The sequence below is a fragment of the Medicago truncatula genome, chromosome 4 (genome assembly GCF_003473485.1).
Source record: "Medicago truncatula cultivar Jemalong A17 chromosome 4, MtrunA17r5.0-ANR, whole genome shotgun sequence".
Lineage (NCBI taxonomy): Eukaryota > Viridiplantae > Streptophyta > Magnoliopsida > Fabales > Fabaceae > Medicago > Medicago truncatula.
In genome coordinates, this window is record NC_053045.1 from 6391111 (window position 1) to 6463199 (window position 72089).

At 32.3% G+C, this 72089-nt stretch overlaps 8 protein-coding genes and 1 non-coding gene across 11 annotated transcripts in view; 4 read left to right on the forward strand and 5 right to left on the reverse strand.

Moving 5' to 3' along the window:
- Positions 1-5100: 5100 nt before the first annotated feature.
- On the reverse strand, positions 5101-5174 carry TRNAI-UAU (transfer RNA isoleucine (anticodon UAU)). Its single transcript has one exon. It is a non-coding gene; the product is annotated as a tRNA-Ile (tRNA).
- Positions 5175-9434: 4260 nt separating this feature from the next.
- On the reverse strand, positions 9435-11923 carry LOC11439086 (tubulin beta-2 chain). The gene is made up of 3 exons (XM_003604770.4): positions 11414-11923; positions 10383-10652; positions 9435-10261 (listed from the first exon to the last, which is right to left on the reverse strand). The coding sequence occupies exons 1-3, from the start codon at positions 11805-11807 to the stop codon at positions 9576-9578; spliced, it is 1350 nt and encodes a 449-aa protein (XP_003604818.1). The 5' UTR covers positions 11808-11923; the 3' UTR covers positions 9435-9575.
- Positions 11924-17145: 5222 nt separating this feature from the next.
- LOC11414285 (heme-binding-like protein At3g10130, chloroplastic) lies at positions 17146-17850 on the forward strand. The gene has a single exon (XM_003604772.4). It carries the CDS (start codon positions 17220-17222, stop codon positions 17823-17825), a length of 606 nt encoding a protein of 201 aa, XP_003604820.1. The 5' UTR covers positions 17146-17219; the 3' UTR covers positions 17826-17850.
- Positions 17851-25662: 7812 nt separating this feature from the next.
- LOC11419252 (heme-binding-like protein At3g10130, chloroplastic) lies at positions 25663-26814 on the forward strand. The gene has a single exon (XM_003604773.4). The coding sequence runs from the start codon at positions 25875-25877 to the stop codon at positions 26619-26621; it is 747 nt and encodes a 248-aa protein (XP_003604821.2). The 5' UTR covers positions 25663-25874; the 3' UTR covers positions 26622-26814.
- Positions 26815-27138: 324 nt separating this feature from the next.
- On the reverse strand, positions 27139-30132 carry LOC11414286 (protein transport protein yos1). 2 transcript variants are annotated; one of them, XM_024780621.2, is made up of 2 exons: positions 30004-30132; positions 27139-27575 (listed from the first exon to the last, which is right to left on the reverse strand). In XM_024780621.2, exon 2 carries the CDS (start codon positions 27570-27572, stop codon positions 27339-27341), a length of 234 nt encoding a protein of 77 aa, XP_024636389.1. In that variant the 5' UTR covers positions 27573-27575; positions 30004-30132; the 3' UTR covers positions 27139-27338. The 2 variants fall into 2 exon arrangements, with proteins under 2 accessions (XP_024636389.1, XP_039689556.1); XM_039833622.1 differs by lacking the exon at positions 30004-30132 and adding an exon at positions 29729-29850.
- A 2170-nt stretch (positions 30133-32302) lies between these two features.
- Positions 32303-35595, forward strand: LOC25491505 (fructokinase-like 1, chloroplastic). The gene is made up of 2 exons (XM_013599448.3): positions 32303-33088; positions 34566-35595. The coding sequence occupies exons 1-2, from the start codon at positions 32393-32395 to the stop codon at positions 35256-35258; spliced, it is 1389 nt and encodes a 462-aa protein (XP_013454902.1). The 5' UTR covers positions 32303-32392; the 3' UTR covers positions 35259-35595.
- Positions 35596-39592: 3997 nt separating this feature from the next.
- Positions 39593-44694, reverse strand: LOC11414583 (O-fucosyltransferase 19). Of its 2 annotated transcripts, none has more exons than XM_003604778.4 (8): positions 43847-44694; positions 42747-42822; positions 42594-42661; positions 41987-42075; positions 41752-41884; positions 41376-41608; positions 40640-41116; positions 39593-40343 (listed from the first exon to the last, which is right to left on the reverse strand). In XM_003604778.4, exons 1-8 carry the CDS (start codon positions 44450-44452, stop codon positions 40094-40096), a joined length of 1932 nt encoding a protein of 643 aa, XP_003604826.2. In that variant the 5' UTR covers positions 44453-44694; the 3' UTR covers positions 39593-40093. The 2 variants fall into 2 exon arrangements, with proteins under 2 accessions (XP_003604826.2, XP_039689636.1); XM_039833702.1 differs by having other exon boundaries at positions 39969-40343; positions 42750-42822.
- Positions 44695-62693: 17999 nt separating this feature from the next.
- LOC11409231 (putative disease resistance protein At3g14460) lies at positions 62694-69164 on the forward strand. The gene is made up of 4 exons (XM_024782301.2): positions 62694-66371; positions 66512-66639; positions 67046-67107; positions 67613-69164. Exon 1 carries the CDS (start codon positions 62732-62734, stop codon positions 66356-66358), a length of 3627 nt encoding a protein of 1208 aa, XP_024638069.1. The 5' UTR covers positions 62694-62731; the 3' UTR covers positions 66359-66371; positions 66512-66639; positions 67046-67107; positions 67613-69164.
- Positions 69165-69956: 792 nt separating this feature from the next.
- LOC11413077 (uncharacterized) overlaps positions 69957-72089 on the reverse strand; it is a 4728-nt gene continuing 2595 nt past the window's right edge. The window contains exons 2-3 of the mRNA XM_024782302.2: positions 71007-71777; positions 69957-70417 (exon numbers count right to left, since the gene is read on the reverse strand). Coding sequence (XP_024638070.2) covers positions 70256-70417; positions 71007-71777 — 933 coding nt within the window. The 3' untranslated portion in view covers positions 69957-70255. The remainder of the gene's footprint in view (positions 70418-71006; positions 71778-72089) is intronic.

The window sequence follows — 72089 nt, forward strand, 5'->3', positions numbered from 1 at the left end:
AGGTGCACACCTGAGTACACACTGGATCCGCCCCTGGTCAATAGGAGGCGTCATAATTCAATTGTGTATTAACAACAATGGTGTTTAACTTAAAGGTGTAGAAGGTGTTAGACATTTTGTTTTCAATCTATTTGATAATCAATTTAAAAGTGTTAGAAGAATCCGATCAGGAGCGAAGAATTTGCATTTCAATTCTCTTGGTGACAACATGTCTTAGATGTTGGTTCTTTCTTTTAGTGAAGAGGAAGATAAACATGTGCTGTGGGAATGTGATACCTGCAAAAGTTCAGGTTCATATGATGTCAATTTCGATTTCTTAACAGAATTTTAAGTTTAAGGGGAATTTTATGAGATTCTTGACCGAAGTCCATGCTAATAGGAGATTGGTGAATGTAGTCAACGACACTTTTATTATTTTTGTTCCAAAAGTTGATAATGCATAACCCTTTTCCGAGTTGTCATATGATTTCACTTGTGGCGTGTGCCTTAGAAACTTTATCATTAGAAAATGTCTTAAGCACGTTTGGAGGAATTGATTTGGGTAAATGCTAGAAAATATTTTAATCTGAAATCTTTGGAATATTTGCAAAGTTAAGATGAATTTCCAAACATTGTCGAACTTCATCTAGGGTGGGTAGAAAATCTTATGAGCCGATGTGTATCTCAGTTATTGTGTATATTAGAATGCTTAGTTCGATGATTTAGAGTGGTTCCTATTGTAAATCTTACATGCTGTAGAGTTTTTCAGGTACAAGGAAAACTGAGTTATTATAAAGGTACTTTCTGTTGGAACATTGATGTGATGTTGGATGAAAAATTGGAAGATTAAATACCAAGTAATTATACTTTGATATAATGTTGTGTGAATTGAAAAAATGGGGGTCCCACATAAAATAGAACACACATTAGTAGTGTTTAAATTATGGTATTTAATTTTAAATACTTGATAATGATAAAAATAATAGTACAGTAGAAACTCTATAAATTAATAATGTCGGGACCGGAGAAATTTATTAATTTAGAGAGTTATTAATTTATCGATAAATTAATAATTATTAATTTAAAGAGTTTTTAAGTAATTATACTGTACATACCAAACAAAAAAGCAAATTAGTCTATGTCTCTTAGAATTACGTTGCACCAAATCTTGAGACTCAATGTAAATTAATAAATATTGTATTCATATCCATTGGAAATATGACTTTTGACTTTTGAAGTGTATAGTAAATGTAAACAAGTGGAATGTTCAATGTATTCTTAAGCAAGTTTGGCATATATAAATTACATGAATGTGTTAAAAGTATTCAAACCATATCTCACTCACGAGATAGCTTCTCATCTAAAAGGTGTTGCAAAATCAACTATGTCAGATCAAATACGTAAGGAGTTGTGCGAGTACAAGAGAGATAATCCTGCAAGCACACAAAAAGACTTGCAGAGATGGCTTGAGGGAAAATTTCAGTTGAAAGTTAGTCAAGGAACAATATCAAACACACTTAAGCGGTCAAATGACTATCTCTCTGCTGAAATAGAAAAGAGAAGAGCGGAGATCAAAAGACACAAACCAGCAAAATATCCTGACATGGAGAAGGTTGTTTATGAGTGGTTTCTACAGCATCAAGAACGTGTGAATATCACAGGAGAATTAATTTTGCAGAAGGCAAGAGATACAATGTCCTTGATGCTATCAATTTGGCAATCCCAGCTTGGACGATAGATGTTCGAAAAGAAACAATAGCGAATTGCTTCCGACACTGTAAAATTCGTTCAGCTAGTGACGTTGTAGGAAATTTGGATGAATCCACTTTTGATGAAGAAACTCAAGACCTCCAGACTATGATCAATCAATGTGGCTATCGTAATAAGATGAATATCGACAATCTAATGAACTACCCAGGTGAAAATGAAGCATGTTCGGAGGTTCAGAGTTTAGAAGATATTGTGCGTACTATCATTGAGAACAATGCAGAGGATGACAACGAAGATGATACGGTGTCTTTGGAGCCTGTTACGCGAAAGGAAGCACTTATGGCGTCGAACACTCTTCACAACTTTATGATACAATACAAAAATACAACACCTCAGCTATTGGATGCAATAAGAAAAGTTAGAGATGAGCTCCAAACAGACTTGAATTTTAAAGGAAAACAAACAACTATTGAATCATATTTCAACAAAGTGTAATATTTTTTTTTCAGTTTCTATGAATTATTAATTTATGATTTTCTTGGGACCGAAAATTATAAAGGGATCTCCCAAAAAATTATTATCTTATTATTTTATCGAATTATTCAATTTTTTACACTGGCCCAAGTCGGGATCGAACAAATTTATTATTTTAGAGAGTTTATTAATTTACCGAGTATTAATTTAAAGAGTTTCTACTGTAATTATTATTTTATTCGAGAATATCACTTTCCATAAATTTAGCTTATGATGATTGTGATAAGAATAATAATTTAATTATTATTATATTTCCTTCATTCAAATCCAATAGTTTGTTTCCTCCACTTTTGTGGATTTGTTTCTTTTGATCCTATCCACAAGTGTTGTTGAACTGATTAATGGATAAACTTCATTTTAATCTTATCCATTAGAGTAACTGTTGTCACAATATTTGCTAAAACAATTACAGAATCTCCATATAAATAGAGGACTCCACTTAGTTCAAAAACACACTGAAATTCACAGTTGATGCTTCCTGTGTTTTTCCTCTCTTCTCCCTCCTTCGACTTGTGTTGACAAGTCCTTCTCCTTTTTCTACTCTTTTCTGTCCATTCGGAATTAAAAGTGTTCTTAAGACCATAGTCCCTTTTCGGTTTAATGTCCCTTCGGAATTAAGAATGGTCTTAAAACATAGTCCCTTCGATAATATATGTCCCTTCAAAATAAAGAGTACTTTTAAGATCATAGTCCCTATTTGGAATAACAATGTCCCGTCGAAATTAAGAATGATCTTAACGGTATATATAAAAAGTATTTCAATATTTTTCTATTTGAGGAGAAATGGTGGTATCACCATATTTGAGTGGTCGTGGTACCATTTTGATAGTTTGAAAAACTTAAAATTAGAACGGTGTTAACACCATATTTGAGTGGTCTCAGCACCATAACAGAGTGGTAACAATACCATATTAAAGTGGTTTAAGTATTAAAGAGTGGTCTTAGTACCATATTTGGAGGTGTAATTCTTGAACGATTTTCTACAGTGCAGTAGTTAATCGAACAGTTGCAGCTGGGCTTGTTTTATCCTGGAGGCGGTGTGGTTGATAGTCTGCCTTGCACAATTTTGAGCAGTGCCACTAAACATCTTAAAGAGAGCGACCTGGTCGTGACTCAACCTGGTAACAACTTCGGTAGATAATAGAATTTGAAACTCCAAATACAACAGTTTGGAAATCTAAAAACAACACTCTCTAACAACATCATACTTACACAAGTGCTATGATTGGTGTATGTGTTTATTTGTGTGCTTTTTGTGAATAAACATGTTATGTCTAATTGCGTGCCCATTTGAGAATGTGTGCTTTCAATTTGATTGTTTATACGTTGAAATGATGTTTTCATGGAACTGTGAATAACCACAATGAAAATCATTTTGTGCACAATTGGGGTTATACATGATCATTGTGATGTTAGTATATTGATTGTTGATTTCATATATTTGAAATAAGAATATGATTGATGAAAATGTTGTGCGTTGATTGTGAAAATGTTACTACATATGATTGATGAATATATACATAAACAAGCATGTTCTTGAGATTCATATGTGTTAGATTGGTATGTAGATTGTTGCGTTAGCATATATGGCAAATCATATGCTCATGCATTCAATATGATCATGAGATATTACACTTTATTGTTAGTTCTTGAGAGACTACACCCTCCGGTTGGTTCGTGAGAGACTACACTTGTGTTGGTTTGTAAAGACTACACATTTTAGTAGATCGGCTTGATAGCCTAAAAGCTAAAAGGTTTTTTTTTTGTATGGTTTGTGACCTTGTCATTTTAACCAGACTTTTAAAAAAGTTTAAGTGTCCTCTATCTAAAAAAAGTTGAACCTAGCCTTAAAGTCTAGTCTGATCTATTCTCACCCTTAGGTACCAATGATAAAAAAAAAAATTGAAATACAATGTAAATAGATCAAAAGGAGGATGTCCTTGCTTGATATGAGAAAAAGTAACTTTATATGCATGCGTATATAATTATAAGGTGCCATTTCACATGGGAAAGGTGAAAACCTTCCCACCATAGGAAAAATGTTTTTAACCATTAGATTAATTGAAGACTACACATTTAGTCATACTCTCTCCACACTATATTATTTTTTTACCACCCTTTCTCTCTCCCCACTCACCCATCATCACCAGCAACATCACAGCCACATCCCTCTTCTCTATCAGCTACCAACACATTTTCTCTCAACAACAGTATGTTCTAACAACACTCCAACTTCACCACTCTTATCAACCATTTCATCCCAAACAGTAAACTCTCATAACACATCTCATTCCAAAATCTTGATTTTGCAGTAAACATCAATAATTGGTTGATTTTAAAGTTGGGCAATTGAAAACTCTATTTTTCATTCATGATTTCATCATAGAAATTCATCAATCTCTTCTTCTCAACAACTTAACCATTAATCTTGAACATAATGTTTTTATATTTAAGTAAGTTAATGTTTTTTTTAATGGAAACAATTTATTTGATTTTTGGTGTTTTGTTGTAAGATTTATAGAGGTTCTTCGTCAAAGTGAAAATTGTTGAATAATAGATTTATGGATGCAATAAAGGGGGTAAGGTTGTGAGGGCGGTGCTATGGTGAATTTGATGTTGCAACCTTGCAGATGATGGTGGGTGAATGGGGACATGGAGGAGAGAGAGAGAGAGAGAGAGAGACAATAGTGGTGGAATAGTGTAAAAAGGATATAATATATTATGGAAAGAGTATGTCTTCATTTCATCTTATGGTTAAAAGCACTTTTTTCATGGTGAGAAGATTTTCACATTTCCCATGTGAAATGCCACCTAATTATAAAACGAGTCTTTAAAATTTGATTCACTAACTTTTTTTGTTACAAATAAATGAAATTATGGTCCCGGCGGGGCTCGAACCCGCGACCTTCGGCTCATAAGACCAACGCTCTAACCAACTGAGCTACAGGACCTTACATTTATTTAACTTTAGTGAAAATTTGAAATGATTGCAACGCTCATGGAAACATTGATCTCTTTTTGTTTTTTTTAATCAATGTATGCATACCAATTTATGAGTGGCAAAATTGGTCAACCCGCTATTTTTTTTCCTGCCATGAACCCATCTAAAATGAAGCAGACTGGGCCAACATATCCAATAATCATTACACAAACAATACAATTCAAAGTATATTGCCATGTAGCAGAAAATATAACTTCACAGAAAAATAATTGTAAATATAGATGTTTTAAATCTATCTAACAAATCAACATTTCCTACCCCATTTTTTAAATGGGTTAAGCAAGGCTAACCAATTTTATTTTTCTTTTCTTATGGCAAATATTATTCTCGACGAGGTATACAAGAAGCACTAGAATTCGCGGAAAAAAGGGGAAAAAATACAATAAAAGCGCCGCATATATACGGGACACCTAAAACAACACACTATAAAAAACCCCAAAAACCGGATTAAGATATAGAGGCCAACATTTACATGCAAAAACCAAATTAAATGATAGGATACAAAATCTCAACTCTTTCCGATGAAAATAATGGTTTACTCATACGACTGAATCTATTTTGCCACCTACATACAAATAAATATGTTTATAACAATATTGTATCGAAAATTTAAGGATTTTTTTTTTTTAGAGAAAAATTTAAGGATCTTAAATATAACAAATTAGAGAAGAATATAAAGCAAACAATTGGGTTAAGGATGGCCACAATTTTTTAAAAAGTATAAACTTACTACATAAATAATTTTTTAAGCAATAATTATTTTTTCAATCTTGTTTTTCGAAATGAGTTATGAAATGATATTTCACTCGTGATCATTGTGGGCAAAATGAGTGCCTACTTTTGATATGGATCCCCCGTGATCTCTAATCTCACACAACTATAAATTGTTAATAGTATCATTGTGAGCATAGCAAAATACGTTACTTGTTTTATGAATTGGATGAATCTGTCTTGTAATAGTGTGCTGCTCATTGAGGGCTTAACTTGGATATGAATGCCCCGTGATCTCTAGTCTCACAAAACCATGAATTGTTGATATAATCATTGTGAGGGTAGCAAAATAAGTTATTTGTTTTTGGATGAGACCATCTCGTAATGATGTGTTTCTCATTGAGTCTCTAATTTGGATATGGATACCTCATGATCTGTAGTTTCACAAAACCATAAGTTGTTGATCATTGAGAGAGAGAGTAGTAAAATAAGTGATTTATTTTATGAATTGGATGACACCATCTCGTAATGGTGTGTTGCTCATTGAGTGCCTAATTTCGATGTGGATGCCTCATGATTTCTAGTCTAACACATCCATAAATTGTTGATAGTATCATTGTGGGAGTAGCAAAATACATCATTTGTTTGGTTTAATAGTGTTTCACATGTCATTTGAGGAAATTTCAGTTTACCCTTGTAATATTTTTTAGATCCCAACTTTGTAATTTTTTTTTAAACCTTTATGACATCAAATTTTAAAATAATAGTATTTTCGTCCCTTAACATTTAAATGAATTTTGATTTACCCCAACCATATATCATCTATTTTGTACAGTCCAATTTCACCAAGGTCTAAAAACAAAGAGTCTTTATGATACACAAGTTTGAAATCTAAAAGTAAATAAATTATTGTAATAAATTGAAATTCGCTCAAATTGGCTGGAAAAAACATTATTCAACACTTATTTATTATTGGCTTAAAGGCATTTGTGACCCCTAACAAAGAAATAACAACTTTACCCCTTAAATTTACAAAATGTTGCAAAGATGTTGAGAAGACACGTGTCCTAAAACAAGGGGCCATAATTATAACTTTTTGTAAAGATAGGGGGCCAAAGGAGCTTATTTCCTTAAGAGGAGTGTTATTTGAACAACCAATTTGGTGACAACTTATTTGACAACCATATTTTACAAAGAAAAAAATGGTATTGGCACGGAAACCATAGCAATAGAAAGATAAAGAAAAAATAATGTGAGTATGAGAGAGAAAGTTGTTGCAAAAGTTGTCACTAAATGGATGTTTAAATATCATTTCTCTTTCCTTAAAGATAGATGGTCAAAAGAACTTATTTCTCTGAAGTTAAAGGTCAAAAGAGCATATTTACCTAAAGATAAATGATAGTTTTTATTTTATTTTATTATGGGACAAAAATCATAATTTTTTAAAAATTAAGAGATAAAAAATACACTTAAACCTTTATTTTATGGATCGGATGAGACCGTCTTGTAACGGTGTGTTGCTCATTGATGACTACGAGTTGAATTATTATTACGTGAGCGTGTTGATTGAGAGTCCACTTATAAATTCTCAAGTTTAGAACACATGAGTGTGTCCACAGATGAGATGTCACTCACGTTATTATGTCATAATTGTTCGCCGCAAGATTAAAAAAATTAGGTAGATCGAATTTAGTGTCAAACTAATATTTTTTTTTAAAGTGAATTGGTATCGAACTTTAAAACGATGATATTTGAACAACCATTTCTTCTAACAATTTTTTGGACAATTAAATTATACAAAGAAATTTAGGTAGTGACACAAAAATCAAAACAATAGATAGAGACACTAAAAGGATAATGTGAGTATGAGAGAGAAAGTTGTCACAAAAGTTGTCAAAAAGTGGTTGTTCAAATATCATTTCTCCAAACTTTATACTCCCTCTGTGTCCTGTATATAAGTCCCCTTTATTTTTTTTCACATTTTTAAGAAAAGTTGTCAGTGTAATTAATGTGTTTGTTTTGTGTGTTAATATTATCAAATTGTCATTTGTTTTTATGTGTATTAAATTTAATTTTTTTAATTTCAAGACAAGTTAGTATTATTAATTATGAGTATGTTTAAGAAAAAAAAAATAATTGCATCTAGTAATTTGAAAAGAAATTTATATTTAGGGACAAAAATAAAGTCAAATGAATGCTTAGATATTGAGACGGAGGAAATATTTATTAAATGTGTGTTTTAATTTGATGCATACTCTTCAACTTGCACATTAAAGATTACTTGTTTTTAATGGATCACACTAAAGATACTTAACTAAAGTGACATGACATTGAACCTATATGATTAACTTGCACACCTTTTTTTTTAGAATGATTAATTTGTAAGCAACATTACAAGTTTCCTTTTTGTTGTTAAACAACACTACGAGTTCAAAACACTATGAATTAACTCCAAAACAGACAGAAAAAAAAACACGTTAATCATATAGTTTTCCATTTTGTTAAAGGTTATGCCAAGTGGACTTTGATTTAGATGGTATACCAGCAGCAGGGTGGTAGATTCCATTCAATCGTATAATTTATTTTAATAATTAAAATATAAATATTATCAATAATGCTGCAAGTACAACCAACAAAGTCCTGGCCCTACGTCAAACCCTACATGTGGTTGGTCACTTGGTCATTGCTTTCATTTTACTCACCACTTGATGCTAACATGTGCAGTGTAACGAACACTCCACTAGTGAGGCTTAAGAACCAGATTTATAATAAAAGAAATAAAGTTTAAGAACCAAACTAACAAAAAAAAAAAAAAAAAGTAACCAACAATATCACCTACTAGAAATGTTTGGGAATCTTGATCGACCATTTTTATGTTCTCCCAAAAACATTTTTTTCATCCACAATGCTCAAACATTTTTATCTTATTCAAGAGATATCAATCTAGTTTCACTGAAGTCAATGTAATGTTGGTATCGGTATATTTTTAATGTTAGAATCTATAAATTGAATCAAACTAAATAAAAAACATCTTGAAGTTGTTATCCAACAAAATGCAATTAAGTTCATGTGATTAATCAAAATTACGGCAGTGGTGTTTCATATTCATAGTCAAATTTGTTATTCCGTAAGGTTCAATGACGAATTTGATCGATTGTTAAAATTGTGTGATTAGTTGTTGAGAGAGTGCCCTAAAAACATTGATTAATAACAAAATTTGACCCTCCAATACCACGGTTTTCCTTCGCTGATTTTAAAAAATAATAATTAAGTTCAATGTGGCTTTTTCAAGGTATATTGAAATGAAAATGTTCCAAGATTCAATTATCTTGTTCTGGGAGTTCAAGTGTAGGAAGAAATATGTATACAAATAACCATCAAGCTTCTTCAAGGTAAACAAACCCAAACATAGATTGCTGCTTATATGTAATAGATAATAGACTGCTGTTTAAACAATAATACTGTAATTCCCTACAAACATCTCACATAGAAACAGAAATAAAATCAGAATCAATTTCAGAACAGCCAGAACATAAGCATCCCCCAACAACAAAGAGATTATGAACCGGCAACAGGAAGTTGCGGCATGCAGTATTACACATATTCCATGTAGGAATCCACTGCAAAAAGATCACAAGCCTCAAGCCTCATCATGTTCCTGCTGATAATCCTCCTCTTCATCTTCATACTCATCCTCCTCTGCAGTAGCATCTTGATACTGTTGATATTCTGACACAAGATCATTCATGTTGCTCTCAGCCTCAGTGAACTCCATCTCATCCATTCCTTCACCTGTGTACCAATGCAAGAAAGCCTTTCTCCTGAACATAGCAGTAAACTGCTCACTCACCCTTCGGAACATTTCTTGAATTGAAGTTGAGTTTCCGATGAATGTAGAAGCCATCTTCAACCCTGTTGGTGGAATATCACAAACAGTTGATTTGACATTGTTTGGAATCCATTCAACGAAGTAGGATGAGTTCTTGTTCTGAACATTGATCATTTGTTCATCAACTTCCTTTGTGCTCATCTTGCCTCTGAAGATGGCTGATGCAGTGAGGTACCGTCCGTGTCTAGGGTCAGCAGCACACATCATGTTCTTGGAATCCCACATTTGCTGTGTGATCTCTGGAACACTCAAAGCCCTGTACTGCTGAGAACCTCTTGAAGTCAAAGGTGCAAACCCTAACATGAAAAAGTGGAGGCGAGGGAATGGAACCAGATTCACTGCAAGCTTCCTAAGATCGGAGTTCAGCTGACCAGGGAACCTCAAACAACATGTGACACCAGACATAGTTGCTGATATCAAATGGTTAAGATCACCAACTGCATCACAAAAAATCAATAAATATCAGAACCCATATTAAACAAACACAACAAAAACTATAACATAAAGATGAAAAAAGTTGTTCAAAAAAAGGATATTAAATTAAATTAAATTGCTTACAGCTTGGGGTTGTGAGCTTGAGGGTACGGAAACAAATATCATACAAGGCTTCATTATCAAGAACCATACATTCATCTGCGTTTTCAACAAGCTGGTGAACAGATAGGGTAGCATTGTAGGGTTCAACCACAGTGTCAGAAACCTTAGGAGAAGGGAAAACAGAGAAAGTAAGCATCATCCTATCTGGGTATTCTTCCCTGATCTTTGAAATCAAAAGGGTACCCATTCCAGACCCAGTTCCTCCACCAAGTGAATGGCATACTTGAAAACCTGCACACACACACCCATTTCATAATCAGCCACAAAACAACAATAATATACCCTTTACATTACATATAAAACAAACATCATCAACCATAAACACCCATTTCATAATCAATCAGCCACAAAACAATGATAGGATATCCTTTACATAAACAACATCACATTAACCCAATTCATAATCAACCACAAAACACAAAAGGCCTAAACCTTAGCTAAATTAAAACGTTACAAAATCACCACAAAACCCATCAAAATTTCAAACTCAAAAGCAAATCCATCAATCAAGTTAACATATCATGAAAACTTACAACATTTATTAGAAAAAACACACGACACTCTAATTCAAAATCACTCACAATATCCAATAAAGATCATATGAAAATTTGACACACGCTTTCACAACCAACAAATAAGCATACAAAAGATACAACCTTCGGCTAAATCACATATCTATTACAAAATCACCCACAAAATTCTCTGTACAATGATATCAAAATAAATTACCCTGCAAGCAAATCACAGTTTCCAGCTTCTTAGCACACAAAATGCTATTAATTTCCAACAAAAACTCATATAAAAAATAGTAAAATTGTAGATCCATATCCATAAATAAAACAAAAAAACCCTAAATGCCAGATCCAGTTAAAAATCATGCAAAAGATACTACATATAGCAAAATTAACACATACCCATAACAAATTAACTCACAAAACCCTAATTTGCAACAAAACCCTAAATTAAAAAAAAAAAAGATAAAAAAATCATACCCTGCAAGCAATCACTGTTTTCAGCTTCTTTCCTAACAACATCAAGAACAGAATCAATAAGCTCAGCGCCTTCAGTGTAATGTCCTTTAGCCCAGTTATTACCAGCACCACTCTGTCCAAAGACAAAGTTATCCGGTCTAAAGATCTGACCGTACGGTCCAGACCGGACACTGTCCATCGTTCCCGGTTCAAGATCCATAAGAACCGCTCTAGGAACGAACCTTCCACCACTTGCTTCATTGTAATACACATTGATCCGTTCCAATTGCAGATCTGAATCACCGACGTAACGACCGGTTGGATCGATTCCATGTTCAGCACAAACCACTTCCCAGAATTTGGCTCCGATTTGGTTTCCACATTGACCACCTTGGATGTGAAGAATTTCCCTCATTTTGATTTTGGGATGAAAATCGAAACCCTAGAAATTGGGAATTTGAAGAGAGAGAAGAGAGAAAAAGAAAGAGAGTTTTTGAAATGAGTTTTTGTTTTGTGGGGTTAGAAAATGAAGGTTAGTTTTTTTATATAGGAAAAAATGTATTGAAATTTGGGTTATTTTTGTTTTTTGTTACAACGGTTAGATTTTGAATGGAACGTTGTGATGTGAAAAGTGAGGTGTAATGAGTTTTTTTAATTTTATTATTTCTTTATTTGGAGATTTTTTTGAAATTTGAAAGTTGATTTGAGAAAACAGCTGGATGCTTTGCTGTTTTTGTGGGGCCTTTTGAGTTTTTATGGGAGTAAAGGACAGACAGAGTGTAGTGATAAGTTTGGCATTTTTGTTGAGATTTCAAAATATTGCTTTTTTTTTTAATAGCAAAAAATGATAAAGTTAAATTAATTTAAGTGGCTTTTTGAAGGGAAAAAAAAAGGAGAAAAAGTTGCAAAGGCTCGTAGAATTGATACTAACATAATTGATTTTGATAGAATTGATTATGACAGCATTGATTTTTAGAGAATTGATTTATATTTGAATACAATAATGCAGAATTGATTAAACAAACTGAATGTTGTTTGAATATTTTTGATCAAAATTGATTTTGAATGTATAATTACTAAAACGGACATAGTTAAATACAAATAAATGGACATAGTTGAATGTATATGTAGAACAATACTAAATTTAGATATATTATTTATTCTAAATTAATTTTCTATATTAATTTAAAAATAATAAATACGATCATTAAACCAATTTTATTTTACTTAATATTTGTTCATATATTTTATATTTTTTGATAAAATATATTAAAGTTAAATAATATAGCGTAAAAGAAAGGTAAAAAAAAAAAAAATACAGCAAATTTGAAAGGAAACACCGTAAAGGAAAATCCAAAACTTGGTAACTCATGATCATAAATATTTTATGGGGGCTAATTTGGTTCGTTAAGTTTTCTGATAAAGGGAAATAAGGGAAAATAATAGGTTGTAATAATCAAAATATAAAATTTATTGGAGAATTGATTCTAGCTAACTCAAAAGCTAGGAATTGTAGCTTCATCCATAATTGCTTTTGGAGATGAGAATTGATTTTGAGAAGCTGAACCAAACATGCTGGAATTGCAAGTTTTCACTTTTGTAGCTACCAGAAGTGCTTTTAAGAGGTGTAGAAGCTGAACCAAACACACTCTTAGTGGTGGAATGAGAAGCTAGGAATTCCAGTTTCGCTTCAAACGTACGTCTATACCTTCTAACTATTAACATCAAACAAAGGTGAAGTTCAATCGTAAGATAGGTATATACTGAACGAGAATTGTTTCATCAAAGAGTCAAACTCAAAGTCATTAGAACGATTTGTGTAACACCCCGTTACCCAAAAGTAATTAAATAATAATTATACATCAGAGTTAAGCACCAAACGGGCATGCTACATCGCAAATTCAAAATTCCTTAAATAGAAAATAAAACTATTTAACTCAACATCGTTCATAACTTCAAAAATAATGCAGCGGAAAGTTTGCATTTAATAAACATCGACAGTTTAAGTCTCCAACAACATTTTGGCATTAAGCCTAATCATCAATAAGTCAACCGACAAGGACCACATCAACAAGTTCCAAAATTTGATACATGGAAAGGAAAAACAGCAGTAATATAAATAATAATTCCCATCCCACGTATCAGAGCCCTAGACACGACATTGAGCCACCACCAACTACTCAGGATCACCTGCAAGTTACCCATAGGAAGGGCAACATTTTCAAGCAGAAGGGGTGAGATTCACAACAATATATATAGATATTAAATTTTCAATTGAATCTAACACCCTAAAACATCAAATACACCATCTTGCAAATATACGTAATTAATTCACAAGAAACAACAACATCATCAGAATTCACTTATCACAATATGTATATAATGTACATATTTACCAACAACATCATCATCAAAGCAACAACTACAATCAACAACTAAGACTCATGCAAATGACATGACAACACTGCTAAGACAACACCTTAGACTTCTCAATAGATGCAAATATGCATGTGGTACCAAACAGGACCGAAGCCCTCACCGCTTTTGAATGGTTAAAGCATTCATCAGGACCGAAGCCCTCACCGCTTTTGAGCAACTAGTACTCCAAGACATGAGTCCTCTCCGCTGTTTTATGCATATGCAATGGACCTACTTGTGTATATCTACATACAACTGACCATGCAATGCAAACTCCATGTGACACCACTTAACAGCATGTATGATTCAATAGTTAGCATACATTTCAGTCATTAACAACAATCAACAACCAATAGAGATTCAACCATCCAGAATTATGCATAATTAAATATAACTATGCTTAAACAACAACACTCAATCACTACCATTCATGCAAGCAAAACAGCACTCAATAATGCACAGCTCGCCTTGCGAGCACATCTGCTCGCTATGGCGAGTTCACAAAAACACTTGCTCGCCATGGCGAGTTCAAGGCGAACTCGAGGCGAGTGAAAATTAGGTGCTCTCGGGAAAAATGAAATTTTCTCACTCAAACCTCAATTCTAAGCTCCCTATTCATCTTTTTAACCTAAAACTTGTTCCAGTCTTCATTAATATCATCTAGGTACCTTAAACCATCCCCAAAACAGCTTATAACAACATTTCAAAAATCAAGTTTTGAACTGGCTTGCTCGCCATGGCGAGTTGGTCTGCTCGCGAGGCGAGCGATGAAGTTGCTCACTCGCCATGGCGAGCATCGCTACTCGCGAGGCGAGCGATGAACTTCTGTACGGGCAGAAAACTGGTTTTCCCCAAAAATCCTATTTTTCTTCCAATCACTCCCCAAATCAGTTTACAGATATAAATTAACTTTCTGTATGCACTTAGAACCTATTTCTAACATCGAATTCACACTCACAACTCCAAAATCAACATTTCATCATAAAACCCCAAAATTCCAATTCTCACTAAAAACTCTGTTAAATTCAAATTCAGAAATTAGTAACTACACTATTGAAGTAAACCTCACCCTTACCTTAATTCAGAATGAGAAATGCACAGCAAAAAGGGTTCCCTTGGTTCTAAGTTGCTCTGCTCTCCTTCTTCTCCCAAAAGTTGGTTTTACGTGAAACTGTTTCTGACATCCATTCTTTTCTTAACTACCCATTAATTGTAACTCCCTTCTATTTTCATTTAACTCCCCATAATTTCCATTAACTTCTATTAACTCCCCAAACACCAAAATACTTATTATTTCATACTTATTCTAATTAGTATTAAATAAATCATATAATAAAACAACACACCACATAAATCACCAAAAATCATATATATAAATATATATAGACTCTACATAAACAAAATAATTAATTATTATAACTAGGGCGTTACAATTTGTCCTTAAATGAGGTTCATTGATCACTTGAGTTTGCTCTATGATTTTTAGAAGTTATGTGAACTTCATTCAAACTAATCTAACAATTAAATACTAATACTAACCATTAAAAAACAATTAATTTAAACTAATAGAGTTTTTCTCGTATGAAATGATTGAAGGGGATTTTCGATTGGCTCAAGGCTTTATATGGTTAAGAAATACGATGAATTTCTTTGTTCATCCCATATTTCATAAAGATCCTTTATTTGTTAACATCTAAAATCCAAACAAACGAAGAGCTTATAAGAAGTGTGGGGTGGAAAAAGAAACAGATAGATTTGCGACCCAATCCATTAGCGACACACTTTCAGTAGTATAGGCAATGGTTGAGCTAGAATAAAAAGTTTAAGAGGGACACCAAAATAAACCATGATATATAAACAAAAAAAATTATGTTGTCATAAGCATAAGTACAAAATGTTTACGTCATCAAGTACAAAGTTGATCTTAAAAAAAATTAAACTACATATCTTAAAAATTGAAAATAATTTTCTACACGTTTCAAATGAACTAATTATAATAGGACAATTTTGTCCATTAACTTTCTCACCTTTTCTTCTATCTCTTCCTTCACCCTTTCTCTCTCACCGGTCACACCCACCCACCACTGTCGCCTCCCATTCTCACCCTTAAATCTCGACATCACCACCATCACCCTCATATTTAACATCACCATCGCCCACCATCCTCCTCCTCACCGTTCTCCTACTACCACCATTACCATTGTCCTCCTCACCACCATCCATCCTCATCAGACACCACCCTCTTCTATAACGAACCCCTCTTCTCCCTTATACCGCCTCATTCCACCAAATCCTCCCAGATAAACACTACATTATCACTAAGATCTGTCCGTCCTCACCACCACCATCACACCACATCACAATTGAGATATGTTTGTGCTCAATATTCCATTCTTCATCACCACCACCACTGCATCATCATTGAGCCCAAATTCATTCTCTCAACATATCTCAATGAACGTGAACGAGAAAGATAGGAGAACTAACCGGTGACTGAATATGATCGACGTATCCGATGCTAACGCCGACACTAACATGACCCTTTTTAATGAGCAATTATATCTGAAGCGTTGATTTAGATCTAACTGTCTATATTAATTCCTCTCACCCTCTCGTTTAAAAAGTCCTCTCATTTAAAATACCATCTCTCTCTCTCTCTATATATATATATATATATATAGAGAGAGAGAGAGAGAGAGAGAGTCTAAGAATAATTACACATAATTCGGCGTTGTCCAATAGATTTTTTTATCTTTCTAAAATTGGTTTTAACTTGAAACTAATTGATTTTTATATGTATTTTCCAATGTTTTCAAGTAGAATTAATCGTCCTTAGCGATTCTAATTTGAAACAAAAATTTACATATTTTTTCCTCAACTTAATTTTTAATCTCAATTTACCATAGAATTCGCCTTTTTATAAATCATACAGCACTCTTAAAGAATAAAAGAATTCGCCTTTTTATAAATCATACAGCACTCTTAAAGAATGAAAAAGGATAAGCTCCACTATTCTCCTTTGAAATAATTTTGAATTACACTCTCCAACCTTTATGTTAAGATTTACACAATATTTTGTACCTTTTAAAATTACACTTTGGACTTTTATGTCATATGAAAATACACTTCAAAAATGCAAACAACAGCAAAGACCCACAACGTTGAATGAATATAGAGAACTTAATAACAACCATTCATTTTTTCATTAATTCCAACCAAAGTCTCAATTTGCTGCACCATCTTTTCAAACAAAAACTTAGATACATTTCAACTCAGAATTATCAACGTTCCAAATAACTCTTCAACCCCTTTGCATGTGACTTTATAAATATACAAAACTTAATGTCATTTCTACAATCCATCGAAATCTCTTAAACCTTCAATTTTTCCAAAAATCTCAACATTTGATATGGGTTTAGTATTTGGAAGATTTAGTGCTGAGACACCAAAATATGAAATACTCAAAACCACACAAAACTATGTAATCCGAAAATATGCACCTTCTCTAGTAGCTGAAATCACCTATGATCCATCAACATTCAAAGGAGACAAAGATGGTGGGTTTAAGGTATTAGTTGATTACATAGGAATTTTTGGTAAACCACAAAACACCAAAACAGAAAAAATCTCAATGACTACTCCAGTTATCACAAAAGAAAACAAAAGTTCATCAGAAAAGATTGCTATGACAGTACCAGTTGTGACAAATGAGAAGAACAAGATGGTGACTATGCAGTTTACTTTGCCTTCTATGTATTTAAAAGTAGAGGAAGTACCTAAGCCTATTGATGAGAGGGTTGTGATAAGAGAAGAAGGTGGGAAGAAATATGGGGTGGTGACTTTTGGAGGAGTGGCAAGTGATGAAGTGGTGAAGGAGAAAGTGGAGAAGTTGAGGTTGTGTTTGGAGAAAGATGGTTTTAAGGTTATTGGAGATTTTTTGTTGGGTAGGTATAATCCACCTGCTATTACAATTCCAATGTTTAGGACTAATGAGGTTCTGATTCCTGTTGAATGAACATGATGATAGTGGATGTTTGTGACTTTGATTTATGTACTTTATGTTTGTTAGGGTCTTTTTCTTTTTCCATGTTCTTGATGTTAAGAACTTGGCATATATTGTGGTGATAAACACATATTTTTTTCAGTCAAAATAAATAAAATATAGACACATATGCGTTTCAGCTACACAATATAGGTGTTGTCTACGGTCTAATAATGTAGACTATTTTTGTAATGGTTATATTTTCAAAGGTTGTTAAATCGAGATTTTATTTTAGGTCGAAAGGGAAGAGCAAAATCAAAAATCGTAAAATCGCAAGTAAAATTGAAGGATTTTACTCAACTACTTTTGTAGAATCGGTTTAAGAAATCGTAAAATCGATGGATTTTACCAAAATAAAAATAATGTTAAATATAATGTTATAAATTTTATAGTCATAAATGACAAAGTTTAAAGTGCACAAAATACTTATATACATAAATGAGTAAAAAAACTGACAAAATTCTTTAAAATCTTCCCCCTTTTTTTTAATAAAATTTGAGATTGGCAGTATAGGATGGAAGTTCATCGGGGTGCCAACCTAATTGAAATGTCGTTGCTTCTCCTTGATGTCTGTCCTCTCTCCTGGGTTACCTAAAAAAAAATTAGCTTAATTTCTTCTTCCAACCAGATTCTACGAGGAGATCACCATGCTTAAAGGATTCAAATTAATTTCACTATAAGTAACGATAACTCGATATAAACATATTGATGTTGACTTGAAATTTAGAGTGTGTTTATTTTAAGGTTTTAAGTTCGATTCTCTTCGATACCAATTTTAGTAATCTAGTTTGGTTTCTTAAAAAATCGATAAATCGATACATCTATCTATTTCAATTCATTTATGTTGTCCTATTTTATCTTCCATGTCTACTGCCATGTGTTATTAGTATGTCAAATAGCACCTCTAGCCTAGGCTTAATGTAACAATAAAAACTGGATTCAATAGTGAAACCAAACCAAATATTATATATATATATATATATATATATATATATATATATATATATATATATATATATATATATCTTTATACTAACAATTTAGAGTTTTTAGAAATAGCCTATTTCAAAATCCTCTCCTCTAAAGATGTCCACATCATCATAATCCTAATTGGCATTTGTTCCAAAAATTTCTTCTAATTTTTAATACAAGCTTAATAATTATAAATAAATATTATTAAAAACCGTTTTTTATTAATCATTAAATGGTACATAAAATACACAGTTGGTTACAATAAAATCATTATTAATATAATAATTGTTTCGATTAAAATTTATATGTTACATTAAAAATTTGTACGTTACAATCAAATGATTATTAATATAATTATTATTCAATTAACATTTATATGGTACATTAAAAATTTGGTAGGTTACAAAATTATAATAATTAACTTGAATAAATTATATTTTGAATTTTGATCCGTTACACTATAACAGTAACCTACTAATTAAAAATTTAATTGTAGTAATTAGTTTTTAAGGTTATATAATTAATTTTTATTCGTTACAAAATTATATTACTTAATATTAATAAGATATTATTGAATTTTAAATGTTATGAAGTTAATTTTTTGTAGGTTAGATGAAATATAATCTAATCATTAATGCACATTTTATAATATTAATTACGTTGATAATATTAATTTTAAAACGGTTAAATTAATAATTAGTAGATATTAACCGTTATGGTACTATTTTTTTTTATATAAATAGTAGCGCTTTTAGGTACGAGTACACAACAATCACAAAATATAGTTCTTCTTTTTTTATTCTATGGTTCTCTGATATCTATATTCTAAGTAATTTCTTTAATTTTTTCTATTGCAAAGAAAAACGTCTACGAAACACGACTTCATCTCTAATGTTTCGCCAAGAAAATAATCGTGGACATTGGTTGTGAGGATTGTTCGTGCTTGGTTTGTTCAAGACTACAAAAATAAAAAAAAACTACCATTTTCTATGGAGTTGGTTCTAATGGATCGAAATTGACTTTTTTCATACCGTTTTTTGTTTTGCTTTGTTTAAAGTATAGTATTTTAATATTTGTTATCTAGGGTGATCGAATATGTGTGTTTATACGAAGAACATTGATCTACAAGTTCAAGGAGCAGCTCCAAGAGGGAATGGCGTTCACGATTTCCTTATTTGATTTTGCTTGCAACAGTGGTTTGTATAGACCATCACACAACGAATACAAACTGAATTTTACAATTAACACAAAAATCAAAATATTTAAATCTTCTTTGGTCCCTACAAACATGTATTCGTTTACACTGCATATGATGTTTTCAATGATTCTTACGACATGAAATGTAATTTGAATCATATTTTTATCATCAAACTAATTTCAAACCCCCATCCCTTTCTAACAACATGAACTAAATTATATATTAATGTAGTTGGTGTCTTGACTGAGGTGGATTTTGTTTTAATGAAGACCTCAAATCAATTATATTAAAAACCCTTCAAGCACAAGATGTACCCAATAAAGGAAAATACAAAGTTCAAGATGCATAGATACAAAAGAACCAAATCATGAGGTAGAATAACCAAGACAAGTAGAAAGATTATTTCACCAACATTTCAACTCAAAATACATACATGATTGCTTAGCATTTTGTATCCAGTAAACAAGAAATATAATTTATCTAACAACACCATAAACTGGTTCTTGTGACAAAAATGTAAGAATTTTTGTCTTTCCAAATAATCCAAATGCAAGTCAGCAAAATCAACTGAAAACTAAAACGAACTTTTTTTGGAACAATTGAGAACCACTGAAATGAAGAGTACCCTCAATAATTAATTGGAAGAACACAATAATTCCAACCACTTTAGAATATTATGTCATATGCTACCAAAGAATTCACACTAAAAATAAAAAAGATAATTTTCCTCTTTTTCACATCTGCCAGAACATAAAAATAAGTCCATATTTTAAATACTCCATCAAACTAAGTTGCCATTTATTAGAATTCAGATATTCAAGAGCCTCCGCGAAAAGAGAGAGGCATTTAGAGGGGCTACTTTGTTCCTAATGAGATTTTTTAGAGCCATAGGTTCATCATGCTCCACTTGCAACTAGATGATATACCCCTTTGTCAGAGTAACTTTCACCATGATCAACTTTAAAGAAACTTATAAAAAAATGCTAGCCTGAAAAATAATGTTGTCCACCAAATAACAACAATATATCCCCTGCACCTCATTCCAAGAAAAATTCTATGACATCGTCTCCACCCCATCCAACCCTAACCTACGTATCTCCTTAAATGGCATAGAGTTATTCTCATATAACTCAAAAGTTCTTCTAAATATATCACACAAAGGACCACTCTACAACCACGAATCATTGCAAAAAAAAAAAAAGGAGTATTTTTTCTCATTACTCTCCACTATCATCAAGTTGTCATCAAACCAATTTCTAATCCCCATCTCCGCCCCTATTTTAACATCATGGAAGTAATTTTACCACACACACTCCTAATTGTCCCCACTCTTCACATGAACTCACCCAACCTATTCTAAGAAGCTAAAACTCTAAAATGCAAACTCATTGATCCATATCAGCCTCCAAAACTATTCATGTAACAAAGATAAGTTAAAATTCTACATTATATGAACCCTCAAGCAACAACTATATCGACCAAGACACACCTTATCTCACTTAAACCAATTGACTTTAATAGCTTCCGCACTCTCTCCACACTAAAAATAATAAGGATTCAATAAAATAATTTTTACTTAAGTAAGCCTTGAAGAATGAAAGAAATTAAACCAATTGTGGTGGATATTGAAAGAGAATACAAAGATACATTAGAAGAATATTGAATTGAATTCGAATGGGTGAAATCGATTTATTTTCATTTTTAATATATAATACATTATGATATTTAATTATTATTTTAATTATTTGTCAAATAATTTTTAAGAGATATCAGTTTGAACGTACTCTTTTTTCTATTTTCTGGTAAATTTAAAAAGGCGAATCTGACAATTTTGTTGCAAAAGTTAAGTTGTTCCTAGGTAAGTATTTATAACTATCAACTTGATTATTTAATACCATTAAAAACTACATATTTATTCATTTAGTTGAACCATTTTATTTGTTTCTTTAGAGATTGGAAAACGATGTTACAAAATTCTTTTCAATCAACTAAGATCAAATTCAACCATTAAATTATGGAGACAAAAAGAACTAAAGAAAATGTATGCTTATTTTGATGAAGGAGATTTTTTTTCCACAATCCTTTTAGTAAATACATTTTCTAATAAATGGTAAAACAATTACCTTTATTTTTAGTTGCCTGATCTATCCCACATTAGCATACCTGAAGAATTTTTTACTCTTACTCTTAGGATCACCATTGGAGTTAAAGAACCTGCATGAAATTGAGTGGGTTGACATAGATCTCCTACCTTTTTCTTCCCCATGTTTGTGGAGGTTTTAGTTTGTGGATTTCGGTTAGGAATATTAAGAAGGAGGAAATGTTTGCTTGGAAAAAAGGGGAAACGATGAATTGGAAATCATAACTACACTAAAATATAACGAAATTAGGTTAGATTGTTTTAATTAGGTTAGGGACTCTCTCCAATCTTAGATATAACAAATAAACAACTACATTTTATTATCTTAAATTAAAAAATATATATAACTTACTTTGACTCTATTTAATGTTATTTCTCCTAATATACATTTTAATTCATGTAAGTTTTATTTTTAATATTTTTTTATTCTCATGAAACAAGTTCCAATAGATGGTACTTTTCATAATTTTATATTTTTTTAGAAACATTCGAGAAAACTAATTGCATATAAGTAAATTTTTGAACTTAGATATTTTTTTTATAATTGAAATCCGAGAGAGTGATTAAATAAAAAAAGTAATAACTTTATTCAAAGTGGTAGGTTTTTTATTATATTTTTATAAGACAAGAGCAAAAAGAATAATCTCAATTAAGTTGGTACCCTACTTTAATCGATCACCAGTTGCTCATATATATTATTAAAAAAAGGAAAAAATTATATAAAATTTGGGAGGACAAAAAATATGATTCAGTCAATCCAAGTGGATCCACCCTAACGAGTAATATATATAAAAAGAAAAGATCAACAAAGTGGATTCAACCCTAATTAATTCTAACAAACGAATACCATTAACGATAGACGTTTGTGATGGCCAATCGGGTCTATAATTTGGCGAATTGATCGATCTTCAACACAAAATTGGATCACGTGCTATCAACTCCCTGCAACAACGACAACAAACATTAACGACTCTTTCAAGTCCACACAGTCTCATGTCAATCAAGGATTAATGGGATACGAAACACATACATATTCTTGAGAGTGGGAAGTAGATTCAACCGCCAACACGGTAATTAACAGATTCACACGCACTAACTGTTTACTGCTATGATCAACATCAAATTAACAGTCATTTATGGCCCAATATAGAACCTCAACCACCTCCAAAGAAAGGGAGGAGATGGCAGATTCGAATGACCCACCATAACCAATCCACACGGCGGCGAAAAATGTCTAAAACGGTGGCAAAATAGAGGATAAAGAACGGACCCTTTCGGGTTTCAACCAAACCAATGCGGGGTTCTGCTATTGAGAAGCCAACACACAAAACTAAACAAGATTGCCGGTGACAACCAACAATTTACGAATACCAACAACTAAGCAACCACCACCCGTAGCAGATGCGGTACTGGTTGAATCGGAAACGAACGACACGAATTGTTGCGGGAACCGGAAAAAGGGTGGTGCGGGGGGACGACGCCACTCATCCCACCATCGTTGAATGTTGGTACATCGTAAGTGATGAAGGTTTCAAAAAAAAGTGGGCGAGGTGGCGGAAGATTTCTAAAGAGAGGGCAGAGCCATAATGGTAGATTATAGCAGGGGTAATCATACCTCTTATTAATTAGATATATTTTTAAGAATATACTAATTATTTATAGTATTTTTATATTTTAAGTATAGTTGTATTTTTTCTCAATATTTTAAGCAGAGTTGGCATGTCCCTGCCAACTCTGTCTCAATTTTAAATATGAAAATAAAGTACTACATAATATCAAAATTCTGAATGAAATCAAACTAAAAAAGTCAAATAATATCTAAAAAAACTTATTTATGTGTAAACCCTGTTAAAAAAAATTTAAATAAAATGTATCCCGTGCTTGGCACGGGACGTTACACTAGTATATATATAATTTAGATTTAAATACTTGAATTGCCATTGTTGTTGCTCATCCATATCTTTTAATCTTTTCAAAACAATTTTTTTCCTATTATTGGTACTCTTAGTCCAAATGGAAGAGGCCAAGATAAACTGATCAAGTTGACACAGCAAATCAGTACAACAATGCATGAAGACCATCACGTTTAACTCTGTCATAAGACCTATGAAGATTGAATACTCCAAAAGGGGAAAAGTATTGGTGTTACTGTTGAAGTATTCATGTCAGATATGGATATACATGTTTCAAAATTATCTCAATTTTTATTTTATCTATTATTTTGGATAAACCTCATATACTTCTCAATACTATCCGATTCCGATATACTTGGATGCCCATGTATCAAGTCAAGTGAAGATGCCAATGTAGAACACTTAATTTTTGTTATAAACTTTTTGTAAATTATGATTAGCTTATTTATATATGAAGAATGTTAAACCGTGTCTCGAGGGCATTGGTTAAGCAATAATGTGATATTGTATGTGTGTTATACTATATATCTGGACTGTCATAGAATATTTCCCCTACCTCAATTAATATTTAAGTGACCCAAATTATGCATTTGCCTATGCTGAAGATAACAGTTAGTGTCTACTTTTGTGAACGCCTCAATCAAGCTATTATCAAATAAGGAGTGAATCACCTGTGTCACTGGTTTAACCTATGAGAAATTGTAATGCTTAGCCAATTTGATCCCTAAAATTGTACTTAGGGACTAACATTATCAGAAGTTCAATTTCAAGAATTGTTTTTAAATTTCATTAGTCTGAAAAACCAAATTGTCTTGGATCTAAAAGTTCATAGACCAAATATTTCAAATAACTGAATCGGTCACATTCTCAAGCTGCTAAAATTCCACTTAAAATGCAATCAAATACTCTTGATTTAACTATGTTTTTTTTTTTAATCCTCTAGTTTCTAGAGAAAAAGAACTTGGTAATCCGAAGTTCTAACATAGGGTATGTATAACTTAGCTAAGAATTGTTTCAATCAGGAATCGAATCTGGTTCTTCTGAACGATTCTTCATTTGATGAATCTCATTAACCACTTGAGTCAAATTGATTGATTAACTTTGTTCATATCTAGATCAAATATGAATTTGGCAAAATTATGACTCCACTCTATAATTTTAACAAAAGGTATAGTTTTGAGATTCAACAAAATTATAACATCACTGTAATTTTGTCAAACTTACTAAAAATTCAAATATGCAATGAATGTTAATTGTGTTATGATTTGGATTGAATTAAAAAATATTCAGAACTATGAATAATTTCTTAAATGCTTATGAAATTATATATGGACATAATAAAAAATATTTTTTTTAGAGAAAACTATAAAGACTTTACTATTTCATTTTTAACCATATCTCAGAAATAATTTTGAACAAAAAAGGAATTTTATGTAAGAAAAAGCAAAAAGAGAAAAGTTCTAATTATAAATGGAGACCACAAACTGCATGGGCAATGTGGCAGAACAACATCCATTCATATTTCAACCAAAATCTCAGAATCTTGAATTGCTAAATGCTAACCCCTTCTCAAAGAAAACTCAGACATATCATAGAGTTCTCAAGATTGTAAACTCTTCCATCACTTGCATGTCCTTATTATATCCTACTCATATTCCCACCATACAAAAAAAACCACACAGTTACACATATTAATTGATCTCGACTATTGATTTAAGATCGGTAAGAATACACGTACCTTCATCAAATCATCTTTAACGTTGATTTGAGATCAAACGGTTAAGATCAGTATATATGTCATGCATTTACCGCGTGGAATCCAAATCTCTTATCCCTTATTATATAAAGGGTTGAAAGCCACATCAACAACTCATAAAAATCTTCTCCTACCAACATCTTTCAACTCTCATTTTACACTTTCACATTCTCGATCCATAATGGGCATGGTATTTGGAAAAATTGGTGTTGAGACACCAAAATATGAAGTGACAAAAACCACACAAGACTATGAAATCAGAATATATGCACCTTCTGTAGCAGCTGAAGTCACATATGATCCATCACAGTTCAAAGGTAACAAAGATGGTGGTTTCATGGTTTTAGCAAACTATATTGGAGCATTAGGGAACCCTCAGAACACAAAACCTGAAAAGATTGCTATGACTGCACCAGTTATCACAAAGGGTTCAGCAGAGAAGATTGCTATGACAGCACCAGTTGTCACTAAGTCTAGTGAAGAAGGTGAGAGGAACAAGATGGTGACTATGCAGTTTATTTTGCCATCTAGTTATGAAAAAGCAGAAGAAGCACCTAAGCCAACTGATGAAAGGGTTGTGATAAGAGAGGAAGGTGAGAGGAAATATGGAGTGGTGAAGTTTAGTGGTGTGGCTAGTGATGAAGTGGTGAAGGAGAAGGTGGAGAAGTTGAGGCTGAGTTTGGAGAGAGATGGTTTTAAGGTTATTGGGGATTTTTTATTGGGTAGGTACAATCCTCCTTGGACACTTCCAATGTTTAGGACTAATGAGGTTATGATCCCTATTGAATGAACATGATCTGTTCATGACATAGATTTCTGTACTTTCTGTTTGTGTTCTGTAATTTCTGTATGTTGTTGATGTTGAGAACTTGGAATATGTACTATGTAGTGACGAAGACTGTTGTTTCATTCAATTTTCAAACAATAAAATGACAAATAAATGTTCACAATAATATAGCAAATGAATGTTCTGCATTTCAGTACTTTCTTTTTGTATCTTGTCATTCTTTCTTTTCTACCTATAAATAAAGTTTACACGAATTGGATCTCGAAAACTCAGAATTCAAGAAAAGTCTAAGGATTCAAAACATGCTTACATATATAACATATTTTCTACCATCAAAATTCCTCGATTCGGCATGCATACACTGCAGAACTCAATTTTCCTGGAATTGAAATTCAGGTACACATATTTTAACTGAAACAAGTGTGCTGTCAATGGTTCATATTTTTAAACCAATGTTCCATAGTAACTCATCTAAAGAATTAAACAAAGTTGCAAGGTAAGCGGTACGCAGACACAAGTGTAGTTGCAGTGCCAAGGTTTTTTATGTCTATGCAATCATATCAGTTGAATTCAAAGGGACGATAATTTCAATACACTGATAAATTTTGATAATTAAACCTCAGTTGAATTTTCACAGGATTGTCAGCTTTAGCCGGTGCATAAAACTTAAAATTTACAACACACAACAGAGGACAGAGATCGAATATAACTCTCTTCAAATTAACCACTAAATAGTTTCACTATGATAATGATAATATTGAAGAGAATAAGGGGAAGTCTCAAGAATTGACAGGCATAAATGAGTCCTATCACTTGTCCTTTAAGAGAATTCCTTCTAGGTCCTGTCATTTCTGCTAGTGTCCATCCTCGTCGAGCAAGGAATCGGTCCTCGTTCAAAATCGCCAATGCATTTGCAAAGAGAAGTAACCCTTCTAGCAAAGTCCAGAATCCCATCTTCTGCAACAAACACAAAGGGTGTGTTGTGGATGTTAGTACTCAAAGCAAAGCTATTATTGTAGATAATTGTATACGAAGAAGGAAAAGACCCATCGGAGTAGAGTTATCTCTCCTATTCTTGTTCATTCAATAAAATTGTTCTTTCTTTTCATTTCATTCTGCCAGTTAAATATGTGTGGAAACACAAACCAGTGTAACACTCAGTGTTGTCAAACACAGACTGCAGAAAGTAGTGGCTAGTTCAAATTTCATAACGCTAAAGTGTTATAGTCGCTAGTTGGCAATGCTTACTACTACGACAGGTATCGCAAATCAGTAGTGGTTTGTTAAATTTCTGTTATGCTATCGGCTATAGCCGCTATCTGATGAATTGACAATCATAAGATTTCTCTGGGTGAAAATAGAAAGAGATGTTGGGAAGATGACCCTTCCCTCGACAACTTTACATGCCCCTCAAACATGACAATAAAATGCATCTCAACTTTTTCTTATCCTCTCAGCTAGATGGGAATGCAAACTCAAACTAGAATAACGTTCTACTTTTTGACACAAAATTAACAACAAAAATTTTAAATATTAGATAAAAACAATGAGATCCATAAATACTCATTCTCAAAACCAACCTTCAAAAAACTATACTAAATTACTTGCTGACTTAAAATCCACAGAGAACTCATAAAAATCTTGAAGGTTGTGCAATATGATACTCGTCTTCACTCAATTATTTCTTAGGTATCACAACTTCACTCAATTATTTCTTAGGTATTCACCATCTGTTTTTTTGGATATCACTCAATTATCACAACTCAAAAACACTCATTCTCTAAGTACCACAACTTCACTACCTCAATTGTTTAGAAACAACACACAACTATGAGATGGCACAGGGCAGTGAAAAACATATAGCAATTGAAACATCTCAGATGTTCAAACATCTCATAAGAACTCAATGTAATTATTTCTAATTTCTAATAAAAAACAATACCCCCTTCAAGTTATTACCTTAAATCGCAAATAGAAAAACCAAATATCATGTGAACATGTCAGTGAAATCAAAAAAATATCATGGACAAATCATGTAAATTATCCCCACAAAATAATCATGTGGAGAACAATATGGACCCCAGACAACAGAGCTCCAAGCTGCCATATAGACAGAAATTTCACTATAATGAACTTAATCTCTTCTACAAAGTTAAAATCACCGTAAAATACATCAAAGTTGGAAAAATAAAGCAAAACGTGATTCTTAGTCAACAATGGTACAACTACAATATCACAAAATCACCAGACAAGTTGCATGACATCACATCTCTGATTTTATACATTTTTAGACCTACATTATATATAAAAAAATAAGGTGTTGTTACTTTTTAGTTCATCTCGTTGCAGAGGAACTAAAGACACCTTGTTTTTATGAAAGCTAGGATAAAATGGATAACAGTTTTGAAAGGAATAAACTTGAAATGTCTGTAGATTTATAGGGACTAAAAAACTTGGATTGACGGTAAGTTTGGCGGAATAATGCTGTACCATCGGTTTTTTTAATGCAAAATCACAGGTATTGTTCTGTCAACGTGAAACATTGGCACCTCAATATACCACCAATAGCACCTCCAAAAGTATTATTCATAATGAAAAAGAAAACAAGGGTGGGGGCATAAACCAAACCCACCAAAACAAGGCTAACAAAAACAAAATTTAGATAAGCCAGATCTAAACCCACTTGGGTTGGCCAGGTTTGATCCCCCCCAGTGCCAATTTCAATGGGTTAGTCCATAAAAAGCTTTGCTCTGACAGCTTTGACTTTAAATAGGCACCCGCACGTGGACGGTGGGATTGGACCCCTCAGTTTACTCAATCATTGGGCCAGATACCAAGTTTTCAAAAATAGACAAGCCGAATCTATCTCTAAAAAGGCTTCTCTAGAGCAATTGGGAAGATCAACTAGGAAGGTTATCCCACCAAACTAAGTCATCTACAAAGAAACCAGCATTGGCAATTCTATTGGTACATACATTCCCTTCCCTAAATGTACCAAATTCGAAATCTGAAGTTTCTAATAATATGGTACCACCGTGATTTTGGCAAAAACTACATTTTAGGACTTAAAAAAAAAAACTATGGTGTCAATGTAATTTCATCAAACTCACCTTCTATTAAACACAGACACTCTTTAGATTAGGGGTACAGATTAAGGAATAAGCATCTTAAACAAATCAATACCCACAAGTTTCTTAACTAAAAACCAGACTAACTAAAAATATATTTTCACCAGTGATCACTAAAAATTCCCATATGATCTGTGATGATAAATGGCAAATTAAATTTCTCCAACAAGTTAATTAATCAAATGAAGAAGACATAATAGATTAAATTAAATTGAATAAATAATGAATATAATAAGAAATTGAGATGAGTTTCTTACCTGTTGGAAAAGAAGGGAAAGGAGCAACCTACGAGGTTTTGAAACTGAAAGTGAAAGTGAAATAAAGAAACCCACTTCTTATAACAAAGAATTTTCCAGAGGAAGATATCTAACGGCTTGAAGCGGTTCTTGCCAACGTGTCTGCGTAAATATACCCGTTGGATCAAAGGTCTACGTGGTAAACCATGAAGTAACCCGTACCCGATCGCTTTTCTTACCTATCCAAAATTCTTAGACTATTACTTTTTCCACCCTATGCATTTCCTCGTGCGCCCTATTTTTCCCCAAAATATCCACAGTCTGGATTATATAATCCGGAATGTTTTGTGGTTTTTGGCACTTCATCATCTTGATGGATGAAGATGTAAAGTTATGAATAGATGGATCCGGATTATACAATCCGAACAATTTAGAGAATTTTCGGATTATAAAATCCGAAAGGTGTAAATCACCCTGTTGAAAGTCAATAAAACGGGGTGGTGAATGATGGTTCCGGATTATATAATCCGGAATTTATAATCCGGAATGCATCGGTTCAAAGGCATAAGCCATTTGTTTTTGCTGAGCCTCTGTAAATCGAAGACATGTTCTAACAGTAAATTGAAGTTATAATCATCAACAAAATATAATTTTGCAAACATAATATTAAACAAACGTAATTAAAAATTATCCAAGATTACATAACATTAAAAATATTCAAATGTTACATCACCAAAAATTATCCAAGATGTTCAAACATTAAAAGTAAATAAAATACAATCAATCCCTAATAACTACACCCCCAGCACCTCTGCCACCACCCCAGCCACCACCTCTGCCACCCTCAGTGGCTCCCCGGTGACGGTAAACTTTTTCATCATGCACCTCTTTCAAAGCATCCTCCAAATGCTGCCATTCCACAGTCCCTTTCGGCACGAGACCACTTCTCATCACATCATAGATGTGGTCTCTGATGCGGCTCATCCTTCCGCTAAGCTGTAGGTACGCAAGGTCTCCATCCTCCTGAGTAGCTTGCGCATCAAGGATCTCACGCTCCGGTGGCCTCGGCACCGGTAGCGGCATATCATGAAGAATCATGCGTGGATGAGAATGTCGATAAAACCATTCGATATATCCATCTTCTGTAAAAATAAAACTGTAAAAATGGGGGGTGAAGTTCCTTTTATACTTCGCAGTTGTCCGGATTTTATATTCCGGAACACGCATTCATGTTCCGGATTTTATAATCCGAAAGGCATTTTCGTAATTTGCATAGGGTGTGCCAGAAGGTCATAGGGTGAGAAAAGTAATTGTCAAATTCTTAACTGCCCTAACACATTGCAGATTTACGGTTTAACTTTTACCCTTCTTTGGGTTGAGTTGATTTAGGTTTATCCCTCCAATGTTGAGTTGCACCTGCTAATCACATGGCGATCCTTACGTGCGGGGTCTTATTCCCTCAAAAGTAATTGAAACATAAACTTAAATTGACATTCCTAAATTTTCAAAATCAATTAAGGCCAATGTTCCTAAAGGTTCTCCCATATATGAATATTAGGTATCTCATAACACATTCTCCCTCTCGGTAGTTCTACAAATGGGCAGCCCTATTAGCGTCTACCTTACCAAGGATCGAGGAGAATGGTTCTACTAGGTTTGGTTCCCTCCCTAGAGTCGCTTGTTTCCTTAATTAATAACTAGTTACATCCTAGCTTCAACAAATTTTACTCGATATTAATAATGTCACCTCTTAAGTACTTACTACTAGGGTCAACTCTCTTTTGGTATCTTTAGCTAGTTACTAACTAATTACTTCTTAGATAGGCAGATATAAATGTAAAGATATATGCATCAATATTAGGCATGAAATTCACATGAAATTCTTATATATAGTGTCAAACACCATATAAAATTCACATACACAAATAAAAGATCTCGAGTTTGAATCTGAATAACCACATACAATGTAAAATGTAACAATCTTAACATTACTATTGAGTTATACATTGTTTAAGCGGAATAGCTCAATAAATAAAAATGTGAATATAATAGAAACCATTGAAAAGAGTGTTAATATTGATGAAAATTGTTCTTCTCCCATCAAGATTTGCTTACTCCCAACTGAACTTCCCAAAATACCATCCACATGACTTAAGTCACTAAGATGTTGAACTCAACGTGACTTAGGCCACATTCACTACATTCGTATATCCCACGCGAGTTAAATCATGTAAGTTATACTTCTTTAACTTTTTTTTTTTTTGTCACCATCCTTCAAACTTGAAAGTAGCAAAAAAAAAAACACCCATTTTATTAGGTGGTTTGGATAACACAGAATTTCAAAACTCATAGCATTTTTTTCTTACACAAAATGAATGATAAACCCTTCCAATAATCCAAACCCATAAAAATGTCCTCCTCAATTCTCCTTCTTCCTCTCTTTCACTCTCCAAAAACAACCTCACTTCAAAAACCCCAAACAACCCTTTCTAAATCAAACACAACAACCTCAAAACGACACATAACAACTCCTAAAGCTTCCACAACAGAAACACAATCCCAAACCTTAAAACGACGCAACAAAAAAAACAACACACCTCAAAACGACACAACACAAGAACAAGAACATGAACAAGAATTTGAAGATTACGACGACGGAATTGATTTCCCATACGATGACCCACCGTTAATATGCTGTTTCGGAGCAGCACAGAGGGAGTTTCTACCTACGGTGCGTGTGCAGGAGTTTCCAATGGACCCAGATATATACACAGAATGGAAGATGTTACAATGGAAGCCGCCGGAGTTTGCGCGAGCACCTGGTGGGCCGCCGTCGAATGTGGCGGTGGCCCATGTCAGGCTTGGCGGACGGGCGGCTTTGTTGGGGAAAGTTGGGGAGGATGAGTTTGGGGAGGAGATTGTTTTGGGGATGAATAAGGAGAAGGTGCAGACTAGAGGGGTGAAGTTTGATTCGGGGTTTCGGACTGGGTGTAGTTATATGAAGGTGAAGTTTGATGATGATGGGAAGATGGGGATGGAGATTGTTAAGGAATGTGCTGAGGATTCTCTTAGGAGTGATGAATTGAATCTTGCTGTTTTGAAAGAGGTTTTGTTTTTTAGCTTTAAATTACTTGCATTGTTAATTGTTACTATTTTTGACACTTATATTTGCTTATTTTTTTACTCAAAAACATAGTTATTAATATTAGGTAAGATGTGATATGAAAATGTGTTTATAAGCGCGAGACATCCCTTGTTCTAGAAGACAGTTTTGTTGGGTTAAGTTAGGTACAACCCAAAATTTAAGATTGTATTAGAGTCTATTCTAGATTCATTGAGGTATCGGCCACTCAGGTCACGCTCCAAATGTGCTATCTTCTTTGTGATGGGGTTTGATAGGAGTTTCACATTAGATGAGATATGGTCTTAAAATGTGTTCGTAAGTGGGAGACATTCCGCACTGTACAAACCGATTTTGTTGGGCTGAGTTGGACTTTATAAATATGAACTCAATATGAATCTCTAGAGTGTATCTGTTTCTGACATGAATTCCATCTTAAATCTCAATTCGTAAGTTAAATCTTGATTCATGATGACGAATCCCGACTCATTCTAATGAGTCATTACTCAAACTTAGTGTGGTAAGCTCTTTTTTTTAGTCATCTTTTTATACTCGGCAACTTTTCTTTTGTCATTTGATTTATGAAATTATTTTGAGGTTTGTATATAATATATCAATTTATAATTTTGCTTTGTCATTTGTTTTTACTTAAAAAATGCCATGTTATATTTTTATTGGTGACGTATGTTATACCACTCATAATGAGATTTAATTCATGATTGAATTGGTCTTTTCATTCGCAATTAGTATCCCAATTTGATAACCATGCTAAAAAAGTATAATCATGCTTTGTTTTCATGTTATTTAGGGAAGGGAACTTTTTCTTTTAGGTTAGGTGGTATAATAACACGGTTAGAAATGGTGAAAGTTTGTTAATGTATGAGGAAGATGGCTGTGCCTTTATTTGGAACAATGTTCATTAAACGTGATATTGTATGAAGTTGATTCTTTTAATATTGAATATGTTACAATGAGTTTGAAGAGAAGTGGCTTATATTTTAACGTTTTTGCACCGAATGTGAAGGCAAGTTTGATATATAGTTTAGTATCATTCTGTCAATCAAATGTCAAAGCTGTTTTTCGTAACTCTTTGTCAAATTGAGGTTCAGAGGCAATTTTGTGTGTAAGGTAAACCAACATTAGTATTCTTACAGTGCGTCTTGACATGAGGCAAAATCATTTTTGATACTTCACATTTTGGAAGGTAGAGCAATTTTTTACAATGTTGAATGAATTTTGTTTGGAAGATAAATTGGAATCACTTATGAAGTGTAAATCACTTATAAGTCACACATGTAGAGTTTGGGAAGCTATAAAATTTTGCTTCTCTTAAATCAATTCTACCCATCCCAAAGTTGATTTTATTGACACTTTTGAAATGGTAATAGGTTGTTAATGTATGAGGAATAATCTTCTGTGAATAAAATTTGTTGTAACTTTTTTCTATGGACTATTTTTGCAGGCTAGGATTTTCCATTTCAATTCAGAAGTTCTAACATCCCTTTCTATGGAATCAACTCTGTTCAAAGCAATTAAGTGGTTTAAGAAGTTCGGTGGCCTTGTCTTTTTTGATATAAACTTGCCATTACCTCTGTGGAGATCACGCGACGAGACTCGAGAAATAATCAAGAAAGCATGGCAAGAAGCAGACATCATTGAAGTTTCAAGAACCGAGCTAGAATTCCTTCTAGACGAAGAACATTATGAGAGGAAGAGAAATTATAAACCACAATACTACGCCGAAGAGTACGAACAAACCAAGAATCATCAAGAGTATTACCATTATACTGCCGAGGATATCTCGCCTTTGTGGCATGATGGTCTTAAGTTCTTGTTTGTGACCGATGGAACAATTAGAATTCACTATTATACCCCTTCCTTTGACGGGGTTGTGGTTGGAACAGAAGACGTGCTCATAACTCCTTATACTTGCGATAGAACTGGCTCGGGTGATGCTATTGTGGCTGCTATTATGAGAAAACTAACCACTTGTCCAGAAATGTTTGAAGACCAAGATGTTTTGGAGAGACAGCTACGTTTTGCTGTTGCAGCCGGAATTATATCGCAATGGACTATCGGTGGAGTTAGAGGTTTTCCTACTGAAAGTGCTGCTCAGAATCTGAAAGAACAAGTTTATGTACCTTCAATGTGGTGATAAAAATTGTTTGTGCAACGAGAATAGAAAATTTAGCAGTGTCATTAAGCATTAGATTGTAGTTAATTGTTTCATTGTTTATTTATGTATCCTTTCTAGGAGTGATAGTTTCATCGCAAATGGGAGCAAGCAGAAGAACACAACCTTATACAGAACTTGTTTAGGTGGAAGGTGTCCACTCTAAACTTTGTAGTTGAGAATTGAAATGTTTATGTACCCTATTTTTGTAAGGGGTTTGTAGTTTGTGCTTCTAATACTTGTCACTTCCTTATTGTTTGTGTTCTGCTTTAGTTTTATGTGCCCTCCTGCAATCAATACATGCTAGATTACATGTTTACATTGTGCTGGAGAAATTGTACATCTATGTTCTTGGCAGTGTTATAATAACTGTTCTGTAACACGGAATAAACATATGCAGCATGTTATGATGAAGTACTCACATTAATGTAGTCATCGACAATAATTTAAGCAAATGAAAGCAACTACGTGTAAGAAAATCATCACATATGTTGGTGTTGTGTCGGACACCAAACATGCTTTTGATATGAAGTACAGCCGTGTCAGTGTTACATATCACGACCTGTGTTGAATGAAATTGGAAAAGAAAACGCTAGAGGAACTACTAATAGCGGTATGATTGACTAGATACATCAGAATTCTGCTAAGCTAGAACACTGTCCAACGGTCTAATTGTACTTAACGTTACACACACAGAATAAACAAGCTGTTGCAGTGCTTTGTTTTTGAGTATCTTGAGTTTTTGAAAAATGTTCTTTTGTTTTGGGTCTTCTTTCTGACTCTATTACTTTCTGCCACTACAATATATTAATACTAAACAACAACACACTTTTGAATTTTCTTAACTTCAAAAACTACATATGATTTATGTGTATGGCTAAACATTCAAAAAAGATGGAATGGGTGCCTTCCAACTTAACCGGTGGTTTCGAGTTTGAATTTAGTTCCAAAAAAAATAATCAATTCAACCAGAAAATTTCTAACTCAGAATTGGATTAGAGATCGATTAAGTAAGATCTATAGATCAAGATCATAGTTCAATTGATTTAATCACGGTTAAATCAGATGACTAATAAATAAATAAATATGTATTAAAAAAGTGTTTCTTTGAGAAAAAAAATCAGGTTTAACCACCTTAAACCGCAATTCAAACCAATTTTACTTGAGTTCAACCAAGTTCCATCCAATTTTAAGGGGCTAAGAATAAGTTGTGGTTAAATCAACTTGCAAATTGACCAAATTTTATATTCAATCAACAAATACAGTTTCTTTTAGGCCCTCCAATATTTCTCAAGACCCTTGATTTGTCCGAATTACATTCCAAGTGTGCATTGTGTAATTCGGACAAATCAAGTGTTTTGAAAAATGTGGGGTGGGTCAAGAAATCACCATCAACTAAGCTGATTGGTTCTGCCGTTTTTCACAACATGCTTTTAAAAGTGGAAAATTACTATTCTCCCTCTCAAAATTGCCCATTCCTTAACTCAGCTAGAGTTAACTCCTGCTCTATATTTTTTAGTTAGAGTTAACTTCTATTGGCACTTTTAAGATCAGTTCAATCACTTTTTAAGTTGGCTCAACCGATCTTAAAAACACCAGCATGAGTTAACTCTAACTGAATTAAGGGAAATAACAATTTTGAAAACAAGAGCAATTTTCTCAAAAATGGTCTGCACAAATGGGCTTTTGTCCTTTTTCAATCCCAAATTGCATCTAACACTTATGAAATAGGTTCTATACACAACCATTGAACACTCTGAAAATTACTTAGAAATAGAAAATTGTTTTTTTTTTTTACGAAGCCAAACTAGTCCAGTGAAATTGACACTAACAAGAATCAAATTTTATGCAAAGGTAAACTAATTCAGTAAAATTGACACTTGCAAGATTCGAATATAAGATTTTGAAATAAACACCCTCTAAGGTATCAATCCAACATCACCGGACCAACCACCCAAGTGGATTTAGACATAGAAAATTGTTATATTCTTTTCAAACATCCTTTCTTGGACCATGCTATTTGTTCTTTTCTATTATAAAAAAATGAGATTACATATATATTGGATAACTTAGATACAACACTTAAACGAGAAATTAAACTATCAATGACAGCAGAAGATTTAGGAAACAAGGTAATTAGAAGTGCACTTCCCACCATATGTACCAAAAAGTCCAAAGACTAACGTGTTAATTATTTCCTTTTCACAAAGTCTCTCTTCAACGGTATCAATTTTCTTTGCTACTTTACCTTCCTCATTGATTGACTCTATTTCACTTCTCTAGTTAGAGTCTGTGTTTAGGAAAAATAAAAGTATATCATATGCGTATGTGATAATTTAGCTACCAATTCTTGCTTTGGTCAAAAAAGAAGTATTGTATATGTGTTTGTGAAAATTCATCTAACAATTCTCGCTTGGACTATGGCATTGATGGATCTTGACTCGAATAAAATCGTTGTTTTTTACATCACGTTACAGGTTCGGTCATTCTCATTTTAGTAGAGTTGTTCAAATATTGTTATCAGATAAAATTGACAATATTGAACAACTTTCGACACAACATATATCTAACAAAAATAATAAAATTTTGAGGGGTGTCATGACACATCCCAACCCTAGAGAAGGTCTGCCCCTAACTTGGCCCATGTCAACTAATTAGTTTTGGTATGACTGAAGTTCAAGGCCTAAATGAAGTGTGGCTTGACCGACACGATTTAATTAGTAGAAAGGAACTAAAAATTCGGTATTTGAGACTGATTTAATGGCTAATGATGGCAATATCTATTATTTCTTTCTAATATAGAATTCCATTAGACCCAACACACAATAGAGTTTGTTTGTTTTAAATTATTATAGTGTAGTGAAAGGTTGAAAATTCCAAATTTGCTTTGCATTGTAGTCGTTGCCGCTCATATGTTATACCGTATCTTTCACGTTGGCTTCAAATTTTTTCTATTCACCTCCACAAGACACTATTATTTATGTTGAGGGAAGACACTATTATTTATAATAATGGATGGATAATGATAGTACATTAAAAGGTGACTGTTAAAGTGGTGCTTTGCGGTGGTTGTGAGTGGTTGTTTTGACTGAAATGGCGGAAGGTGCGTATTTGGGGACACTCCGACGTTCAAGTCAGTATTGAGTTTAGAAAAGGGGTTAAGAGAGTAGAGTGAATCTAACTTTGGGGGACTGCTGAGAGACCCCTTTATAGTGTGGAGGTGGAGGAGTCGTTGTAAGGCACACATAAGGCTTCGCTGGTTACAGATTTGTGGAAATCGTAACCGTGCCGAGCGAGATACGCTGGAGCATGGGGGAGACGTTACCACTCAGGTTTGAACGGATCTCCGCCTTGCTACGAGCACCCCCTCGCGGAGAAGGGGCATATTGCGAGTAAGTGACCCAAATACTAGATTTAGGTCATTTTAGATTGTGCTTATAATAATGGATCTGGGAGCGTTTGCTCAGTTCATAACATAAATCTTTTAAATAAAAATATAAAATATAATATTTTGTAAAATTTATAAGTAATTTAAAAATAAAATAATAATACTAATAATAAAAAAAGTTAAAAATAACATGTGCCATTTTTTGAATGAGAGAATACACACAAAATTGAACAAAGTCTAAAAAAATGCTCCAAATTTACCTTATATAGTAAGCATAGATGCAAAAAAATCGTGGCCAATAACCCCTTATGTTAAGCGAACATATTCGAATGTCCAAACAGGGACCACATATAAACAAAATTATAATGAGAATGAGAGGTGATTACTTGAGTATCTTTGACTAAAAATGGCTTTTTCATGCTGATTAAATGTACATTATACAATTTGATTATGATGTTACTAAGCTTAATATTATGATGTAACTAAGCTCAATAGTCCACTTCACCACGCCAAAAAAATTATTAATTATAAATGTCAAGATTGAAAATAACATATTAACGGAAAATTTATCCATGTAGGGCAAAGATGGCCACAATTTTAATTTATTTCATAAATATTTCTTTGGTTAAAAGAGTATTTAAGTAAATCCTTCTTCTTTCTCTAAAAAAAAAAAAGAAGTAAATCCTTCTTCAAAAAAAAAAAAGAGTATTAAGTAAATCAATTGTTCTAATCTCTAATACAAAAATAACAAATACGTCTTGAAATTTTTTTATTAATAGCACACGTAAACTTCAATAAATTTCTTACACTTTTCACTATCAACCACAGTTTTATCTTTTTTTTTCTTCCGATAAACTTGAGCTAGGTACTTTTCTTTACTTATCAAACAAGGTAGAAAATTTGTCAAAAGAATAATAAATCAATAAACTAACCAAATCATCAAAATTTATACACTCAGAGCCATAGCCCTGCATTTCAAGACATAAAGAAATACTACATCTTAAATCTAAATATAAACAAAATATTAAATGTAAAGTATCAAGCTAGATTCCTATGTATCAAGTCTTCAATAAAAAAATGTATCCAATTTTTCTCCATTTGGCAATTGCCCTTCAAAAATTAATCAATAAATCCAATTCCCCCCAATATAATTTTCTAATTTGTAATTTCCCTTTTTAATTATACACAAATTTTCTACGGTTCACCCTTGTTGTATACCTAACCTGAAACTAGTATGTTGAATAAAATAAGAACCCTATAAAGCTCCTTTTGATTCTTCAACAGCCTCATCATATAGGCCTTGACAAAGGAAAGCACATTCCAACCACAACTCATGTGAGTTGCCTTACTTTAAGGTTGTGCCAAAATAATAACATGATCAAGCTCCAATATTTAGCCTTGTCATTAAATGACATAAACTAAGATATTATCATTTTTGTGCTCCAATACCAAATCTTTGGTCTAGTTTTTGACTTGTAATTAGCTCTTGTGACTTGTTACACACGCAACCAGGAAAAGGGTTGGCAAAAAAATTCTCTTCTGTTCTTGGTGACTCTCCTACCTGTCTAAGATAAGGTGCACCGAGTCGATTTGAATGCAAATTTTTAACTTCTAAGGAAAAATTTTCCCAAGATAACGAACCCTCGTCTAAATGATCAATCAGTCGGACAAAATTTGATCTGAAAATGATACGAAATGAAATAGATTATCTATATGGCAGTAACATGTACGATGAAAATAAAAAGATGTACCAAAAATTAAAAGAATAAAGAAAATTCGGGTGCGGTTGGATCCTATGTAGTCCTTTTTGTCTCTTCAACCAAATCTCAATCATTAAGGATTAATTTAATAGTTGAGAGGCCAACACTTTCAACTGTTAGATTAATCCAACCGCTAAGGTTTGGTTGGAGGAGACGGAGAGGCTGGAGAGGATCCAAATCCTATTCAAGCAATCATATATGTTTTGTAAACCTACCTATCAGGATTGATAGTTTTTCGAAATCCTTCAAACCTCCTATGACCTTGCACCGCCTTGGCCATGTTTCCATCATAAGTATAAACAAAGACATCACTTTCAAGGGCAACAATATAATCCAAAGCAGCGAGACGATTTTGATACGGCTTAAAAGGCTCTAGCTCCTCCTCGGTTGCGAGGGTCGAATGAGTAAAGACGTTTGGATACTCCGCGCGAAAGGCTGCCATACTATTGCCACCATAGATAGGTCCTGCAACAATGTAGATTGTTGTAGTTGCAGGGTACCCCATGGCCTTGAGAAAAATTGCTGCTTCTCTTGGTGACATAGGGCAACCTCCTTGCAATCGTCGATCGACACTATCAATCTCTTTTTCCTTCCAATGCTTCACTTCATACCTCATAACCCGAAGTTCCTCAGCCTCCTCAATAGTAAGATTATGGTTACAGCCAGTAAAAGCCAGCATGTCTTTCTCATATCTGCATTATAGGAAGAAAGAAAAACCTTAAGTAAGCAAATTTCCTTAGTGTGATTGACCATAAAACATAACTAAATTTTTTCTGTCTATTTGATTTGAGAAAACATATTCAATTTCATTTTTTCTTTAATTTTTAATCACAAAATAACCACATTAATTTTTGTTTTCAAAGATTTGAATGAGATACACCGAATACGGGGATCTGTTTCAAGTAGTTTCTCTTGAAACTAAACATATCTTTGAGTTATGAGGTATAATACCTTAAATGAAGGGCAATGAATGGCTCATCATTATTTCTTAGCCTATCAACCAAGGTCTTTCCAAGCTCCTCAATCTCAACTGTATACTTAAGAGCTTGGTAATTGGCACGGCATCTCAGCTTCTGAATAGATGAAGCAAGACCATTGTTGGCAAGTCTTGAATCTGTGTGAGTAAATTGTACAACCTTGTGTCTCTTTAACATTGGAAGAATCTCACTTCTATAGTAACTAGCCTGCAAAATCAAGTATCTAAATAAGATATCACTGCGTTAAAGAAAAGCCGAGAAAATCAAACAGACGGACACATTAGTGCTCGTCTATACCTAACAGTAACTAAACTAGGTAGATAGATGATATAGCATTTGATTATCCACACCTTTGACCATGAAACCGGGGCCTTGACGATAGGCTTCACAGATGCATACTGGAGAGGCAAGTACTCGACAATATCAATGTCTTCTTTTAAAACTTTCATGAAGAGCCTCCAATCAAAAATATCTTTGAAGTCACTGAAATATATTAGGGACATTATACTTTGGAAAATTGGTAACATGAGGAACTAAATAAACGTTGATACACTCACATGATTGTGCAATATGAGGGAAATTTACCTTGGATCAGTCCAAAATGAATCATGGTCAAGAGAAGGAAGGACAAGTGTGGCATTCATTATTTTTGCCACAGCTACCATGTCACATATCTGCATGTCATTTAAGATTCTTAGAATCAGCAAACAAAACGGTAGAAAATATCATTGAGGAAACATAGAAATATATTTACAGAATTATTGAAATTTATTGTCTATGATTAGTACTTAAGTAGAAGTTCATAGTCTTTCTCGTCGTTATGATTGAGATGGTGCCTTGATCAGTTTAAGTTCGACAAAAATAAAGAAAACCAAATATTAGTTGAGATTTGATACACACATATTCGTTTTCCTTGTTTTTTGACGAGCTCACTCTGATCAAGTCATCATATTAACGATGAAAACAAATAGACCTATGAGCATCCTATGAGCATCTAATTCTGAAATGTGATGTCTAAAATCGTTGGAGTTTCAAATGATTTTTAAGTATTGGATTTATAAGTGGTCCACCTTAAAATTATATTTAAAGATTGAAAATTAAATATACAAAGAGTCCCTTTCTAACTATGAGAGACATTTTTAAGAGTGGACCCCACCACTATATGAATATATATTATTCAATTTAAACTTACCCCTGTTCTCATTTGATTCAATCCACCATTTGCATGAACAAGAAGATAGCCGTTGGTTTTTGACGGTTCTGAAAGAAAGAAATAAACGTTAGTGAGACAAAAATTGATCACAAGAAGCATAACATGAGAGAAACCAAGTACAATTGTACTTACTCATCATTCGATTCCTAGGTCGTGACACACATTGATAATACTTGTCACTGTTTGGCTTCATCCATATTTCTGGAGTCTATTCAAAATCACAAAATAAAATTAATTATTAATACAATTCAATACTTATCCTATATTAGTATATTACAGCATGGAAAATGAAGCAAGAAGAAAAAAATAACAAAGAAATAGAAAACGCGTGAGAAAATCACAAAAAGGAAATGCAAAGTTGTGTTAGGGTCAGAGCCACCTAGCAAGAACCCAAAAATATTCAAAACTATGTGCTACCGACTTGTATGTAAGAATCAAAATCAAAGTTTTGAAAAAGAGTTGAAAATTTCACTTATTCGATGGAGACATCACTGCCTTACAACGAAGCTCTAATCATGGTGACAACCGCTATCGTTTCAGGGTCCTCCACGTCATTACAACTGAGACGGTGATAATTCGACGTATTTTAAAACACTAATATTTGTTTTCCTTGTTTTATGTCGACGAACCAACACCAATTGAATCATATTTCAGTTGTCAAGTACAAAATTTAGTTTTAATAAATTGGTCCAACCTTAAAACCATGTCAAATACTTGTACATCACGCACTTTGGCTTAATTTTCATACTTTGGTACTCAATTCAATCAAAGTTGACTTGACTGATTTCTTTATATATATATATATACATATTTCTTAACGAATCAATATGAAAAATAAAAGTTAAAAGAAATTTATTTATTGGTCAAAGAAAAGTTAATAGTACACATCTTAACCAATAATAAATCTTCCATCCTAAAAAAACTGACGTAATACAAATTCTGTGCACCAAACAAACACCTCAGTTCCAAAAACGTGACCTCCTTATCCCAGAAAACCAAGTAAGTATATTAATAATAAAAAATAAATATTTAATAAAAACTAATTTAATTTCTCAAAAATAATTTTCATCATATTCACAAAAGTAATTTTTAACTTTATAACGGTAAAAGCTAAAAGGCAATAAAAACAAAAAAAACAGATTCTCAAAAGAGAATTTTTAGAAGACAAGTAAAAAAAAAGAAAAAGCACTTTTGGCAAAACGTGAATAATGAATGAAAAAATAATCACTTACAGCCAATCTTTCAAGGACCCTTTTAGGCATAGAAGTTTCATGAGTTTCAGAAGATTCTTCAGTAACAACCCTTTGAGCAGAAGCCCAATCTTCTTTAAACCGTTGCAAAATCAATTGTCCATTTTCAATACTTTTTTTCCCATTCATTTCAACACCACCACCAATAAACAACGAAACCTTAAAAAAAACCGACATAACAACCAACATAATTAAAACCGCAAAGATCTTTCGGCCCACGTTTTTTCCAGACCGGAACCACTGAACCGAACCGGACAACGTAAGAAGAAAATGTTCTATGAAAATGCGGGCGCGTAAGAGAAAGTAGCGCGTGATTGGATGTAAGTGATGATGAACATGCGCGTGGTGGTTTAAATTTAATAACGATGAAACAGGATCATTGTCTTGATGTTCTAGTTCGGAGAAATCTGGGAAACTTTGTTGTTGTTGTTTTTCTGTATCATTGTTAACGTTGTTGTCTGCTACACGTCTACGTGTTGTTGTGGGACCCGCGACCCTTGGGCTTGTGTTTGTTGAAGCTGTTGCTGGGCCGCCCGACGACATCGCGAACGACGGTATGGTAAATTTACGAACTATGAATAATCGCATAAAATTTTGTAATGTTCTATTATGATGTTTGTATATGGTTGTAGTTTCTGGAAAAAGAATAATAGAGAGAGTTTTGTTGTTTTTGTGTTTTTCTTTTTCTTTTTCTTTGGTTGAAGGTGAAGGTTTGGGGGAGAGAGAGAGAGAGAGGAGAGAGAGGGGGAGAGAAATCTAAGGAGAAATTGTATTAAGAGAGTGGCAATGTGAAATTGTTTTATGAATGAATGTGCCAATGTGTGATCTATGATTCTGTTTTTTGTCGCTTTTTATATCATTGGGTTATACTCGTTTCATGTGACATATGGACTTTGTTTTCCACTTGAAATGACTATATTATCCTTTATTTGAATAAAATATTTAAGACACAATTCATCTCTTTGATTTTTTTTTCTTTTTTGTGTGATTTCCTTTTATTTTAATTTTTCTAATAGTCGTTTCTTTTTTGACTAGATTCTTGGATTCATATATTAGGAATTAGTTTGACTCTAATTGTAATAAAGATATTAATTATTACAATTATATTATATTATATTTTTTATATAAGTCCAATGTTATGTAAATCTTTTAATATATTTAAAATAAAAATAATAAATTGTTAAGATATCATTTATTTATTGAAAGATTGTTGATATTATCATTTATTGAAAAATTGTTGATATTGTCGTGTGACTCTGAGCATAGTTAAGTTGACAAACGAAGTTGCAATATACAATATGTAGGGTTAAACTTTGAATTCACTATTTATTCATTAGAGTTGAATTTCTAATCATTTAACTATTTGAAAAGAAATGGTGTCAAATTAAAATATTCACATTTACACATGTAATAAACTTTGTGTATAGGATATACTCCCTTCGGTCCTATTTATAAAAGAAAGTTGACTTTTTAGATACATTGAATAATGTATGTATCTAGTCAAGAACCTAAACCAAATACATAAATTATTTAATGTGTCTAAAAAGTAAATTGTCTCTTGTAAATAGGACCGGAAGGAGTATTTTACAAATTTTACCGTTGATTCTCTAAAAACAAAATTCCACCGTTGATATTTTAAAGTTCTTATTGGATAGACCAAATATATAAAATGTTATAAAACTATAAAATTACTTGATTATTTATGTAATAATTAAATTAATGTGTTCTGTCGGAAAATAAATAAATTAATGTTTATTATTATTATTATTATTATTATTATTGTGAACCTTCTGGTTTCTAGTGAAAAAGAGTCTTTTAATACATAATTTAATCGAGAGAAGTATATTCAAAAAGGAACTTCTACGGTACACTCACATAGTGAGATGTACCGGTACTCTTGCTTCATAATTTTATAAATTAATAATCATTTTTTATGTAATAAATAGCTATTTGTCAATATTTATATTTTATAGAATATCATTTCATAAGAAAAAACATCATTTCATTGTTTATAAGAATTATAGTAATTTTTTTTACATATTATCATAAAAAATAATGAATGTTCTCGATTATGAGTGATAAAAATTCAAAAAGTAATAATTTTATTTTGTTGACATTTTTGATGAATAAGATTTAGTTATTATAATTATAAATGATAAAAAATAATATTTTTCCTCAAAAAACAATTTATTTAACTATTAATTTAAAGAGTGGATGTACCGCTACAATCAAATATATTCGATGTACCATACAATTTGCCTATTCAAAATTCATTCAACAGAAGAATCGAGTCTGGTTCTCCAAATCAATTTTTCTTAAGAAGAATTTATTAATCACTTGAGATCAATTATTGGTTGCAAAAATACTTATACTCGCAATATTTATGGATAAAAACTGTCACAAACACAAGATGAATATAAATTTAATGACTTGTATCCGTGAATATCCACACATGTAACTAGATTACTAATCTACGACTCTTGTTTTTTTTTTTGTCAAGAGGTGTTACACGTTAAAAAGAAAAGGAATCGAACTCGTATTCTCCTAAACAATCATAATTTTATTTTGCAAAACCATTAAACCCAATTATTATGTTCTACGACTCTTGGTTTGTTTTATTCTCCTCAAGAATGTATTCTCTTCTCCTCGAAATGTATATAAGTGATTCTGCAAAGAAATTATTACTTTTTGTTTTACAAGTGGGTTTATATCAAAATACTAGAATGAGTTAAGTACTTAGATTGTTTTTACAGTAATTAACTATACCATGTTTTTAAATTAAAGTCAACGACTTTGAAAACTAAAATGTCTCGTTTTAAAGAAAGATCAATTTGTGTGTTTGGTACATTAAAATGGTTTAAAATCGAAATTAAATTATGCATTTTCCGATTTTCCATTCAGAGTCAGTCGTAGTGAAAAATGAAGCAAGTATTTGACTCACAAAATTCAAAGTTTAATGGCGTTGAGATAACAGTCAACAGAGTAATTTTATTTTTTTCCCTAAAAAAAAAGAGTAATTTTATTTTTTTGTATGGGAACAGAACGAATCAACTCGTGTGGAATATATGTCTTCTTAAAAAAAGAAATAGTGTAATATTGTTATGTTAGGCAGTGATTGAATGCAATTATTTTTTAAAAAAGGCAAAATGAAATATATTAAAACCGACAAATAAATCATAACCAACATAAGCTATGTAAGGAAGCTTAAAAAAAAAACATATAAGCTGTGCAAGGAGATGATTGAAAAGTAACTACTACAAACATAGCACATGAATCGAGATAACACAAAGCATGTGACAAAACTCAAACAAGAAATAAGGTTAAGCCATCAATATGTAAATTAAACCCTAAATGCATATGTTTTGTTTTCAACCAACTAAAAACTAAAATTTCACTTTGTCTAATAATTGTTGAATCAAAGACTTGTTACGTTAAGAGTCTCACATTAGATGAGAGATAATCTAAACAAGTGTTTATAAATGGAGGCAATCATCATCTTACAAGTTAGTTTTGTGCACTTGTGTTACACTCAAACACAAATTCTAATATCGTATCGAAGTCTCGTCCAAGATTTGTTGGACCCAAGTGCTATCATGTTCTTGTTTTAGACCAACAACAATTATATCCACTCACCAAGTCCAATAATGTTGAACGTGGGAAAGTGTGTTAAAAGTTCCACATTGGATAAGAAATGACCTGAACAAGTGATTACCAGTCGAGGCAATCCTCATCTCACAAGTTGTTATGTGATGTTGCGTTACGTCAAACCACAAACTCTAAGATTTCCTTCCAAATAACCCAAATGCAAGCCATCTAGTTCAATTGAATGTAAAAACGAATCCCTTTTAGGGAACACTTTTAAGTTACCAAACATATTAAGTTGATCAAAAAGATTCATCGGAAGTTCTGAGTGAATGTCTAACCATTGCAGAACAAGAGACCAAATACTCCCAAAAAAATAGACAATCCAAAAAAAGACGGTCGAAACTTTCCTCCAAGTCAGAACCACTCAAACAAAGAATATTATTTGATGTAATAACTCCACGATCAAATTTGCTAAAAAAAAAAAACTCCACGATCAAGTAAATTGTCATTTGTAGGGATCTATTACATAACAAACGTTAAACAAACAAAGAGGAGATATTGTATCCCCAATAATGTATGAGGTATCTAGTAGATCAACATGCTCTAAATTAGACAAAATATAGTAAACACCACTAAGTGTGTAGCTTTCACCAAGATCAAACTTCTAATACCATTTATCTTGCACATCAACCAACAAAATTTTTTATAGACCAAGCTAATAATCTCTGCCCCCACTTTCAAATATGGTTTCTAATTTTTTTTTTGTTTCATATTTAATAAGGTCTAAATGTCCGGACTATATGGGTGAAAAAAGATGTTTATATCCATTTTTTTCTCTTATAATATGGTATCAGAATCCTTAAAAAAAAAAAAAAAAGAGTTTGTTACAATCCATTTTTTTGCTTCTAGCAATCATAACTGATAGCTAGGTACACTTCCCTCTCGTTTTTGTTGTGAGTTCTTAAATATTGTTCATCTTGCTCATCATTTGTTCATTAGTTTTAACTAATTTTCACTGTAGGGGTACCAACGTCCAACTTGTGGGAGGATATTGCATCATAGACAAGACAACGCTATTAGTTAGTTCACAACATTACTTGTGCAACAAGTAATCTGGCTTTTGTGTACATAGTTTTATGCTTGTACACAGTTCGTTAGCATATAGACCAGTTTCTGTATACATATCACTTGTAGTATCCTCTCACATTTAATGAAATTCATTGATTTTCATTCAATTTCTCTTCTCTCATAATATGTAGCGTGAACATGCCTAACATATATCGATCCAAATGCAACGTCTCATATACTAACAATTGATATCACACAAATCTAAGGTGCAGAAGAAACATAAATTAGCTAGAGAAAAGCGACTAGCAGTTTAGGAAGAGACGTAGCGTGAACATAAATTTTAGCTGAAGAAATGAGATTAACGGAATGCATGAGCAACACTACGTTTTTAATCAGGTATCTTCCGTGCGCGCAACTGCATTGACTAATCATTAGAGTTTTGTGAAACTCAAATAAACGGCAAACTCTTCCTAAGAGCCTTTAACACCGTTACATATCCAAAGTTTGATTCGAACACAGAACCGTAGTTAAACTAGAAGAGACATATGTCATCTTATCTAAACGCTCTTGATTTAATTCGTTCATATTTACTTAAGTGGCATCTCTTAGCATGTGCAATTTATGTAATCAATGAGTATTTCTAAAAAAAATAATGTAATCAATGAGTAATTAGGAAATTATTGACATTGTCCTCACGGTTTAAACTGTTTTAATGCCTCATTTAGGATCCGTTATGGCTGTCTTTTTCTTTAATTTCAGTACGTTATAACTTATCATTTCTTTTACACAATATTAACATCACTTTTTTAGCAAAAGATCAGTTTAGTTAATTTGACATTAAATACGTGTGGTTAGCTGTTAACTAAACCTTTGTTTATGATTATTTGAGCGAATACCTTCCTTTGTTTAGCATTCTTCAAAAAAAAAAAAAAACTAAAATCAGCACACCAACAAACAATAAATTATAAGGTTACCACTTTTTATACTGCATGGATTCATAGTTTCTTTTATTTCCAAAGTTCCAATGTAATTGGAAGGTTGATAAAGAAAGAATGTAAATGGAAGAAATCATGTAAACAATTACATTACATGCAACCATTTTTTTTATTTTATTTTTAAATTGATCAAGGTCTTCATGAGGTGGTTTTTGGTTTTGAAAATTTTAAAAACAAAATTTATTTCAATTTGGAGTTTCAGTTCTAAGTTGAGTTTCAATTTTTCTTTGAGTCAAATCACTCTATTTATCTCATCTTACTACAAATTCACTCGATATGATGAAATAATTAAAATTGATGAAAAGATAATTAAGTTTGAAAAAATAATTAAAATATCAATTTTGACGATGATGTGTAACTGTCGAGAGTCACTGCTATCGAATAAAATTGTCAATATACCAAACCAACTCAAAAATAGTTTAAGAGTTAGTTTGCTAATTAATTCATCGAACTTTGTTCATAAATCAAATAAGTCGAACTTGAGTTAAAATTTAAACTCATTAAAAAGGAGTTGAGCTTAAATTATGTATAGTTCGACTTATTCGATTAATGAGCCAGATTGATATGTATTTTAAGTTTTAAATATGTTCTTGAGAAAACAATTGTGTTATATATTCTTATGAATATTGTGTGGAGGTAAATAAAGTCATTTTAATTGTATTTTTTTCATTTAAAATTGACTATTTATTTATATTTAACACTTAGAAGTTAGAAGTTTCACACTTTTCTCTCCAGTTTTACTATTGAAGTCGCATAATGAAAAATATACTCTATTACACCCTCCTCTTATCCTACGTAAAAGTACATCATAAAACATGAGATGCATCCAAAAGCAGTCAACAAATTTCTGATCTAAGAAAATGTAGTCCTTATTATTCTACTTTGCTTCGTTTGATACGAACTAAACTTATCAAGTTGAAATGAATTGTTGGTTTAACTTGAATCAAACCGAGTTAAAAAAAATTTGTGACAAACATTAGTCGAGTTTTAAACCGAGCTTCAACAATATCCTTTATAGGTCTACTATCAAGCAAATATGAGAAAAATATATTGGCAATAACATAATGATATTTATACACCTTCAGTTTTCAAACATTCATCCAAACATTTTGATCTTCATATATATATATATATATATATATATATATATATATATATGGATTTTGCTAGAAGACACATTTTATGAAGGTGTCTTTTAGCAAGTTATTATATTAGCATTTGTTGAAAGACACCAACTAATTTTTATGAAGGTGTCTTTTAGCAAAGTTATAACTAAAAAGTGAAAATACGTTTTCAGATGTGGGTTGTTGAAAAACACCTTCATAAATTGCTTCTAGCATAACTATATATATATATATATCTTCTGATCCAATCGCAACCTATTATATTTACAACAACATTTTCTCTCAAGATGGAGAAGAGGTGTGCATGTCCATAGACAACATATTTTTCCAATATAAATTTGTGAAACTTTGATATGAGAATTGTGTAGGTGTCCTTTTGACATGTGTGTTTTGGAACGTTCCTTGATGGTTGTGGTCGAGCTCTCTCTCTCTCTCTTTAATTAAGACAAAGAAGAGAGTATAAGATTGAGAGATTGCATCTACATTGTGACTCCATCATTGACCATAAAGTTGGTACTTTCGAAATGTGGATGTTATCACGTACCTTTCTCTCTGACATTCTTTCATTCAACCAACCAATATGAATGAAAGCTAATGTGACGCGTGGCATCCTCCGTTGAACTCTTTGCCGACTCACATAACATAGATACGCTTTTCCCCCACACGTCATAGAAACACCTTTTTGTGATGCTCCATCTCGACCACCTCTTTTTTGTTTTTATTGATTTAGATTAGATGTTGTATTTGTTGTTATTTTCATATTAAAACAATAATTATCCAAATTATACATATTTCTATCAACTGATTTAATAAAAGATTTTACACAAAATAGTTATCCTCAATTCATCATTGAGTTATATCTAAGTCGAATCGATTGAAAGTATATGAATTTATCCTTTTTCTCAAAATTAAAGAATTAAAATGATAATTTTTTTAGAGGTATTGTTAACTTTTGTCCTAAGACACATGATAAAGAAAAAAAATTACATTAAAAAATATAATATTTTGACTTTTGAAAAGTTGAACGCGCGAATTTTAAAACATATAATTTTAAAAAAATGGACATTTGTTAGCATAATCCATAATTTTATAATGAGTTTTTTTAACATGTATCCTTAAGGACACAAGTTAGCATTTACCAACTTTTAATCATTTAGTTTTAAAAGCAAATATTATTAGAAAAGTACAATTCATAATACGTGAGTTCAATCCTCTCTTCTTGACTTCATGGATGGTTAGACCCTTTCAAAGTCTCTCTAGTTTGATCAATGTTTGATTCCATAATTTTTTTAATATTTTTAAAGCGGTTTTTAATCCTTAATCTGAAAAGTTAAGCACTTCCTTAGATCATCTAAATTGTAGGTTCTTCTTCTACTTTGCATTCTGCTAATCAGTCACCTTCATCGTGGCGTTAGAGAAATTGATGCCCCATAGAGATATGTAGTTTTGTAGACACTCTGCCCTATTATTTAATTATTGGTTTTACAATCATTAATTTTGTTAAAATGTAATTTTCTATCTTTAATTGTTATATTATTTTAATATTAAAAATAAAAAAGTGATGCAAAGTGTTTGATATTGACAAGTATTTTTTTTTTTTTTATTATTATTATTTTTTTTTTTATCAATGTTGCTATTTCCTTTATTTTTATCAAGTATGGTTATTTATAATTTTAAATCAAAATATGGTTTTTTTAGGGGAAATATAGTTTTTTTGTACCGCAGTGTAAAGTCCATCATTGTATAATTATAACTTATAGCCATTCGTAATTTACAAAAAGATTGAATTAATTTTTTTTTGACAAAAAAATTGAATTAGTAAAAGGTTGGAAATATACATTTTTATAATTTATAAATTAAATAATTTAATCTTGACAATTTTTTTTAATATTTAAAAAAATTAGATATTTATGATTTAATGAATAAATATTGTTAAAATTAAATAATATAGAGTTACTTTTAAAACCAATTTAATAATTATTTTGAATGATTAAACATTTATTGAATATTAATTATAAAATGAGTGAAACATACACATGAGACTTTTTTAAACACTCAAATGAAATATTTCATTTTATTAAAAAAAATTGAAATATTGTAAATGCTCTTATGATCCTACAAAGTGAAGAATTAAACTCCATATGCGAAAGAATTCTCTTTATTCTACTTATATAATATACTAAAGTGCATATCTATGTAATTATTGAAACATAAGGTATAATGCAGATTAGGTGTGATGCGCCGGCGTTGTAATGGAAAATAGTTTGGGAGTATGCGGTGGCGTGACGGTGCGGAGAGGAATTTGGAGGGAGGTACCAAACAAAAATCAAAATCCAACGCGGAGAATCATCAAAGGAAAAAAATAATAATAATAATAATAATAATAACTTAGCATATGCCATGCCACTGCCACCACGCACGTTCTCCTCATTCCTAGCTGTTATGTCCCATTCATGCACTCCAGCATACCAATTTTAATGTCATAAATTATTGTCACTTTCATAAACATTATTTTTGAATATGAATGTAACATCAAATTACTAAGATTTCAAGATCATAGTTGATAGTTCAATCAACAGGGATAAAATTGTAACACAAATAATGCAGAGCTACGCATCTTGTCTTGAGGACATGGTCACGGTTGCGGCAACAATGTTAAAATGTTGTTTTGACGGTGATACTTCTTTGGTATGAAAGAAAATGGAAGAAAAATTATGTTGTAAGAATGCTTCTAATTGAAGGTGTGTTACGATGTCCGACACGTATTATGTTCGATACTGTCATGACATCGATATTTATAATTACTTTTATAAAATTTTATCTATAACAACATGTCCGTATTAGTGTTATATATGATGTTTGTGTCTGTGTTAGTGTTTCATGGAAGAAAAGAGAGAATATTTTTATGCAACAGTTAGATATCTTTAACTAAAAATGAGATATGATAAATAGAATAAAACTAAAAATAAAATAAAGTTGGTACCGTCTTGTAATTTTGTACTATCAATTATTGATTACTAGGAATTTTGCTTATAAAGAAAATGATTTCTAAGGTATTTTCATTCCAATTTGAGGAGAAAGGAATTTTGAGTTGGCCCCACCATATATTTCTTTCCTCAGCTTTCTTTTGTCATGTGTAATTTCTATAATATTAACACATCTTTGATTAATATATATATATATATATATATATATATATATATATATATATATATATATATATATATATTTTATTTTTATAAAAGTTGATACTGTCAATAAATTTATCTATTTCAAACTTCACAATATATAAAATAAATATAATATTAATCACAAAAAAATAATATATTTCATCTGACTCGCAAATTCTACTCTATTGTCAATATACTAGAAAGCAGATGCGAACACACAGTTTCTCGCTTTTCAACACTCATTGTCAGTTTAAAAGGGTTTTGGAGGGAAGGTGTTTAAAAGTTAAGTCTATATTTTAAAATATATTTACCATTTTATTTAAAAAATAAAACAAAGAACGAAGTGATTAATAATCATATGTTAATATGTTACTTCAATCATACATAATTGATTTTTAAAAATAATGAAAAGTAAATCCTCTCTTCCATCCAAACATAATGTGAATTGCGGCGTCAATCTTTAACTCTTTTTAGAGAGAAAAAAAGTCAACCAATTCATTTACATAAACTTTATCAAACAAAACCAGTTGGCACTGATGTTGAGTTATATGATGAATGACTAGAAGCAGGAGTAATATTCATTTTGTTTTCAGAATATGTAACGAATAAAAATAGTATATGATTGTGCACTTCGTTAGTCAAAATAGTCTCTGACGTTAAAATAACCATTTATTAACTCTTTTCATATAAGAACTGATATGACAATACATTAGTATATTAGGGAACTAATATGACAATATTAACGAAACAATTTAAAGTAACAAACTATTTTGACTAGTGCACAATTAGAGATTCTTTTGAAATTTTGATACAATAAAAGACTATTGCAGCTACTCGTTGTACGTTCAGATAAACCAAAATGACTATTACCTCTATGATTATATGAAGGATATTAGGTAGGCCTAGTTTGGTCATCCAAGTCCTATTCTTTACGATTGTTACTCTTCTCACATTAAGAGTTTTCTAGAAACACATGGAAATGACTAAAAAACTCAGCGGTAGTTAACTACCGTTGGGGTGTTTTTGGTCATTTCCATTTGTTTCTAAGAAACAATGAATGTTTTTTTTTTGGTACAAAAGAGGGCGAAAGTCATTGTTTTTTTTTTTTTTTTGAAATAAGAAACATTGGATGTTAGAAAAGCAATTCTCATTTTTTACAAAATTAAATTAAGTGGGCCTGATAAGGTAGGCCAGGCACTATTCAAAACATTCTATCATGAAGATTCCACTTTGTGCCCCACAACTAGTCCTTATACCCCTACAAATCCAATAAAATTATAAAAAAGGTACTTCAACTATTTCAATAAAAACTAAATTCCATTAACAAAATTTTTGCTAAAAATTCAGAAGATAAATTTTTGAAGATTTTAAAAATATTTTTCATCCATATCTCAAAGCACAAAGAAGATCATAAAAATGTGTGATTATACAATTTAAGTGGCGATTTTGATAAGACTGACTATAAGCATTACAAGTTGAATTAAATTGTAATTGATTTTTCTTATCCTCAAGAAACTTAAACAAACAATGGTAAAGAAACTGAAAATAATATCTAAATAGTAATAGATAACATGAGTTGAGGAGTGATAGCAATAATACCCAACAAAAGTGCTACTCATATTTGCTATTATATAGTTGTACTCATGAAGTATTTAACCACTTAGTCCATAAAACTTAACAGACACACCATAAAACTAGTAAGGTGCAAAATCTATTGTTCAAAACAAAGGTTGAAATGAAACTGCAACTGAATAATAACTCAGTGTACAAGTTTAGGCTTCTTTGCAACTTTATCATGTCTACTAGTTTGAACACACTTTGAGGTCAAATTTGAATCTTGTTTTGGCATATTAAGAAATTCTTCTAGTCCACTTGTGAGTGTAGATTTTGATGTCAAAGAAGCTGCTAGGAGGCTCAGTGCCTGCAAAGTGCAAACCACAAAGGAAGGGTATCAACAACAAAGAAAACAAAACAAAAGAGTAAATAACCATTTTGGTCCTTGAAAGTGTGACTACTGTCATTATAGTTCATGAATCTTTCAAGTGTTTTGTTATTCAGTTTAATCCTTGTATGTGTCTTTCGTTGGTTCGTCTGATCTTCTGATGGATCTTCCGTTAATCAGTTATGGTCGATAAAATTACTAACATAATAAGACACATCCAGAGATGTTTTTATGATATTGTTACATTCAGACTAATAGTGACACCATCTCACATATTTAAGGACCGACATGATTGTTTAAAAGAAAAAAATGATGAATTCAGTAATAATAGCCACTTTACCTCAGCTTCACCAATGCTTATCACCTTCACTTCAAGATCATCAAGGGGAAAGCTCAATTCTTTCAAATATGAAAGCCAAGAATTAGCAGAAAGTGATTTTACTTTTAGATCATCTCCTACAACATATAATGCTGGTCTCTTCACATGGATTCTTTGGATTCAACAACATTTGTTTGCATACAGGGTTGTTCCAAACATCATTTGGAGCGAGGGTTTGTACACTTTCATAGAGGTTTTTGATGTTTCCAGGGAATGGTGATGATTCTGAGGATTCTTGTTGTTGATCATTGTTGTTGTTGGATAAAAGGTGAATGATGGTGGCGAGTGGAAGAGAAAGGAAGCTGAAGAGAGTGTCGATGAAGTCTTTTGTTGATTCTACAGCAACTACTTTGTTATTTTCTTTGTCTATGAAGATTGTGAGAGGAATGGTTTTTGGTTCTTCTTGTTGTGGTTGTTCAAAAGCCATGCAGGTTGTTTTTGGCTCTTCTTTCAAATTGAAATATTTGTAAAAAGATGCAAGACAAAGTAAGTGAATCAGGCTATTTATAAAAGGAGAATTGCTCTTTCCAACCCGTCATAAAGGCTCTTTGAATTTATGGGGTTGTACAAAACATACTTGGAAGTACGATTATGGACATTTTTTTGATTGTATCATAACTCCTTAATTGACTTATTTCAGATATTGAACAATATAAGGGGAGTATATAACACTTCACTTTATAAAGTTTGTGAGCATTTTCATCATGAACCGTTTTTAAAGCTTGATATGGTTCTAATCAATGTTTAAAAGCTCAAAATTTCCCAGTTTTACACCCAATTAGATTATATCGTCCGAACTCAAAAAAAAAATAAAAAAAATAACGGTTCAAATGATATGATCTAAAACCTCCAAACAGTTACGAGTTTCTAACATAAAAACCTACAAGATCAAAACCACCAAAAATTGTGTCATTCTTGAAAGTTTTTTTGGTTAAATTCATCACATTTCAACCCTTTTCAACCACCAAACAAAATGTCAAGTCGCATTTTGTCAATCATTTGTTGTTTATTCAGTTTTTTATTTTATTTCTGGGTACTGTATATGTTTGAATTATATAATTTAAAACATAATCTGAAACAATACAGTGTGTGTTGATTTGTGTATTTTTGTTGATTTGTATATGTGATTTTGATAGTTTTCATATATTGACCAACACCCCGATTGAGTTAGTGGTAACCAATCTCCAATGAAAACATCAGCTACGCGAGAGAGGGGGAGAGCTGACAGTTGCAGAGCGCTAGGTGAGAAGGGGAAGTGGCGGAAAAAGTGATTGATTCAGACCGTGTTAGGTGCCAGAGCCTGAGCCCCGGCTTGAGGAGGAGGCACCACAACATTAGGAGTATAATTTTAATGCTTAGGTGATTATGAATCTTTCTTGTTTTAAGCTTCGATGCAGATGTGATTATCATTGTGATCTGTTTTTAATCACTATATAAGGTCATATCATAAAAGCTTGCTATAGTTGCTCAAAAAATTTCACTGATCATCAAAGGGGATTTATCAGATTACTCATTGTATTTACATATAATCTCTAAAGTGGTGAATGTTTTAGATTTCAAATGCTCTGGTGGCAATTTAGCACTCCAATTCGATATTGGAAGTTATTTGATACTATATTCCGAGCATTATCATCTAAATGATTTTACAACTTTTGGATTTTGTTATACTTTTTGCAATTTGATTAAAGCCATTCTTCATTCAGCTAAGTTAATCATTCTCAGTGTTGGTTTTGTTTCTTGACAAATAAGCGTTAGTAATAATGCAGTTTTCTTCACACAAAAAATTGGATGAAGGGGATTTGACTATGCTGTGTTTCATAATAAACACTTCTTAGTTTAGAACGCAGACATCATATTATTTTGAATATTGGACAAAATTGTGGTATAAATTTCACACATAGCAAAATGTATCATACCTGAATTTTTCATATGGATCATAGAATGTGATTATACAGAGAACAACAAAGTAGCTAGTGCAAACGGAACAAACAAAATGGTAGTGTTAGGGCAAACGGAATGTGATTTACCTAAATCCGATGTATGCGTTGTATAACATTGATCTCCCTATATTTCTCTTTTCAATTCTAAGCAATGTGAGACTTATTAAATATATGCTAGACAATAGTACATTCAAACTGATTGAAAAATTATGCGCCAGCAGCCCTCGCATGTACTTCTCTAGCCACAGTGGCAAATCTAGTAGTCTTTGAAAAAAGTTTTATAATTTTCAATTGTTCCAGATTATCCCTTGAGATGTTCCGATTTTTACAAATTCATATATAACTCTTCTATTTTGATTTACTCTTGAAGGTCCTTAACATGTGATGCTCTCAAATAGTTTGTGCACTGCTGATTGCTGCTTCTAACTTTGTTCTTGTTAGATCTCTCTGTCTCTCTGGTCACCTTTCGGTGTAAGAACTTGATCTAGTCTTTGTACTCTCAATCACTGATATATGTCACTTGATAATAAATCAGTTTCCCACTTCCACCTCCAACATTTTATTATTTTGTTTAGATCATTCCTTTCATCTCAATTATAAATAAGGCATTATATTCCCAAAACAAGGACTATTCAGTGTTTCCTAGAAGAATGTTTAATAGTGAATGACTATTTCTCTCTGAGAATTGTCTACTAGCAAAAAAATCATCTTCAAACTTTTATAATAAGCATGTAAGTAAAGAAAAATTCATCCAATTCATTAGAGGCAAACATCCACCAATGGTTAATGGATACTTATTCAGCAATACAAACAAGCTAAGAAGCTAAGCCATCACAGAAAATATTCATACATTCTATTATTATAAACTGACAAGGATTTTATAGCAACATACATGAAATAACAAAGCAAAGCAAAGAAATTGAATCTGGGCATTTATGTAAAATATGAATTTATTGAATGTTTTTGATAAGGAATCCATTTTTTCAAAAGTGGGGGGGAATCACGGATTCATATGATCAGGTTTTGAGCTGAGAGGGGTTAGCGTTCGGGATATTTATTTATTTATTTTAGAGATGTTTTTGGGATCCCCTCTCCTGTCTACTTGTCAGTCTACTCGTCAGAGTCTCAATGATCCAACGACCGAAAACAAAAAGACAAAAGTCCTTCCAAATTGTAACTTTCATTAAAAATTACTTTGACAGTTTGACTTTTAAGAAAGAAAAGTGATATTTCTACCATCAATTTTGTACAATTTAGTGGGGAAAGAAAGAAGAAGATAGAGAACAAAATCACATCTCAGTATGAGAGAAATATCAAAAAACAAAAGGAAATTGTCAAACGTTAGTCAATTACATCATCCGTTAGTTTTGACTGTTAAACCTTATCATCTGGCAGTTAACCGTACACATAAAACTTCCACGTGGATTAAACATTATGGCAATTTGTTTCTCGTCTTCTAAAGAAAGATCACTATCAGACTAGAGTAGTACAATTTGTCTTATTCTGACCACGTGCAGAAACAAACAGTGAAATTCAAAGACCAAGATGTTGGTTTATATGGCAAATAAGGGAATAACGGTTTGAAAAATTTACGGAATTTTGGCGAAAAAGTTTTGAAATGTTTTGATTAATTGGAAACAAGCTTGAACAATCACAAAGAAGAGTTGAGACTATGTTCTAATAAGATTTACGATATAATTTATTGATTCACAATTATCTCAATCGAATATTAATAGTACTTGAGAAATTTGCAAAACAAGACAATTTCAAAGTCAAACCTATAAGAGAATATAACAAGCTATCAATAAAAATATACAATGTATATGCAATTGATGAATTGGTTAGGAATTGAAATAATTGATCCAAGTAAAATAGTGAAAACCTAATTCCTCAATTTTAATCAAAAACAACTTAGATTAAAATCAATTTCTATTCTATCAATTCATCAATTAAACATATACAACTATTAAAATTAAAGAGGATAAGGGAAAAGAGAAAGACACCGAGATTTTTATAGTAGTTCGCTCTTTTATCCTCAGTTCGAGCTACTCCTACTCTTCTTGGTGAAAATGCCTCCATCAACGACTTCCACTGTTAGTAACAATGTTGAATACAAATGTGATTACAAGAGTTTCTTTAAAGAACTCTTCACTCAAGACCAATTTTTTTTTTTTTTTTATTAATTAATAATACGTTGATGGAAATTGACAAATAAGCCCTTAAAATTAGGGAGATTAGGACACTGACCTGGGTTAACTGTGGAAAAATGGTGATGATATATTTTGTGATATATATAATACTCACTCCATCCTAAATCATATGTTGTTTTGTACATTTCATAATAATTAATTTTAAGATTAAATAAGTTTTTGGTCCCTATAAATATGTCAACTTTTCATTTTAGTCATTCTAAAAAATTTCTTTAACCTTTAGTCCTCCAAAAATTATTCATCTTCACTTTTGATCATTCCTTTAAAGTAAACTCACATTTATAATATTTTAAGGATCTTTCCAAAAAAAATATTAGAGTTTTTTACATGAATGAAATACGAATTTTTATATTTTTCTTGGTAAAAAATTTATATTTAATTTATGATTTATTAAAAAATTATATTTTTTTGTAGTGAATTTTACGATATTTCATACATTTATGCACAATTTCATTAAAAAAATACAATAATTTACTTAAAAATAGAGACCCAAAGTTTTGGTTGAAATTTTTATAAAGATTAAAAGTTGAAAGAAAATTTTAAAGGGACTAAAACAAAAAAATTTGGTATATTTATAGGAATCATAAACATATTTAAACCTTAATTTATGTGGGAAAGAATATTCTGAATTATTGTATAAAATTGTTCTTAATAGTTATAAATGATATGGTAAAAGATAAATAAAAGAATTGAAACAAGAGAGTATGAAAAAATAAAATCACCTATAATTTGGGACAATTTTTTCACTTTACGGGCTGGTATCATTTCTTTTTAATCTATATCATTTCACGGGCCGTCAATTATAAGATTTTTTTTTTTCATTTCACTTGACAAAGATGATCTGTATTATTTCACTTCACGGGCTGGTATCTTCGAAGTTGAAGTTCGTTTTTAATCCGTTCTTAAGTTAGTTTTGCAATGAAACATAAGTTTTTAATTTCTTTTAACACAGGTTGTGTTCCCGTTTAAATTCATTTAGGTTGTTAAAGTTAGGTGTTTATTTTAATAGATTTCTTTGCATGTATATCACATTAGTTTTTGGATCAAAGACATTCCAATTCTAATTGTGAATAAGCATGTTTGGATAGATTTTTTTAATAAAAAAACTCATGTTTAAATAGATCCAACTTCAATTTATATTAAAAAACTAGAGATTTTCTATTGCACGCAAATATAAAATAAAAAAAAATTGGCAAATAGGATCAAAAGATGTCATTAAAATAGTTAAATAGTTTAAGTAATGTTATAAAAATAGTCGAAAAGGTTGGAGTATTTGGTAAAGACCGCAAAATCATTTGTTCAACTTTCATTTCCATCGTGATTACCTCTTTATCTCTAAAACCCAAAATAATAAAATAATTTAAATGAATGGAAATAATTGAATAAAAAAACCACAATACCCTTTATAAATAAAGATATGATATATTTACATTTTGACATGTATTTTAAATATCATCAACATAAATTAAAAATTATAAACAAAAAATCAGCAAAAAATTTCCCGTGCAAGGCACGGGCTGCAAACCAGTAGGTATACACTTTCATTTGGTGGAGTTTAACATAGAATCCTTTCCCATGATGGTGCAGGTTCTTTTAAAACCATTGATATATTACTACCTCCGATTCTATTTATAAGAGAAATATAGGTCAACAAAAGTGAATGTATTTGGACTGAATTTTTAACTAAATACATCAACTTTTGTTGACCCAAAATTCTCTTATAAATAGGACCGGAGAGAGTATTAAATATATTTGACAGTCCTGGTTACTTGATATTAACTTTTTGTTCATACACTTAAAACAAAAACAAAAAACAAGCCCCACAATAGTTGTTCATCACTTTATCTGCATTTGTTTAGTGTAGTGGTAATGGGCCAGCGTCATTGTTTTTAATTCTGTAGCAAATTGAAACATAACATTTTAATTCCAGTTTTTTTGGCTTTTTTTTTTAATCCTAGTTTTATAAAATGGAAAATAAAATAATTTGACAGTTAAATGGAAAAAAAAGGTTGATTTTGTTAATTTTTGTATTTGTATATAGTTTTTTTTATTAAACTACTAGTAACTAATGAGTACTATTTTTATTAAAAAAGAAAAATTAGCTCATTAAAATTGACACCTACAAAAATTATTGTATAGATGTTCTAAAATAATAATTCTAAAATAATTTATATTTTTTTACTTTAATATAATGTCAGTTTAGAATAATTTGTTATCTTAATGAAATAAGTCACTCCTTCCGTCTCATTCAAATAGTCATTTTTTTTGATGCATTTTGTGAACATTATATATATATATATATATTTTTTTTTTTAATTTCTTTAAAAAAAATCAACATTATAGAATATATTGAATACCACTTCAATTAAAAAAAACTTTTGCAACTTGTTGACTTACATTTGGAGGTTAAAAGTATGCTTTCATTTTGTTGTGATTTCTGAAGCAACTATTGTTATGGCGACTATTGATGGAGAAACATTCTCAGCTTATGTGACGTTGAAAGATAAGGTCCGTGAGATCATGTTCAACTTCAGCACCATCATGGTGAAGCTTGACATTTCAGTCTTGGAAAGGCTGATGATAACATTGTCTATTCTTCAAGAGCAACAGTTCATCAACCAATATGTCAACGAATGTCTGGTTAACCTGAGCGATGCCATCTTAGAAATCAAAGTGGAAGTAGAAACTGTAACTCGTACTTCTCAGGTACTGAAAAATCTTTCTTCTCATCACAAACGGTTGAATGGAGTTATTAATTCTAAATTGCAAAAATTAATTGAAAGATTAGAATGGTTCAGATCAGTAGCAGAGAGTAAATTAGATGTTTCCAATGATAAATCTTCTATTTATGGAAGAGACAATGATATAAAGAAACTTAAAAATCTTTTGCTGTCAGAAGATGCTAGTGATGGTGATTGTAAAGTAAGAATTATTTCCATTGTGGGTATGGGAGGGGTTGGTAAAACAACCCTAGCCAAACTCCTTTACAACAATCTAGAAGTTAAGGAAAGATTTGGGGTGAGAGGGTGGGTAGTTGTCTCAAAAGATTTTGATATTTTCAGGGTTTTGGAAACTATTCTTGAATCTATTACTTCACAGGGAATCAGTAGTGGTAATCTGAATTCTCAACCTCTTGAATTTTCCAATACAAAAATTAATGACACCAGTGACATGCACCGCAATCTTCTATTAGTGAAACTGCAACAAATTTTAAGCACTACAAATTTTTTGCTACTACTGGATGATGTGTGGGATACAAATTCTGTTGATTGGATTTATCTGATGGACGTCTTTAATGCTGGTAAAATGGGAAGTAGGATCATCATCACAACAAGGGATGAAAGAGTTGCAAGATCCATGCAAATCTTTCTCTCTGTCCACTATTTGAGACCTCTGGAAAGTGAAGATTGTTGGTCTTTAGTTGCTAGACATGCATTTGGCACATGCAGCGACATAAAACAATCCAATCTAGAAGAAATTGGCAGGAAAATTGCAAAAAAATGTGATGGATTACCATCAGCTGCAATAAAAGTCGGGGCTCTTCTCCGTACCAATTTGTCCCCAAATGACTGGAATTATGTGTTAGAATGTAACATTTTGAAGTTGATAGGTTATGGGTTGCATGCCAATCTACAATTGAGCTACTCTCATCTTTCGACTCCTTTAAAAGGCTGCTTTGCATATTGTTCAATTTTTCCAAAGGAGTCCGTCTTAGAAAAAATGAGGGTAGTTCAGTTGTGGATTGCAGAAGGTTTAGTAGAATCGTCCACAGATCATGCAAGTTTGGAAAAAGTTGGAGAAGAATACTTTGATATACTAGTGTCAAGGTCATTGATACAACGGCGATCTATTGATGATGAAGAAGAAATCTTTGAAATGAATAACCTCATCCATGATTTAGCTACAATGGTTGCATCTCAATATTGTATCAGGTTAGACGAACAAATCTATCATGTAGGTGTACGTAACTTGTCATACAATAGAGGGCTATATGACTCATTTAATAAATTTCATAAATTGTTTGGATTCAAAGGTTTGCGTACCTTTCTAGCACTGCCATTACAAAAACAATTGCCTCTTTGTTTGCTATCAAACAAGGTAGTAAACAACTTGCTTCCAAAAATGAAATGGTTATGTGTGTTATCTTTGTCAAACTACAAGAGTATCACTAAGGTTCCCAAGTCTATTGGAAATTTGGTATACTTGCAGTACTTTAATCTTTCTCACACAAATATTGAAAGGTTGCCTTCTGAAACATGCAATCTTTACAATCTTCAATTCTTGTTGTTGTTGGGCTGTAAAAGGCTCATTGAGTTACCGGAGGACATGGGAAAATTGGTCAATTTGCGCCACCTTGACGTTAATGACACTGCATTGACGGAGATGCCCGTACAAATTGCCAAACTTGAAAATCTCCACACTTTGTCCAACTTTGTTGTCAGCAAACATATTGGTGGACTGAAGATTGCAGAACTAGGAAAGTTTCCCCATCTACATGGAAAACTTTCCATCTCACAGATGCAAAATGTTAATGACCCCTTTGAAGCTTTTCAAGCAAATATGAAGATGAAAGAACAACTAGACGAGTTAGCTTTAGAATGGAATTGTTGTAGTACTTCTTCAAATTCACAAATTCAAAGTGTTGTACTTGAACATTTGCGACCCTCAACAAATTTGAAAAATCTCACCATCAAAGGGTATGGTGGAATCAGCTTTTCAAATTGGTTAGGTGATTCTTTATTTAGAAATATGGTGTATTTAAGGATCTCAAGTTGTGATCATTGTTTATGGCTTCCCCCCCTTGGACAATTGGGTAATCTGAAAAAACTCATTATTGAAGGGATGCAATCCGTAGAGACAATTGGTGTTGAGTTCTATGCAGGTGACGTTTCTTCATTTCAACCATTTCCATCCTTGGAGACTCTGCACTTTGAGGATATGCAAGAGTGGGAGGAATGGAACTTGATTGAAGGTACGACCACAGAGTTTCCTTCTTTAAAAACTTTGTCACTAAGTAAGTGCCCGAAACTGAGAGTAGGAAACATTGCTGACAAGTTTCCTTCCTTAACTGAACTTGAGTTAAGAGAATGTCCTCTATTGGTGCAATCAGTTCGATCATCTGGTCGTGTACTCAGGCAATTGATGTTACCTCTAAATTGTCTTCAACAATTGACCATAGACGGGTTTCCATTTCCGGTTTGTTTCCCAACAGACGGTCTACCAAAAACCTTGAAATTTCTCAAAATCAGTAACTGTGAGAATCTAGAGTTCCTTCCTCATGAATACCTGGACAGTTACACATCACTTGAGGAATTGAAAATATCTTATAGTTGTAATTCAATGATATCATTCACCTTGGGTGCTCTCCCTGTCCTCAAGAGTCTGTTTATCGAGGGTTGTAAAAATCTGAAATCGATATTAATTGCAGAAGACATGTCGGAAAAGAGTCTCTCATTTCTTAGAAGCATCAAAATATGGGACTGTAATGAACTGGAGTCATTTCCCCCAGGTAGATTAGCCACTCCAAACCTCGTTTATATTGCAGTCTGGAAGTGTGAGAAGCTTCATTCACTACCAGAAGCAATGAACAGTCTAAATGGCCTTCAAGAACTTGAAATTGATAATCTACCAAATCTTCAATCTTTTGCCATAGATGATTTACCAAGCAGTTTACGTGAACTTACTGTCGGCTCTGTTGGAGGGATTATGTGGAATACCGACACAACTTGGGAGCATCTCACTTGTCTTTCAGTGTTGCGAATCAACGGTGCTGATACGGTGAAAACCCTGATGCGGCCATTGCTACCTAAATCACTTGTAACACTATGCATCCGTGGTCTTAATGATAAAAGCATTGATGGGAAGTGGTTTCAACATCTCACCTTTCTCCAAAACCTTGAGATTGTTAACGCTCCCAAACTCAAGTCATTGCCAAAAGAAGGATTGCCTTCCTCTCTTTCAGTACTAAGTATTACTCGTTGTCCATTACTGGTAGCAAAGTTGCAGAGGAAGCGAGGGAAAGAGTGGCGTAAGATTGCTCATATTCCTGCCATAGTTATCGATGATGAATTGATCACATAAGTTTCCTGTCTAGGTGAGTCTCTGAAGTGCTTTGTATATATTTCTTATTTTATGTACTCATCAATTAATATTATCAATTTCAATAATATCAAATACAATATTATAACACTTACTCATTTTTTAATCCTGAAATCGAAATATGTTTCACCGCAGATTCTGCTTAATCTTGCTGTTTTGAGAAGCCAAATCTGCATGCACGAACTGCAACTAAATCCAGTAAATGTTTTACTGAGCAGGAACAGATGGAATGGAGAAACAACAACTTACTGCAAATATGTTAGGTACTTTTTGCCTACGTAACTTCATATATATTTGAATGAGTTGGCTTTAACGCATCAATTGTATCAAACTTTTGTTACACTAGTTAAACCCTTCTCTAGTATATCAGTCTAATGAATATCATTTTAGCATTCTCACATTTTTGTGTTTTTTATAACTGTCTTGAATTAATATTTATTCCTCATATTGGTCAATTAGAACTCTTTCCTTGAGAAAGGTTTCTTAAGGTGATTAGCCCTCTAACTTTCCTTGTCATGTATGACAGATAAAGATGCTTAAGAAAGTTTCTTGATTCTAAATTATGTTTTGACTATTGGGATTTTATATTTTGCTGTTTACCAGTTCATCAACCAGATTTGGCGGCTTATTCTTTGTTTTCGAGATAATTTATCTCTACCGTGTTTGCAGATCTACAAGGGCTTCAAGTGTGATTGATGGCTTGCACCAAGATCGGAGCAGTAGCATCTCAGGCATGAATTCCCTCTGATAGGTTTTAACATTATTTTATTTACCACAAGCATGTTCTAATGCTCATCTTTCTATCAATAAAACAGTACTCCTTTCTTGAGCTTCTCTCTTACTTTTTAATGTGCCATCATTAAAATTGTTAATTAACTTTCACTTCAGCATACAATGTAAATAAAGTTACTCCCTCCGACCCCTAATCTATCGTCCTTATGGACACGCATACTAAAAAATCATGTAACGCATGTTTTTGGTTTTAGCAAGGGTACAAAAGAAAAAACATCGTTAATTGGATCTTTGGTTTCTTAAAAGAACCAAAGTTTTCTGGAAAAATAAAATACTTAAAGGAACAAAGATTAGTAGTGGAGGGAGTGCAAAATAACTTTCACATCAGTATTGTGTTTTTCTCCCTCCCTCAGTTTAAATTTTATAAGCTTTATTACACGAGTCTCTGCAGACTATTTATATGTTGTTATTATTTATTCTAGTCTCTCTTCAATAATTTTGCAGGATTTAGAAGATTGAGGCAAAAATCTTCTGTCTTGTGAAAATGCGTGATTTCGACATCAATCGTGTGGGAAGGAGCTTGTTAAAGATGCTGTTCAAATCGCAAGTTGTTAAAGATTAGGTCCTCCTCCCTCTTGATTCAATTATATGAAGGAAAAAAAAACTAGTAAGTAGTAGTAATAGGTAAATGGAAACCATAAACTACTGATATTATTACTAATCAAGGTGGAAAATCTTCTATCTATTGTTCAAAACAAAGGTTGAAACTGCAACTGAATAATAATTCAATCTTATGGTTTAGGATCATTTGCAAGTTCATCAAGTCTACTAGTTTGTATATACTTTGACGTCAAATTTGAATTGTGTTTTAGCACATTATGAAAGTCTTCTAGTCCGACTAGTCAGTGTAAATTTTGATGTCAAGGAAGCTGCAAGGAGTCTCAAAGCATATAAATTGAAAACCACAAGGGAGTTGGTATCAATAACAAAGAAAACAAAAGAAAAGAGTAAATAACCATTTTGGTACTTGAATTATATTAAAATTTCAAACACTTACATCATTAACATTAATGTATCTTTTGTTAGTCTGTGTCTTTCATTGGTTAGTTTGGTCCTCATGTGTATTTTTTCAATTATGATATATCTAGGGACGATAGCGAGTAGCGACACCACCTCACACATCTAGTAACCAATAGTAGCCACTTTACCTCAGCTTCACCAATGCTTATCACCTTCCCTTCAACATCATCAAGGGGAAAGTCCTACTCTTTCAAATATGAAAGGCAAGATCAGCAGAAAGTGATTTTACTCTCAGATCATCTCCTACACCATATAATGCTGATCTCTTCTCAAACCTCACCACATCTTTTTTATTTTTTTAGGGGAGCTTGGGTCCATTCCAGTCAAGGATTTTGCATTATAAATTGATGCTTTTCTCTTCGCAATCACTCCTCCCTCAATCCTTACTTCTATTGTATTATAATGATTATAATATCGATGATCAATGGTTGGTGGTTGTCGAACATCAAGAATGTTGAGGAGGTGGTTTGGGCAACCAAACAACAGTGTGACACCAAGATTGAGTAACATGGAGCGGGAGTCCATACACCACGAAGAATCCAAGTTCTCCATATTTTTTACAAATTATCAAAACATCCAACAAAAGAGTTACCATCCAAAAGCTTTACAATAAACCCTAATGGTATTGTAAATAAACTAAAAATGAAGTCAACAAAGTTTTCACTGGTTTCTGCAAAGATGATCATTTTCTGCGATTTACTTCGCACTAGCTTAACTTCCATTTCAATGTCACTCGTGCAACGGCTTTACTCTGACTGCTGATGCAAACTGGTTTGGTGGGTTGTCTTTGTTCTCGGAGTTTCTTTGCAGAATTGTATTTGTTAAAGGCTCGTGAGAGGTTAAGGTGTACTTTAGGAGTTCAATATCTGTTCATCGAAAGGAAAGGGAAATTTTTTGTAGCTGAGATAATAAACGAACAAACACATGACACAAATATAACCGTTTTTTTAAATCTTTCTTTCGCACGTTCACATTATACCACAGAAATACGAGATATTAAAACCAAAGGGTAAGAATAACAGTGTGTGTGTGTGTGTGTGTGTGTTTGTCTAGGGGTTATAACATGTTCTAATTCATGGTTTTCAATCACTTTTTTTAAAAGATGGTAAACTATTATTCAAGTATTTGGCAAACTAAACCGAACTTTTTTTTTTAGAAAGAATGAGAACAACCGAGTCAAAGTAGACCAATCAAAGTTATGTGTCAATACAAATTCTAGTAAACCCAAATAAATAAATGGCTAACTAGTAACAATCACTGAAACAATGACAAGACTGTAAAATCAGATATGTCATGTAAAGGAAAGGAAGTTGTTTCTGGTTTATATAATATATATAGCAGAATTTTCTGACTAGAAGTGTGTGATCTTATTTTTCCATAACAAAGCACTCTAAATTAGAAGATTGAAGTTTCAACCAAAAGCAGAATTGTGTAGCACAATCTTTTGGAGGAGTTCAATCCACTGCTGAGCACTACACACATTTATATATCGGCTTCACTCACACAAAGTATGTTCCAGTAACTGTGTAATAAGCAAGTGATTCCTGCAAATAGAAACTAAAATGAGAAAATAACATGGTTGTAAGGGCATGCACATGCAGGGATTTTTTTGGTTAATTTTTTTCTTCAAAAAATCCAAAACAAACGAGCCCTAAATCGCGTCAACAATATTGTTTTAGATAACAAGTAGTGCTAGCAACAGTCTCTTTTCAACACTCTCTCCAACATTCACTTTCTAATTGACTTAAATCATGGTGGGTCTCACACATTGGAAATGGGTTCCACTTAAAGTGGTGAGTCATACATTAGTTTTATCCAATAAGAGAATGAGTGTTAAAGAGAGTGTTGAAAAGAGAATGTCCCTAGCAATCCTCGACTTGAGGAATGATAGCAATAACACCCAACAAAAGTGCTACTCATATTGACTATTATATAGTTGTACTTATGAACTATTTAACCACCGAGTCCATAAAACTGAACAGACAAACCAAAAAACTAGTAAGGTACAAAATCTTCTATCTATTGTTCAAAATAAAGGTTGAAATGAAACTGCAACTGTATAATAACTCAGTCTTCTAGTTTAGGCTTCTTTGCAACTTTATCAAGCCTACTAGTTTGAACACACTTTGAGGTCAAATTTGAATCTTGTTTTTGCTCATTAAAAAATTCTTTCAGTCCACTAGTCAGTGTAAATTTTGATGTCAAGGAAGCTGCAAGGAGGCTCAAAGCCTGCAAATTGCAAATCAAGAGGTAAGAATCCTGGATACACGGTATGATATGAATTCAACATGACACAGATATGAGGATACGACAAAACCAAGATATGTATAGCATTCGAAAACGTTTATAAAGATATTATTGCAATCGCAATTTACAAAAAAGTACTTGAAATCATAACATGTAAGCATAATTACATATATAATTCCCCCACCCAACCTATATCTAAACATATTATTTCTACAAAGAATGTGATCCAAAAATCACAAAATTACGTCTCTTTAGTTAGTAAAGCATATAAAAAATGTAGTGTATCTGGAAGACAACTGTGTCTTTAGTTGGTAAGAAGTATTGAAAATGTATTTGAGAAATATCAATGAAAATATTTTCATAAAAATTAATAAAATTATTGGATACATATGGAAAGGTATTGGGGGTATCAGATGCGTATCAGTATCACATACGTGTCAGACACCAATACTTCTCTAATGTTTTCATAGACCACACCGGAGGGGGATCAAAAAGGCTAAAAACATAGAACAACAAATAAACAAAAGGAAAAGAAAAAAAAAATGAAGTTTAGTAATAGTAGTCACTTTACCTCAGCTTCACCAATGCTTATCACATTCACTTCAAGATCAACAAGGGGAAAGCTCAATTCTTTCAAATATGAAAGGCAAGAATTAGCAGAAAAAGGTTTTACTTTTAGATCATCTCCTACACTATATAATGCCGGTCTCTTCACAAATCCCACCACATCTTTTTTTGATTTGTTGGGGGATCTTGGGTCCATTTCAGTCAAGGCTTTTGCTTTATAAATCAATCCATGCGACTTAGAAATCACTCCTCCCTCTATCGTTAACTCTACCGTTTGATAACCATAATGACAATTATACTCTTGCTTTGGTGTTCCTGTACCATAATAATATGTAGTGAGGGGTGGTTGTACATGAGGAATGTTGAGGGGCTGGTTTGGACAACCAAAGTGTGGTGCAACACCAGGATTGAGTAACATGGAGCGCGAGTTTGTACACCACGAAGAGTCCAAGCTCTCTACACTCTTGTACAAATTATCAACACATCCAACAAAAGAGTTACCATCCAAGACCTTTACAATGGACCCTAATGGTATTGTAAGGAAGCTAAACATGAAGTCAACAAAGTTTCCACTGGCTTCTGCACAGATTATCTTTTTCTGAGATTTACTTCGCACTAGCTTAACGTCCATTTTAATGTCGCGGGTGCAAGTTTTTACTTTGACTGCTGATGCAAACTGGTTGGGCGGGTTGTCTTTGTTCTTGGAGCTGCTTTTCAAAATTGTATTTGTCAGAGGCTCATGAGAGGTTAAGGTGTACTTGAGGAGGTTCAGCATCTGTACATCAAAAGGACAGGGAAAACACTTTTATCCAAGATAACATACATACAAATGACCCCAATATAACATTCTTTTAAAATATTTCACTAACAAATTCACATTACATAACAGAAATACAAGATATTAAACCAAACGGTAACAATAACAGTGTGTGTGTTTTGGATAGGGAAATATTAGTATATTGATTAATTGTTATGTTAGTATTTTTCTCTTAACTATTTCAACACCTTTAACTCTTAACTCAAATTAGTTGAGATACACAATGCAACTCTGATGAGTGGTAAAGGTGACATGAGTCAGAAGCTCTTG

Excerpts from the sequence above, each read along its gene's own strand:
- LOC11439086 (XM_003604770.4), bottom strand. The coding sequence starts at position 11,807 with ATGAGGGAAATTCTTCACATCCAAGGTGGTCAATGTGGAAACCAAATC. Across the intron at positions 10,653-11,413 it reads AAACAGTGATTGCTTGCAGG|GTTTTCAAGTATGCCATTCA; the intron begins GTATGATTTTTT and ends GTGTGTGTGCAG. Across the intron at positions 10,262-10,382 it reads CAAGCTCACAACCCCAAGCT|TTGGTGATCTTAACCATTTG; the intron begins GTAAGCAATTTA and ends TTTGTGATGCAG.
- LOC11414285 (XM_003604772.4), top strand. The coding sequence starts at position 17,220 with ATGGGTTTAGTATTTGGAAGATTTAGTGCTGAGACACCAAAATATGAA.
- LOC11419252 (XM_003604773.4), top strand. The coding sequence starts at position 25,875 with ATGCATTTACCGCGTGGAATCCAAATCTCTTATCCCTTATTATATAAA.
- LOC11414286 (XM_024780621.2), bottom strand. The coding sequence starts at position 27,572 with ATGGGATTCTGGACTTTGCTAGAAGGGTTACTTCTCTTTGCAAATGCA.
- LOC25491505 (XM_013599448.3), top strand. The coding sequence starts at position 32,393 with ATGTCCTCCTCAATTCTCCTTCTTCCTCTCTTTCACTCTCCAAAAACA. Across the intron at positions 33,089-34,565 it reads ATCTTGCTGTTTTGAAAGAG|GCTAGGATTTTCCATTTCAA; the intron begins GTTTTGTTTTTT and ends CTATTTTTGCAG.
- LOC11414583 (XM_003604778.4), bottom strand. The coding sequence starts at position 44,452 with ATGCGATTATTCATAGTTCGTAAATTTACCATACCGTCGTTCGCGATG. Across the intron at positions 42,076-42,593 it reads TGAATCAAATGAGAACAGGG|ATATGTGACATGGTAGCTGT; the intron begins GTAAGTTTAAAT and ends AATGACATGCAG. Across the intron at positions 41,609-41,751 it reads CCCCGGTTTCATGGTCAAAG|GCTAGTTACTATAGAAGTGA; the intron begins GTGTGGATAATC and ends TTGATTTTGCAG.
- LOC11409231 (XM_024782301.2), top strand. The coding sequence starts at position 62,732 with ATGGCGACTATTGATGGAGAAACATTCTCAGCTTATGTGACGTTGAAA.